At 53.1% G+C, this 63,603-nt stretch overlaps 3 protein-coding genes across 8 annotated transcripts in view; all 3 read right to left on the bottom strand.

Annotated features, from left to right (window-relative positions):
• Window positions 1-24,140: 24,140 nt before the first annotated feature.
• Window positions 24,141-37,068, bottom strand: LOC146542175 (uncharacterized). Its single transcript, XM_085213562.1, has 7 exons — window positions 36,961-37,068; window positions 36,783-36,843; window positions 34,606-36,167; window positions 29,215-29,331; window positions 29,035-29,095; window positions 26,979-28,423; window positions 24,141-24,257 (listed from the first exon to the last, which is right to left on the bottom strand). The coding sequence occupies exons 1-7, from the start codon at window positions 37,066-37,068 to the stop codon at window positions 24,141-24,143; spliced, it is 3,471 nt and encodes a 1,156-aa protein (XP_085069688.1).
• Window positions 37,069-48,585: 11,517 nt separating this feature from the next.
• Window positions 48,586-51,602, bottom strand: LOC146542176 (uncharacterized). Its single transcript, XM_085213563.1, has 4 exons — window positions 51,491-51,602; window positions 50,921-50,988; window positions 50,742-50,802; window positions 48,586-50,126 (listed from the first exon to the last, which is right to left on the bottom strand). The coding sequence occupies exons 1-4, from the start codon at window positions 51,600-51,602 to the stop codon at window positions 48,586-48,588; spliced, it is 1,782 nt and encodes a 593-aa protein (XP_085069689.1).
• A 4,942-nt stretch (window positions 51,603-56,544) lies between these two features.
• Window positions 56,545-63,603, bottom strand: part of LOC100546124 (zinc-regulated GTPase metalloprotein activator 1A-like) — a 21,524-nt gene continuing 14,465 nt past the window's right edge. The window contains exons 12-16 of one of the 6 annotated variants that reach the window (XR_014880326.1): window positions 59,736-59,804; window positions 59,572-59,637; window positions 58,420-58,510; window positions 57,794-57,904; window positions 57,128-57,188 (exon numbers count right to left, since the gene is read on the bottom strand). Coding sequence is in view for 1 of the 6 variants with exons in the window: in XM_085212809.1 (XP_085068935.1) it covers window positions 57,115-57,188; window positions 57,794-57,923; window positions 59,572-59,637; window positions 59,736-59,804 (339 nt within the window). In the remaining 5 variants the exon portion in view is untranslated. Of the gene's footprint in view, window positions 57,189-57,793; window positions 57,940-58,419; window positions 58,511-59,571; window positions 59,638-59,735; window positions 59,805-63,603 lie in introns of those variants that run through there. The other 5 variants (XR_014880324.1, XR_014880322.1, XM_085212809.1 and 2 more) reach the window with 5 other exon arrangements.

Below are 63,603 nucleotides of genomic sequence, written 5' to 3' on the forward strand. Positions count from 1 at the left end.
CCCCCCGGGGGGGGGGCCCCCCCCGGGGAAAGGGGGGGGGGGAAAAAAAATTTTTGGGGGAAAAAATTTTTTCCGGAACCCCCTTTTTTTTTAACCCCTTTAAAATTTTTTAAAACCCCCCGGGGGTTTTTTCCCCGGGTTTTTTTTTTTTTGGGGGTTTTTTTAATTTTTTAAAAAAAAAACCCCCCGGGTTTTTTTAAAAAAAGGGGGGGCCCCCCGGGGGGGGGGGGGTTTTTTTTAAAAAGGGGTTTTTTTTTTGGCTTTTTGAAAAATTTTCCCCCCCCCAAAAATAAAAAAAAATTTTTCCCCGGGGGGGTTTTTTTTTTTAAAAAAACCCCCAAAAAATTTTTTTTCCCCAAAAAGGGGGAAAAACCCCCCCAAAAAAAATTTTTTAAAAACCCCAAAACCCCGGGAAATTTTGGGTTTTTTTAAATTTTTGGGGGTTTTTTTCCCCAAAAAAGGGGGGTTTTGGGGAAATTTGGGAAAAAAAACCCCCCCCCAAAACCCGGGGGGAATTTTTTTCCCCATTTTTTTTTTTTAAAAAAAACCCCCCCCCAACCCCCCCCCCAAAAAAAACCGGGGGGGCCCCCCCCCCGGGGGGGAAATGGGGTTTCCCCCCAAAACCAAAAGGGTTTTTTCTCCCCCAAAAAGGGGGGGTTTCCCTTGGGGGGGGTTTGGTTTTTGGGGCCCCCCCCCCCCCCCTTTTTGTTTTTTTTGGGGGGTTTTTTGGTTTCCCGGGGGCCCCGGCCCAACCCCAATTTGGGGGGGTTTTTAACCTCCCCCCCCCAAAAAACCCCCGGGGGGGGTTTGGGCCCTTTTGTTTTTTCCCCCCCCCCGGGAAAAAAAAAACCCCCTTTTTTTTTGGGGGGGGAAAAATTTCCAAAAAGGCCCGCCGGGGGGGGAAAAAATTTTTTTTTTTGGCTTTTTGGGGGGGCCCGGGGGGGGGGTTTTTAAAATTTTTTCCCCCGGTTTTGGGGGGGCCTTTTTTCCCGCGGGGGGAAAAATTTTTTCCCCCCGGGGTTTTTTCCCGGGTTTTTAAGGGTTTTGGGGGGGGGAAAAGGGGAAATTTTGGGGGGGGCCGGAAAAAATTTTTTGGTTTTGGGGCCCCCCCCTTTTTTTTGGGATTGGGGGCCACCGGGGGGTGGGGGCCCCCCATTCCCCCGGGGGGGTTTTTCCCCTTGGGGGAAAAAAAGGGGGGGGGGGAAACCCCCCGGTTCCCGGGGGGGGTTTAAAAAATTTTTTTTTTTTTTTTTTGGGGGGGGGCCCCCCTTTTTGGTTTGGTGGGGGGCCCCTTTGGGGGGGGGGTTGGGGGGAAAGGGTTTTTCCCCCCCAAAAGGGGGGGTTGGGGGGTTTTTAAAAACCCCCCCCCTTTTACCTTTTTTTTCCCCCCGGGCCCCGGGGGGGGGGGGGGCCGGGGGGGGAATTTTTTTGGGGGGGGGGGGGGCCCCCCCCCCCGGGGGGGTTTTCCCCCCCCCAAAAAGGGCCCCCCCCCCCCCAAAAACCCCGGGGTTTTCCCCCCCCCAAAACCGGGGGCCCCCGGGGTTTTGGGGCCCCCAAAAAAAAAAAGGGGGGGCCCAAAAACCCCCAAAACGGGGGGGCCCCCCGGGCCCGGGGGAAAAAAAAGGGGGGTTTTTTTTTGGGGGGGGAATTTTTTAAAAAATTTTTTTTCCCCCCGGGGGCCCATTTTTTGGGGGGGGTTTTTTTTTAAATTTAAAAATTTTTTTCCCGTTTTTTTTAAAATTTTTTTTTTTAAAAATTTTCCCGGGGGTTTTGGGGGTTTTTCCCCCCCCCGGGAAAAAAAAATTTTTTAAATTTTTTGGGTTTTTTTTGGGAAAAAATTTAAAAAAAGGGAATTTTTTCCCCCCTTTTTCCCCAAAAAATTTTCCCCCAACGAAACCCAAAAAAAAATTTGGGGGGGGGGCCCCCCCGGGGGGGGGGGTTTTGGGGGGGGGGGGGGGCCCCCCCGGGGGGGGGGCCCCCCCGGGGGGGGGGGAAAGGCCCCCCCGGGCCCCCCCGGCTGGGGGCCCCCCCCCCCTTTTTTTTTTTCCCCCCCCCCCCCCCTTTTTTTGGGGGGCCGGGCCCCCTTTGGGGGCCCCCCCCGCCCCCGGCCCCCCCAAAACCCAAACCCCACCCCCCCCCCCCCCCCAAAAAACGCCCCAAATTGGGGGGAAAACGGGGGAAAAAGGGCAAAAAGGGAAAAAGGGGCGGGGTTTGGGGTTTTAAAAAAAAATTTTAAACCCCTTGCCCCAAAAAAAAGGGGGGCCCAAAACCCCCCCAAAAGGGGGGGGGGGGGCCCCCCCCCCCCCCCCCCCCCCCCGGGGGGGGGGGGTTTTTTCCCCTTTCCCCCCCCCGGAAACCCCCCCCCTTTTTTAAAAATTCCCCTTTTTTTCCCCCCCCCCCCCCCCAAAATTTTTCCCCCCCCAAAAAAAAAACCCCATTTGCCCCCCTTTCCCTTTTAAAGGGGTTTGCCCCCCCCAATGGGGGAAAAAACCCCCCGGGGGTTTTTTTTTTGGGGGGGGGGGTTTTTGGGGGCCCCCCTCCGGGGGGGGGGGTTTGGGGGGTTTTTTTTCCCCCCCCCGGGGGGTTTTTTCCCCCCCCCCCTTTTTTTTTTAAAAACCCCCCCCCCCCTTTTCCGGGGGGGCCCTTTTTTTTTGGGGGTTGAAAAAACCCCCAAAAAAAAAAGGGGTTCCGGGGGGCCCCTTAAAAACCACCAAAAGGTTAAAAAAAAGGGGGGGCCCCGGGGAACCCCTTTGGGGGGGAAAAAAAAAAAAAAAGGGGAAAAAAAAATTTTTTTTTTTGGGGGGGGGAAAAAGAAAGGGGGGCCCCCCCAAAAAAAAAAGGGGGGGGGGGTTTTTTTTTGGGGGGGGCCCCCTTTTTTGGGCCCCCCCCCAAAAAGGGGTTTTCCCCTTTTTTCCCCTTTTTCCCAACCCCCCCCGGGGAAAAAATTTGGAAAGGCCCCTTAAAACCCAAAAAGGGGGGTTTTTTTTTTTTTTCCCCCCCCCCCCGGGGGAAGGGCAAAGGGGGGGGGGTTTTTTTTTTGGGGGGAAAAAATTTTTTTTTTTTTGGGGGGGCCCCCGGGGGGGGGGGCCCCCAGGGAAAAAATTTTTTTTTTCCCTTTGGACCGGCCTTTTTTTTTTGGGGAAAATTTTTGGGGCCCGGGGCCCCCCGGGGGGCCCCCCCCCAAAAAAAAATTTTTTTTTGGGGGTTTTTTTTTTCCCGGGCCCGGGTTTTTCCTTTTTTTTTCCTTTTTGGGGGGGGCCCCCCTTTCTTTTTTCCCAAAAACCCCCTTTTTTTTCCCCCCGGCCCCCCGGGGGGTTTTCCCTTTTAAAAAAACCCCCCCCCCCCCCAAATTTTTCCCCCCGGGGGGGGCCCCCCGGGCCCCCCCCCCGGGGGGGCCCCCCCAAAAAAGGGGTTTCTTTTTTCCCTCCCCCGGGGGCCCCCCCCCCAAAAAAAAATTTGTTAAAAAAAACCCCCCCCCCCCCTTTTTTAAAAAAATTTTTTTTTTTTCCCCCCCCGGGGGCCCCCCAAATTTTCCCCCCCCAAGGCACCCCCAAAAAAAATTTCCCCGGGCCCCCCCCCAAAAAAATCCCCCTTTTTTTTCCCCCCCCGGGGGGGAAAAAAAAACCCTTTTTTTCCCCCCCCCGGGGGGGCCCCAAAAAAACCCCAAACCCCCCCCCCCCAAAAAGCTTTTAAAAAATTTAAAAAAATTTTTTTTTTAAAATTTTTTGGGGGGCCCCCCCCCCGGGGGGGGGGGCCCCGGGGGTTTTCCCCCGGGGGAAAAAGGGGCCTTGGGGTTTTAAAAAAAAAAAAAAAAAAAACCCCCTGGGTTGAAAAAAAGAAAAAAAAAAAAAAACCCCCCCCCTTTTCCCACCCCCAAAAATTTTTTGGGAAAACCCCCCCCCCTTTTTAAAAAAGGGGTTTTTAAAATTTAAAAACCAAAAAACTTTTAAATTAAATTTTTTAAAAGGGGTTTTCCCCCCTTTTCCCGGGGGGGGGAAAAATTCCCCGGAGGGGGGTTTTCCCAAAAATTTAAACCCCCTTTTTCCCCTTTTTAAAAAAAAAGGGGGGGTTTTTTTTGGGAAGGGGGGACAGGGGGGTTTTTTCGGGGGTTGGGGGGCTTTTTTCCCCCAAATTGAAAACCCCCAAAATTTTTTAAATTTTTTTTCCCCCCCCCAAAAAGGGGGGGGGGGAAAGGGAAAAAACCCCAAAATTTTCCCCTTCCCGGTTTCAAAAATTTTTGGGGGGGGGGGCCCCCCTTTTTTTTTTGGGGGGGTTTTTTGGGGGCCCCCCCCTTTTTTTAAGGGGTTTTTCCGGGGGGGGTTTTTTTTGGGGGGGCCCCCCCCCCAAAAAAAGAAAAAAAAAAAAGGGGGGGGGAAAAAAAAAGGGGGGCCCCCAAAAAACCCTTTTGGGGGGGGGGGCCCCAAAAAAAAGGGGGGAACCCCTTTTTGGGGCCCCCCAAAAAAAAAAAAGGGGAAAAAAAAAAACCGGGAAGGGGGGGGGGGCCCCAAAACCCCCCCGGGGGCCCCGGGGTTTTTAAGGGCCCCCCCCAAAAACCCCCCCCCCCCCAAAAAAAAAGGGCCCTGGGGGGGGCCTAAAAACCCCTTAAAAACCCCCCGGGGGCCCGGGGCCCCCCCCCCCGGCCCCCAGCCCCTTTTTTGGGGGCCAAAAATTTCCCGGGGGCCCCCTTCCGGGGGGGAACCCCCCTTTTTTTTTTTTTAAAAAAAAACCTTCCCCCCCCCAAAAAAAATTTTTTTAAAAAGGGTTCCCCCCTTTTTTTTTTTGGGGGGGGGTTTTGGGCCCCCGGGGCCCCCCCCCTTTTTTCCCCCCTTTTTTAAACCCAAAAAAGGGGGGGTTTTGGGGAAAATTTGGGGCCCCCGGCCCGGAAAAATTTTTTAAAACCTTTTTGGGAAAAAGGGGGGAAAAAAAACCCCCCCCAAAAAAAGGGGCCTTCCCCCCCCGGGCCCCCCCCCAAAAAAAAATTTTTTTTGGGGGCCCCCCCCCCCGGGGGGGCCCCCCCCAAAAAAAAAAAAATTTTTTTAAAAACCCCCCTTCCCCCCTTTTCCAAAAAAGGGGGCCCCCCCCTTTTTTTTTTTGGGGGGAAAAAAAAAAACCCCCTTTGGGCCCTTTTTTTTTTCCCCCCCCAAAAACCCCCGGGGAAAAACCCCCCCGGGGGGCCCCCCCCCCCCCCAAAGGGGTTTGGGCCCCCCGGGGAAAAAAGGGGGGGTTTTGGGGGGAAAGAGGCCCCAAAAAACCCCCGGGGGGCCCCCCCCGGGGGGAACCCGGGGGGGGGCCCCCCCGGGGGAAAAAAAAAGGGGGGGGGGGGGGCCCAAAAATTGGGGGACCCAAGCCCCCCCCTTCCCAACCCCCGGGGGGCCCGGGGAAAAAAGGGGGGTTTTTTTTTTTGGGGGGAAAAGGGCTTTTTCCAAAAGGGGGTTTTTTCCCTTTTCCCCTTTTGGGGAAAGGTTTTTCCCCCCGGGGGGGCCCCAAAACCCCCTTCTGGGGGGAAATTTTTTCCAAAATCAGCAAAAAAAGGGGGGTTTTTTTTCCCCCAAAAAAAAACCCCCCCCGGGGGGGGGTTTTTTGGGGAAAAAAATTGGGGGGGGCCCAAAAAAAAAAGGGGGGAAAAACCCCCAAAAAAAACCCCCCCCTTTTTTTGGGGGCCCGGGGGGCCCCCCCCTTTTTTTTTGTTTTTTTTAAAAAAAAAATTTTTTTTGGGTCCCCCCCCCCCCGGGGGGGGAAAATTTTTTTTTTCCCCTTTTTTTTAAAAAAAAATTTTTGGGGCCCCAAACCCCTTAAAACCCCCCGGGGGGAAAAAGGGGTTTTTCTTTTTTTTTTTTAAAAAAGGGGGAAAAAAAAAAAAAGGGGGGGGGGGGGTTTTTTTTTTAAAATTTTGGTATTTTTAAAAAATTTAATTTACCCCCGGGCCTTTAAAAGGGGGGTTTTTTTTGGGGGGGGGGCCCCCGGTTTTTCCCCCAAAAACTTTTTTTTCCCCCGGGGGGGGCGGGGCCCCTTTTTTTTCCCCCCCTCCCCCAAAACCCCAAAAAAATTTGGGGGGGGCCCCCCCCCCGGGGGGGGGGGGAAAAAAACCCTTTTAACCGTTTTGGGGGGGCGGGGGGGGCCCCGGGTTTTTAAAAAAAAAAAAGGGGGGGGGGAAATTTAAAAAACCCCCCCCCCGGGGGGGTTTTTTTTTTTTAAAAATTTTTGGGGGGGAAAGGGGGGGGAAAGGGGCCCTTTTTTTTGTGGGGCCCCCCCCCGGGTGCTGGGGGGCCCCCCTTTTTTTTCCCCCCCCCTTTTTAAAAGGGGAAGGGGGGCCCCTTTTTAAAAAAGGGGGGGGGTTTTCCCCCGGGGGGGGGGGAAGTTTTTAAACCCTTTTTTTTTGGGCAAACCCCCCCCGGGGGGGGGGGGGGGGTTTTTTTTTTTTTGGGGGGGGGGGAAAAATTTTTTTAAACCCGGGGGGGTTTTTTGGGGAACCCCCTTTCCCGGCCGGGGGGAAAGGGCCCCCCAAACCGGGGGAAAAAGGGGGAAAAAGGGGGGGCCAAAAGGGCCCTTTAGGGGGCCGGGGGGGGCCCCCCTTTTTTTTTTTGGGCCCCTTTTTTTTTCCCGGGGGGGGGGGGGGAAAGGGGCCCCCGGGGGGGGGGTTTTTTTTGGGGGGAAAAGGGGGGGCCGGGGGCCCCCCCCCCTTTTTGGGGGCCCCCCTTTTTGGGGTTTCCCGGGTTTTTTTTTTTGGCCTTTTTTCCCAATTGGGGGGAAAAAGGGGGGGTTAAAAAAGGGGGGGGCCCCTTTCCCTTTCCCCCCAAAAAACCCCCCTTCCCGGGCCGGGGAAAAACCCCCCGGGGTTTGGGGGGGGGGGCCCAGGACCCCCAACCCCCCCCCGGGGGGGGGGCCCCCCCTTTTGGGGGCCCCCCCCGGGGGGGGGGTTTTGGGGCCCCCCCCCTGGGGGGGGGGGGAAAAAAAACCCCCCCCCCCCTTTTTTTCCCCCGGGGGTTTTTAAAAAAAAAATTTTTTGGGGGTTTCCCCCCCCCCCTTTTTTTCCCCCCAAAAGGGGGGAAAAATGTTTTAAAAAAATTTTTTTTTTGGGGGTAAAAAAGGGGGTTTTTTTAAAAAAAACCCCCCCCGGGGGTTTAAATTAAAAAAACCCCCCCCCCCCTTTTCCGGTTTTCCTCCCCGGGTTTTTTTTCCCGGGTTTTAAATTTAAAAAAAAAAATTTTTCCCCCCTTTGGGGGGAAAAAATTTTTTTTTTAAAAACCCCCCCCAAAAAAAAAAATTTTTTTTTCCCGGGGGGGTTTTTTTTTGGGGGGTTGGGGTTTCCCCCCCGGGGGGGGTTTTTTTTTTAAATTTTTTTTTAAAAAAAAGGGGGGGGCCCCGGTTGGGTAAATTTTTCCCCGGGGGTTTTCCCGGGAAAAAAACCCCCCCAACCCCCGGGAAAGGAAAAAGGGGGCTTTTGGGGCCCCCCCCCCGGGGGGCCCCCCCCCCGGGGCCCCCCCCCCCCCGGGGGGGGGGAAAGGGGGGGAAATTTGGGCCCCAAAAGGGGGGCCCTTGGGGGTTTTCCCAAAAGGGGGGGGTTTTAAAAAATTTAAACCCTTGGGGGGGGGTTTTTCCCCCCCAAAACCCGGGGGGCCCCCAAACCCCAAAAAGGGGGGTTTGGGGGGCCCGGGGGCCCCGGGGGGGCCCCCCCCCAAAAGCCTGGGGGGGGGGTTTTTCCCCCCGGGGGGACCCCTTTGGGGGGGCCCCCATTTTTTTAAAAAAAACCCCTTTTTTCTCCCCTTTCCCCCCCCCTTTTTTTTTCCCCCCCAAGGGCCCCCCCCCCCTTTTTTTCCCCCCCCGGGGGGGGCCCCCTTTTTTTCCCTTGGGGAAGGTTTTTAAAAAGGAAAAACCCCCCCCCCCTTTTTTAAAAAATTTTTTTTCCCCTTTCCCCCCCCCCGGGGTTCCCCCCCCCCAAAAAAATTTTTTTCCCCCCCCAAAAACCCCCCCCAAACCCCTCCGGGGGGGATGGGGTTTAATCCCCCCCCCCCCCCCCTTTTTTCCCCCGGGGGGGGGGGGGCCCCCCCCCAACCCCCCCCCCCCAAAAAAGGGGGGGGCCCCTTAAAAAATTTGGGGGGAAAAACCCCCAGGGGGAAAAAAGGGAAAAAAAAGGGGTTTTTAAAAAAAAAAAAAGGGGGGGAAAAAATTTTGGGAAGGGGGGGTTTAATTTTTTCCCCCCCCCCCAAAAAAAATTTGGGGGGGGTTTTTTTTTTTTCCGGGTTCCCCCAAAATTTAAAACCCCCAAAAAACCCCAAAAAAAGGGGGGGGGGGGTTTTTTTTTTTGGGTTTTTTTGGGGGGGGGGGGTTTTTTTTCCGGCCCCCCCCAAAACCCCAAAGGGGCCCCCCCCTTTTTTTTTTTTTGGGGTTTTTTTCCCCTTTTGGGGGGAAAAGGGAAAAACCCCCCCCCCCCCCCCAAAACGGGCCCCCTTTTTTTTTTTTTCTGGGGGGGGGGGGGTTTTTGGGGGTTTTTTTAAAAAAATTTTTTAAAAACCCTTTTTGGTTTTTGGGGGGGGGTTAATTTTTTAAACCCCCGGGTTTCCCCCCCAACCCAATTTTTTTTTTTTTTCCCCCGGGGGGGGCCTTTTTTTCCCCCAAAAAAAAAACCCCCCCCCCTTTTTTTTTCCCCCGGGCCCCGGGGGCCTTTCCCCCCCGGGGGGGGGGGCCCCCCCCCCCCCCAAAAACCCCAGGGCTCCCCCCCCTTTTCCGGGGGGAAACCCCCCCCCCCCGGGCCCCCCCCCAAAACCCTTTTTTTTGGGGGGGGGTCCCCCCCCCCCTTTTGGGGGTTTCCCTTAAAACCCCCCCCCCCCCCCCCGGGAAGGGGGGGCCCCCAAAAGGGCCCCCGGGGGGGCCCCAAACCCCCCCTTTTTTTCCCTTCCCCCCCCCAAAAAAAAAAAATTTTTTTAAAATTTTTCCCCCCCCCAAAACCCCCCCCCCCCTTTTTAAAACCGGGGGTTTTTTTTAAATTTTTTTTTCCCCCAAAAAACCCCCCCCAACCCCCGGGGGGGGCCCCCCCGGGGGAAAAAATTTTTTTTTTGGGGGGGGGGGTTTTTGGGGGGGGGGGGCCCCCCTTTTTTTTGGGGGGGGGTTGGGGGCCCCAAAAATTAGCCCGGGCCGGTTAAAAAGGGGAACTTTTTTTTTTCCTTTGGGCGCCCCCAAAAAAAATTTGGGGGGCCCCCCCTTTTAAAAAAAAAATTTTGGGGGGTTTTTTGGGCCCAAAAAAGGGGTTTTCCCCGGGGGGCCCCCCGGGGGGCCCCCTTTTGGGGGGGGGTTTTTTTAAAAAAGGGGGGGGGAAAGGGGAAAAAAAAAAGGGATTTTAAAGGGGGGGAAATTTTTTGGGGGGAAAAAAGGTTTTTTTTCCCTTTTTCCAATTTTTTTCGGGGGGCCCCAAAATTTTTTCCCCCAAAAAAAAAATTTTAAAAAAAAAAAAACCCCCTTAAAAAAAGGGGGGAAGGGGAAAAAAAACCCCCCCCGGGGGAAAAAGGGGGGGGGGCCCCCCCCCCCCCGGGGGGGGGTTTTTTCCCCCCCCCAAAAAACCCCCCCCCACGGGATCCTTTGGTTTTAAGTTTCCCTTTACAGGGGGGAAAAGGGGCCGCGAAGAAGAAAAAGAAGGCGCACCAACGGTTTTTCCCGGAAAACCGGGGCGGCCCCGGGGGTGCGTCCGGGAGAGGGGGAAGGGCAGAGAGCTAGGAAAAGGGTTTTAAAAGGAAAACACAAAGGCAACGATCTGAGGAGGAGCCGAATTTTCTGAATCTAACCAAATAAACAAAACAGGAGACCCGGGAATTTTCCCAAAAAGCGGTCCCGGGCACGGCAGTGCGAGGGAAAAGGGGCTTTTCTCCGCGGGGATGGAGGGTGACCGGGGGCCCCAAAAAAGAAAACGCCCCCGACCCGGCCCCCTCCGGAAACTTCTGCCCCCCCTTTGGGGTTTAAAGGGACCTCAAAGTAACTAGGTTTAACCCCCCTGCTTGTGCCCGGGCCGCCAACCCCCAGACCAGGGTGCCCCGACCACATCCAGCCCGGCCTTTTAAAGCTTCCAGGGGATGAGGGGATCCCCATCTCACGGGGAAAGTTTAGTGCGTCAACCCCCCTCCCTTTAAAATCCTTCCTAATATTAAACTAAACCCCCCCTTAGTTTAAAACCCTTTCCCCCCGTCCATCACATCAAAAAAATGAAAAGTTGCCCCCCTCCTGTTTTTAATAAAAAGCTCCCTTCAATTTGGAAATTTGAGAGACCAAAGGGTCGCTTGCAGCCTTTTCCCCCCTCCCCTCCCAAAAAGACCCAGTTCCCCCAAACCCTTTCCCCATAAAGGGGGGCTCCCCATCTGATACTTTTGGCCCCCCTCTGGGCCCGCTCCCAAAAGTCCCTGGGCCTTCTTGTGTGGAGACCCACGGGCCCGGGGTTTCAGTATCTAGATGGGGCCCCAAGGAGCCAATAGAGAGGGACAATCACCTCCCCCTTTCCCGCTGGCCCCCCCTTTTTTTGTGAGGGCCCGGATATAGTTGGCCCTTTTGGGTGCCTAAGGGGAAAGAAGGTGCTGTCAGAAACTTTGGGGGTGACCGGGAAAAACCCGTTTAGCGGCGGGAGAAAACCCCAAATTTTTTTCCATATGCACTGTTTGGCCGTGCAAGGGAGGACCCCGGCACTGCCATCCCGGGGGGGGGAGGGGCCCACGCTGGGTGCAAACCTTGTCGTGCTTCATGCTGCCCTTCCCCCTTCCCAAAGGAAAAGGAGGGCTGACTCCAGGGCCACAGGCCAAAGGGCTTGCCCTGCAACACCTCAAGCCTGCCTGCCTGCGAAGGAGCCAACAGTGGGGAGGCAGGACCCCCCAAAAGACCGTGGGGCCGGCTTGGTGCTGTCCTCCCCGATGATCACAGAGGGGCCCCGGGGTGCCCCCCCGGGGGGAAAGGCCCGGAGGGAGGAGAACCCCCAGCCCCCTTTCCGGGGGTTATCCCCAAACTGCATGTCCCCCCTGTGGGGGCCAAACCAACCTTCCCCGGTAATTCCCGAGCTCATTTCCCCCCCCGATCCTCAGGGAGGCCCCCCTAGGAAAGCTCTTTGGACAAGTAATGTTTATGTATTTTTTTAGGGGGGAAAAAAGGCTTTTTGTACAAAAGGGGGTACTGAGCCTGGCCCTTCCTTTTTGTAGGTGCCTTTTCAAAGCTGTTTGCAGGGTTTTGGCCTTTTCTCTATTTTAAAAGTTCCCCGGGGTTTTGTGTTTTCTTGCCCTTTTTGGGTTTTCCATGACAGGTGCGCGAAACACCCCAAGCTGTTGTGTGCCCGAGCAAAATATAAGATAGTGGCTCAAACCCGAGAGTTAGGTTTGGGAGTGAAGGGAAAAATAATTTCAGTGCCCGTTAAATACCTAAAGGTTTGGTAGATCTGCAAAATTAAGGGTAAATTGCCCAGTGAACCAGTGTAATTTGCTTGAACTGATGGGTTTTTTGGCCAGACTGGGGCTTCTGTCATAGACTCTCCCCGTTAAACAGTCTCTGTGAAGGGGCTCCTCTCTCCCGTCAAATTAGAGAGGGGCCCCCGACCCGAAATTGACTTAGGTTCCCCTAATCTCCCTTTTTAAAAGCCCAAACAAAACTTAAAGCCAAAAGTAGGGCTGGCACGGCCTTAAATTTCCCTTTTGGGTTTGGTCCGGGAAAGACTGACTCTTAAACCTTTTTTACTCTCGTTGAGGCAAGGTGGACTGCTTAGAGACGAGGGTTTCCCGGCATTTCAGGAATCGGGGGATAACTTTCCCCGACATTTGCAATTTTCTGCGCCACGGGTCACATTTAAAGGGTCACCCCAAGCATTTAACAAAGAGCGCGGTAGGTGGTGGTGGTTGTTTTCAATCCACGGAATGTTCCCGACAAGCCAAAAGTGCTGTGTTTTTGGGTTTGGGGACTCCGGGTGCTTTTGCCTCTGCTTTGGGCACTTTTTGTGTCCTCTGGGGGTGCCCCCAGCCCCGGTGCCTTTGGGGAAAGGTGCAGTCACGTAAGTGCTGGGATTCCTCCCCCTGGGACGCCGCTGGGTTTAACGGGCTGCCCGGGACGAGGCGGTTCCCCAAAGGGGCTCCCCTTATGGAGCGGAAAGTGAGCCCCGGCCCTCCGCGCTTCTTCCCCCCTCAGGAACAGAGCCGGTGGGAGCGGAAGAATTTTTGGGGAAACCCTCGGGATAAAAAATGTTTTGCATGGGTTTTTCCCCACTGCCGCAGGGGAAAGGGCTTTAAACTTTTCTTCCCGGCCTTTTTCCCCGGCTGTGTGCATGGAGGTTCCCAAAGCGCCTGATGAGGTTTTGCTTTTTAGATGAGGCAAAACGCTGCCCCGGGGCGGGTGGCCCGCTGGCTTTATGTCATCCCCACGCAGGCCTGCAAGGGCCGTTTTACAACCAATGTGCTTTAGCAGGCCCCAAGGCCCCTTTGACAAACCCAAGGGCCTTTAGAGGCCTGCAGTTTTCCTTTGACAAACCCATGTCCCTTTTGGGGCCCCTGCAGAGTCCCGTTGACAAACCCAAAGTCCTTTAGCAGCGATTGGATGGTGGCCCGGAAACGTGGGAAGCCGGGGACCTTCCCGGGTTGATGCTCGGAAAGGGAAAGCAATTTTGTGATCCCTTTGGGGGGGCCCCGCTGCCCCCTTGGGGATGCTCCGTTTGCTCAGTGGCCCCCGGGAAGAGCTTTCCCCCCGGATGACCCTCCCCGGGTTTGCCCCCATTTTCCCGGGGGAAACAGAAAATGGGGGGGGATGGCACCAAACCCCCCCCCATAGAGATCTTGTAGGGTTTTTGGGGTTTACCCCCTTTCTTATTTTTGCTTTTTTGAGAATGTTTTTCCCGCGATGCAAAACTCCCCTTTGGTTTCAGCGGGGGCCAAGGGGCCCCGCAGCAGAGGCCCGGGTTTTGCCCTGGTTGATAGTTTGGGGAGGAGGGGGGCGGGGATTGTCTTCCCCCAAACCCGCTGCTGGGAGAGAAGAGCCCTTTTTGGGGAGGCCCCCGTTGCATTCCCGGCCTTTTCCCGGGGCCAAAGTTAAACCCTTTAGCTCTGGTTTGGGTTTTTAACCTCCACGGGGCTCCGGGGAGCAAGGGTAAGTGGGGCCCTTTCAAAAATGCCTTGGGCCTTTTCCCGGGAAGCTCTGGACCTCAGGGGGGCTGCGCAGGGCAAGACGGGGTGTTCCGCCCACCACACCCCCAAGGGCCTTCCCTGCTGGCCCGCAAGGAAAAAGGGCCCCCAACGCCCGGCTCAGGACCCCCGACAGAACCAGTGTGGAGCTCCTGGTCAGGGCCCCACTGGGGGGGCAAAAGGGTCACCCCTGCGGGCTCCTGTTTTTCCCGGGCCAACTCCCCCTTTAGCACCCGTAAAAAAAGGGAAGGTTTGGGGCCAGGGGGGCCTGGGTTCCAGAGGTTTCTTGGGCCCGGGAAAAGTCCTTTTTTAATGAAGACTGTTAGCTTTTTTCCGGGGAATGCCGAGGGCCAAACCCCCCATTTTTTAGGGCCCCCGCTCCAGGGGGTGGCCAATAAGTTGTAATTTCCCCAGAATTCCCGCCCATTTCCCTTTTGGGTGTAAAGGGAAAATTATCGTTTGTCTTTAAGTATGTAACAACTGTTTTCCTTTCCCCGGGGCAAGTTGGGGGGGGGAAAGGGGAATCCCCCCCGACCCCTTTTTTTTAAAAAAATTTCCTGCCCTTTTTAACCCCACATGGGTTATAAGGTTTTTATTCCGCACAAGGGTATTTCCCTGAAAAAAAGTAGGAGGCTTTTTTTTTTTTTCAAAAAAAAGAACTCATGTTTTAGGCAGCCCCCAAAACAAATTTTTTTCTCGCCCCAAAGCCCAAAACCCAGACAACCAAAAAAATTTGGGCGTCCGTGCCCTGGGCCCATTCCCGGCCCGGGTTGCATTTTGGGGCCCGGTTTTTGGGCCCGGGGTCGGGGTTTTCTCCCTGAGGGGGCAGCCCCCCCCTTGGGGGTGGATTCTCCTGGGCAAGTTGGGGGCCGGGGTACCCCCAAAGGGCCCACCCGGCTCCCGGGGCCGCTGGGTTTGCTGCCCCCATTTCCCCCCAAAACAGGCGTTGTTGCCGCCTGCGGGAAAAGGACAGCGTCATACCAAATCCTGGGGGGTCCGCCCGAATGCCCCCATCCCCCCGCCACAAGTCCCCCCCCCACAAGTCCAAAGCCCCCTCAAAAACCCCCCTAAACCCGTAAAGGGGTGGATCACAGGTCCACGGATCTGGCCACCGGAACAAGGCCACCCCTTGAAGGAAGGGTTACAGGGACAAAGGGAGAGCTGGTCAGCCCTCATAAGTGTGGTCCACGCCCCCCCAAAGGCAGAGGGGGACCCCCCCTCTGAAAAATAAAATCGAGCAGGGACTCAATGTGCCCCCCTTTCCCTCGGAAACCCCTGACACGGTTTTTGGGGGGGGGAGCCCCAGCAGGGGACCCGGGGCCCCTGGCCCCCCCATGCCTGCACACGCCCCGTGCTGGCCGCCGTCTTGTTCCCCGGGCCGCTCTGAGGGGGAGGCATTTGAGGTCCACATCCCACCAATCTGTCTTCCAACAACCTAATCTCTTCCATTTGATTCTCCACCTTTCCCAAGGATTCCATCTGCATAGCTTAGTCTCCCTGCCCCCAACTGGCCAGTGCCTCACCTCAGTATCTTCCTTGTAGGAAGGGCCCCAATCTGGAACACGCTACTCCAGGCAGCCAGTTAAGAGGAAAAAATTGCATCCCCGCTCCTGCTGGCTGAAAACAAGCCAGGAGCCGCTGGCTTTCCTGGCTGTCTGGGCACACTGCGGGAATGTTCAGGTGGCTGTTGACTAATGCCCCCAGATCTTTTTCCACCACTTTACGCCATCCACTCTGCCCCAAGCCTGTAGCGCTGCATGGGGTTGTTGTGACTCAAGTGCACTTGAATCTTGCTGAGCCTCATTACAGCTGGCCTCAGCCCACGATCCAGCATCATCTGAAAATTTAAACTGAGGGTGCATGCAAATCATCCAGGACACAGTAAAGGTATGAAAACAAGACCGGCGCCAGTACTGACACTGGGGAAATCGCCCGCTAAAAGAAATCTTCAGTCTGAACAGCTACACCTTTGGGAAAGACAGAATGGTCCTGCTAAGGCAGATCCTTCTCACTGGCTCAGGCAAGGCTCTTAGCAAGACCACGATCCGGGTGGAAAACCTCATGGAATCACAGATCCTGGATTTGGGAAAAGGGACCTGCTTTGCAGGGAGGTGGGACTTGATGATCTTTAGGGGCCCCTTCCAACTCCTACAATTCTGTGATTCTGGGATTCTCTTTTCCTCTTTCCTAGTCCAACTCCCCTGCATAGAAGCCATAGCCTTCGGCATGACGCCACTCATACACCAGTCATTCAATGGTCAGTTCTCCTCTTTCTGCCCGATCCCCGTGTCCAGCCAGGGGCACCGAGGAGAACATCGCCTGCACTGCTGACCCTTAAAAAACACCTTCCCAAGGGACGCAAGGTCCTTTTTGATGTTTTTTAATTTCTGGTTGCACCCTCGTTGCCAGGCTTGAAAGACCAGGAGAAGATAGCTGTCAAATGGTGTTACCACTCCAGACGCTGTCTTCCTGATGTTCCTAACGTGGGCAGCAGACCTCTCTGGAGTGGTTATCGGGGCGGCAGACGGGGGCCCTCAGTGCTCCTCAGCGGGGAGTCTCCAATTACAGCTCTTTTTTAGTGGCACTGGTTGTGATTCAGGCCCTTGGTTGGACTTTCTTAGTGTCATCATCCTCTTCCATTCCAAGCTGCTGCCCCCAGCTTCTTCCTTCTCCCACACCGAGTCTGAAATCTGTCAGCTCATGGCCCTCAGGGCCAAGGGGGAGGCTTCTCCTTTTGCCTGAACAGAGACAAGGGTCCAGAGCCTCTCACCCTGCACATGTTTACTCTCTGTCTGGTCGGAGACTGCTTGCCACCTTCCTGCTGGGCCCAAGACAGCGCTGTCTGTCTCTGCCTGCCTACCACGCCAGGTGCTCCCTGTTGGCTGCCTTTGCACATGTAGAGGACAACCCCTCTGCTCCTGGCTCCGCCCCTGCCGTGTCATAGCTCTGCTGCCACAGGGTGGGTGGTGACTCCCGGCAGCTGCCCCCTGCCAGGGGGTACCCTCAGCCCGCCAAGGCAGTTCCCTGCTCTGATGCACAATGCGTCCACGCTGAAGCCCAGCACGTCACCAAAAGCAAATCATCTTGATTAATTCCTAGTATAACTGTCCATATCCCACTGATTTGTCTTCCCAATAACCTAATCTCTTCCATTCATCTCCACGTTTCTCAAGGATTCCACCTGCATATCTTATGTCTCCCTGCACCCAACCGGCCAGCTGCCACCCCATCACCACCCAGTGCAATAAGCCACGTCCCCAAGCGACACATCTATACATTTCTTGACACCTTCAGAGATGGGGCGTAGCTCCCTTTTTTTGGTGGGGAAGCAGAGTGACCACTGGCCTGCATCTGTGTGCGCCAGGGAGTCAGGAACGGTCCACGGAATCACAGAAGCATAAGAACCGTAGAATCACAGAATGGCCTGGGTTGAAAGAGATCTCAAAAGATCATCTAGTTTCTATCTTGGACTGCCTGAGATGAGGCAGTTCCAGAGGCGCTCCACTTCCTGTGCAGCTCCAGGCCCTCGCGCTGCTCCTCACTGCAGAACAGAGGCTGATGGCTGTGCAAGTATAGCTGCAGAAGCACAAAAGAAACAAGTTGTAAACTTCAGCCAGATAGGAATCTGCAGGCAATCCGGGGCTTTCCCCTGGGCTGCCACTTGTCCCTCAGGGCGGGCAGGGGACGTGGCTGGAGGGAGGGGTCTTCCGAACATTTGAAACCCTGAAACGATATACAGCAGTTAGTAGGAGATATTAATTGGGCCTGGGACTTGTGGCGAATGCCACATGAGGACATGCACGCTTTGTTTCACTTATTGGCCGGGAGTTGCCAATAAGTTTCTGCTGCCCTCAGAAACTTGACTCACACTGCCAAAAAGGCGCTCACAGACATTAGTTTGAGAATTGCCACATCTCACGCCTGTCACAGAGCAGACAAGGAACCGGGGCAGGCGGAGATATTAACTACAGGGACTATCCATTCGCAGTGCTGACGCAACGGGTTGTGGCAGAGCAGGACCCCCTCCAGATTCTGGAATGGGTGTTTTTGCCACCTCGCCCCAAGAAATCCATCACGCCACTGTCACGGGGTTATCCTTAGGTGTAAGTCCTGACAGGGGGCACAGGCGCCGCGAAGAAGAAAAAGAAGGAGCACCAACGGTTTGCCGCGAGCCGGTCGGCCCCGGGCGCGGTGCGCTCGGGAGAGGGGGAAGGACAGAGAGCTAGCAGATGGTTTTAACGAAGAGAAGACACAACGGCAACGATCTGAGGAGGAGCCGTAATTTACTGAATCTAACCAATCAAACAAAACGAGAGAGACAAGAGTATCCAAAACGCGAGTCAAGACACGGCAGTGCGAGGGAAAACGCGCGCTTTTCTCCGCGGCGAGCTGAGACGGCTGAGCCGGGCACACAAAGAGACGCCCACGACCCGGCCCCGTCCGGAGCTCCGCCCCACTGCCTCTGGGTTGAAAGGGACCTCAAAGATCATCTAGTTGCAACCACCCTGCTCTGTGCAGGGCCGCCAACACCAGACCAGCTGCCCAGAGCCACATCCAGCCTGGCCTTGAATGCTTCCAGGCATGAGGCATCCACAGTCTCACTGGGCAAACCCGTTCTAGTGCGTCACCAACCCTCCGTGAAAATCCTCCTCCTAAATATCTAATCTAAACCTCCCCTTAGTTTAAAACCATTCCCCTTGTCCATCACTCTCAACTCATGTAAACAGTTGCTCCCCCTCCTGTTTATACGCTCCCTTCAAGTTCTGGAATTAGAGAGACAATGAGGTCGCTCTGCAGCCTTCTCTTCTCCAGTCTAAACGAGCCCAGTTCCCCCAACCTTTCCTCATAGGAGAGGTGCTCCAGCCATCTGATCATCTTAGTGGCCTCCTCTGGCCCGCTCCAAGAGCTCCATGTCCTTCTTGTGCTGGAGACCCCACGCCTGGATGCAGTACTCTAGATGGGGCCTCACAGGAGCCAAGTAGAGAGGGACAATCCACCTCCCTCTCCCTGCTGGCCACCCCTTTTTAGTGCAGCCCAGGATATAGTTGGCCTTCTGGGCTGCCTAAGGGAACAGAAGGTGCTGTCAGATAACTGGGAGTGACCGGAAGCCGCTTCAGCGGCTGGGAGAACCCAATTCTTTCCATATGCACTGTGTGGCCAGTGCAAGGGAGGACCTGGCAGCTGCTCATCCTGGGAGGGCGATGGGCACTACGTGCGTGCAGCCTTGGTCGCTGCTTCATGCTGCCTTCCCCATTCCCCACAGACCAGGCAGGGCTGACTCCGGACCACAGGCCAGGACTTGCCCTGCAACACCTCAAGCCTGCCTGCCTGCGAAGGAGCCAACAGCTGTGGGAGCCTGCAGACCCCTCACAGCATCAGGTGGTGCAGGACTTGGTGCTGTGCCTCCAGATGACTCACAGAGACCCCGGGCTGCCCCCCAGGGGGCAGGCCAGGAGGGAGGAGAAGCTCCAGCCAACTTGCCGGGGCTTATCCTCATCTGCATGTCCTCTGGGGACAGCACACCTTCCCTGGTACTCCTGAGCTCATCTCCCCCCTCGATCCTCAGGGGAGGCCCCCATAGAGAAAGCTCTTTGGCACAAGTAGATGTTTATGTATTTATTTAGGGGAAAAATAGGCTTTTTGTACAGAAAGCGTGCTACTGAGCCTGGCCCTTCCTCTTGTAGGTGCCTTGCAAAGCTGTCTTGACAGTCTTGGCACGTTTGCTCTATTCTTAGAGCTTCCCGGGCTTCTGTGTCTTCTTGCCTTTAGCTTTTCCATGACAGGTGCAGCGTAGACACCCGCTAAGCTGTTGCTTGTGCCTGAGCTAACTATAAGATAGTGGCTAAAAACTGAGAGTTAGGTGGTAGTGTGGGAAAATAAGTTTCAGTGCCTGTTAATACCTATCAGGCTAGGTAGATCTGCCAAATATTAAGGGTAAATTGCCCAGTGAACCAGTGTAAGTAGCTTGAACTGATGGTTCTTGCCAGACTGGGGCTTCTGTCATAGACTCTCCTGTTAGCGTCTCTGTGAGAGGTGCTCCTCTCTCCTGTCAACTCTAGAGAGGGGCACAGACCTGAGCTTGACTTGAGTCCATACTCCTCTGCTTATAAACGCCCAAACACACTGACAGAACGTAGGCGCTGGCACGGCCTTAAATTCCTTGCCTGGGTTTGGTCAGGAATGACTGACTCTATCCTTCTATGACTCTCCGCTTGCAGGCAAGGTGGACGTGCTTAGAGACAGAGATCCACGGCATTTCAGGAATCGGGCATATCTTCCCCCAGACCATCTTGCTACTTGCTGCAGCCACAGGGTCACAGTCAGGGTCACCGCAGCATTTACAATGAGCTGCGGTAGGTGGTGGTGGTCTGTTGCACTCCACGGAATGTTCGCCTGACAAGCCAAAAGCTGCTGTGTTCTGCTTTGGCACTCCGGGTGCTCTTGCCTCTGCTAGGGCACTTCTTGTGTCCTCTGGGGCCTGCCTCAGCCCCGGATGCCTCGGAAGGTGCAGTCACGTATGTGCTGGTAGATTCCTCCTCTGGGACGCCGCGGCTTCAACGGACTGCCTGAGACGAGGCGGTTCCCAAGGCGCTCCAGCTTCATGGAGCGGATGTGCAGCTCCAGGCCCTCGCGCTTCTCCTCACTCAGGAACAGAGCCTGACGGCAGCGGAAGTATGTGGGAACCATCTGGGATACATACTGTTGCTGCATGGACTTCCGCACTGCCGCAGGGAAGGACTTAAGCTTACTTCCAGGCATTTTCTGGCTGTGTGCATGGAGAGCTTCCTGAAAGTCGCCTGACTGAGGTGCAGCTTTGAGATGATGGCCAAGCGCTGCCCTGAGGCGCTGGCTGCTGGCTTTCATGTCAGTCACACGCAGGCCTGCAGTGTCCGTTTGACAGCCAATGTGCTTTAGCAGCTGCAGAGTCATTTGACAGCGATGTCCTTTAGCAGGCCTGCAGAATCCATTTGACAACCGATGTCCTTTAGCAGCCTGCAAGTCTGTCTGACAGCCAATGTCCTTTAGCAGCGATATGATGGCCTGGCCAGGAAGCGCTGCAGTAGCCGTGGGACGTTCCTGCTTGATGCTCGGAGGCAAAGCAATCTTTGTCGACTCCTTGGGGCGGCACTGCTGCCCCTTCCGGGGATGCTCCCGTTGCTCAGCCTGGCCCTGGGAATGAGCTTTCCGCCGGATGACCGTCCCGGTTAGACCCACATTCCGGGGAAGCAGAAGACTGGGGGGCATGGCACCAGCCGCTCCATAGAGATCTCTGTAGGGTTGGGTTCACCCCACTTTTCTTATCTCTTGCTTCTTGAGAATGTTTCTGCGATGCAGTCTCCCTTGGCTTTCAGCGAGGGGCACAGCTTCGCCGCAGCAGAGGCTGGGTCTGCCCTGGCTTGATGAGCTTGGGCAGGATGCGGCGGCATTGTCTTCCCCCAAGCCTGCTGCTGGGAGAGCAAGAGCCATTTGGGCAGGCTCCCCAGTTGCACTTCCAGGCTTTTCCGGGCCTGTGCCCCTTGAGCTCTGTGGGTTTCAACGCTCCACGCGGCTCCAGGGGAGCAGACTATGCTGGGCACGTTCAAGAACTCGACCTTGCCTTTCCCGGGACAGCTCTGGACCTCAGGGGCTGCAGCAGTGGCATGACAGGCTGTTCCGCTCACCAGCACCTCCAGGTCCTTCCATGCTGCCTGCAGGAAATCAGGGCCCAGGACACGCCTGTGCTCAGGCACCCCTGACAGAACCAGCTGCTGGAGCTCCTGGTCAGCCTCACTGCAGGGCACAGTGGCTCACACTGCGGGCTCCTGTGCCCGGCCAACTGACTCTCAGCACCTGTAAAACAGGAAGGTCCTTGAGCCACAGCGGGCCAGGGTCTCCAGAGATGCTCTGGGCCAGCACGTCCTTTTTTAATAGAAGACTGTTAGCTTTCATCGAGAACTGCCAGAGACCACCACCACATTTTTAGGGCCCACGCTCCAGGAGGTGAGACCATAAGTTGTAATTTTCTCAGAATTCCAGCCCATTTCCTTGGACTGTAAAGAATATGTATCTGTTATGTCTTTAAGTATGTAACAACTGTTTCCTCGGTGTGCAAGTTAGAAGGAGATATCCCCCTCGCACCCTTGCTGTAAAAAACATACCTGCTTTATAACCCACATGGGTTATAGAGTTTGATTCCGCACAAGGGTATTTCCATGTAAATAAGTAGGAGGCATTACTTTCAGAGCAACTCTGTATAGGCAGCCCAAGACAATTCCTACTCGCCCAACGCAGCCCAGACAAGCCAAAAAGTTTGGACGTCCGTGCCCTGGGCCCATCTGGCCAGGGTGCATTGGGCCAGGTTCTGGGCCAGGGCTCGGCTGCTCCCTGAGGCTCAGCCCCGCCGGGGATGGATGCTCCTGGGCAAGTCTGGGGCACGGGCTGACCCTCAGAGGACCCACCTGGCTCCGGTGCCGTGCTCGCTGCCACCATTTCCTCCACCGCAGGCGTTGTCTGCCGGCCTGCGGACACATGGACATGGCGTCAGTCACACTCCTGGGCGGTCCTGCAGAACTGCTCCCGACTCCCCCAGCCACAAGTCCCCCAGCCACAAGTCACGCCCACCCTCAAATCCCCCTACCTGTAGGTGTCGGATCACAGCGTCCACGAAGACTCTGGCCACCAGGAACAGGAGGCCACATTGAAGGACTAGGGTTACAGGGACAAAGAGAGAGCTGTCGTCAGCCATCACTAAGTGCTGGTCACGACCGCAATGGCAGGGTGGGACCACCCCTCTGAACTCAAAAGTCGAGCATGCTGACCATCACAATGCTGCCCACTTGCCCTCGGAACCATGACACGCTGTGGGGTGGAGCCCGAGCATGGGCACCCTGCCTCTGCCTGCCCACCCCATGCCTGCACACGCCTCGTGCTGGCCGCCGCTTGTTACCGTGGCCGCTCTGAGGAGGAGGCATTTGAGGTCCACATCCCACCAATCTGTCTTCCCAACAACCTAATCTTCTCCATTTGATCTCCACCTTTCCCAAGGATTCCATCTGCATAGCTTACGTCTCCCTGCCCCCAATGGCCAGCTGCCTCACCTCAGTATCTTCCTTGTAGAGAAGGGCCCCAATCTGAACACGCTACTCCAGGTGCAGCCAGGTATAGAGGAACAATTGCATCCCCGCTCCTGCTGGCTGATACAAGCCAGGATGCCGCTGGCTTTCCTGGCTGTCTGGGCACACTGCGGGCACATGTTCAGGTGGCTGTTGACTAATGCCCCAGATCTTTTTCCACCACGTACGCCATCCACTCTGCCCCAAGCCTGTAGCGCTGCATGGGGTTGTTGTGACTCAAGTGCACTTGAATCTTGCTGAGCCTCATACAGCTGGCCTCAGCCCACCGATCCGCATCATCTGAAAACTTACTGAGGGTGCATGCAATCATCCAGGACACCAGTAAAGGTATGAAACAAGACCGGCGCCAGTACTGACACCTGGGGATCGCCGCTAGAGAAATCTTCAGTCTGAACAGCTACACCATTGGAAAGACAGAATGGGTCCTGCAAGGCAGATCCTTCTCACTGGCTCAGGCAAGGCTCTTAGCAAGACACGATCCGGGTGGAAATCCTCATGGAATCACAGAATCCTTGGAGTTGGAAGGGACCTGCTTTAGCAGGGAGGGTGGACTTGATGATCTTTAGGGGCCCCTTCCAACTCCTACAATTCTGTGATTCTGGGATTCTCTTTTCCTCTTTCCTATCCAACTCTCCTGCATAGAAGCCATAGCCTTCGGCATGACGCCACTCATACAACCAGTCATTCAACTGGTCAGTTCTCCTCTTTCTGCCCGATCCCCGTGTCCAGCAGGGGCACCGAGGAGAACATCGCCTGCACTGCTGACCCCTTCAACACCTTCCCAAGGGACGCAAGGTCCTTTTTGATGTTTTTTAATTTCCTGGTTGCAGCCTCGTGTGACAGGCTTGAAAGACCAGGAGAAGATAGCTGTCGAATGGTGTTACCACTACCAGACGCTGTCTTCCTGATGTTCCTAACGTGGGCAGCAGACCTCTCTGGAGTGGTTATCTGGCGGCAGACGGGGGCCTCAGTGCTCCTCAGCAGGGAGTCTCCAATTACAGCTCTTCTTTAGTGGCACTGGTTGTGATTCAGGCCCTTGGTTGGACTTTCTTAGTGTCATCATCCTCTTCCAGTTCCAAGCTGCTGTCCCCAGCTTCTTCCTTCTCCCACACCAGAGTCTGAAATCTGTCAGCTCATGGCACCTCAGGGCCAAGGGGAGGCTTCTCCTTTTGCCCTGAACAGAGACAAGGGTCCAGAGCCTCTACACCCTGCACATGTTTACTCTCTGTCTGGTCGGGAGACTGCTTGCCACCTTCTGGCTGGGCCCCAAGACAGCGCTGTCTGTCTCTGCCTGCCTACCACGCCAGGTGCTCCCTGTTGGCTGCCTTTGCACATGTAGAGGACAACCCCTCTGCTCCTGGCTCCGCCCCTGCCGTGTCATAGCTCTGCTGCCACAGGGTGGGTGGTGACTCCCGGCAGCTGCCCCCTGCCAGGGGGTACCCTCAGCCCGCCAAGGCAGTTCCCTGCTCTGATGCACAATGCGTCCACGCTGAAGCCCAGCACGTCACCAAAAGCAAATCATCTTGATTAATTCCTAGTATAACTGTCCATATCCCACTGATTTGTCTTCCCAATAACCTAATCTCTTCCATTTCATCTCCACGTTTCTCAAGGATTCCACCTGCATATCTTATGTCTCCCTGCACCCAACCGGCCAGCTGCCACCCCATCACCACCCAGTGCAATAAGCCACGTCCCCAAGCGACACATCTATACATTTCTTGACACCTTCAGAGATGGGGCGTAGCTCCCTTTTTTTGGTGGGGAAGCAGAGTGACCACCTGGCCTGCATCTGTGTGCGCCAGGGAGTCAGGGAACGGTCCACGGAATCACAGAAGCATAGAACCGTAGAATCACAGAATGGCCTGGGTTGAAAGAGATCTCAAAGATCATCTAGTTTCTATCTTGGACTGCCTGAGATGAGGCAGTTCCAGAGGCGCTCCAGCTTCCTGTGCAGCTCCAGGCCCTCGCGCTGCTCCTCACTGCAGAACAGAGGCTGATGGCTGTGCAAGTATAGCTGCAGAAGCACAAAAGAAACAAGTTGTAAACTTCAGCCAGATAGGAATCTGCAGGCAATCCGGGGGCTTTCCCCTGGGCTGCCACTTGTCCCTCAGGGGCGGGCAGGGGACGTGGCCTGGAGGGAGGGGTCTTCCGAACATTTGAAACCCTGAACGATATACAGCAGTTAGTAGGAGATATTAATTGGGCCTGGGACTTCTGTGGCGAATGCCACATGAGGACATGCACGCTTTGTTTCACTTATTGGCCGGGAGTTGCCAATAAGTTTCTGCTGCCCTCAGAAACTTGACTCACACTGCCAAAAAGGCGCTCACAGACATTAGTTTGAGAATTGCCACATCTCACGCCTGTCACAGAGCAGACAAGGAACCGGGGCAGGCGGAGATATTAACTACAGGGACTATCCATTCGCAGTGCTGACGCAACGGGTTGTGGCAGAGCAGGACCCCCTCCAGATTCTGGAATGGGTGTTTTTGCCACCTCGCCCAAGAAATCCATCACGCCACTGTCACGGGGTTATCCTTAGGTGTAAGTCCGTGACAGGGGGCACAGGCGCCGCGAAGAAGAAAAAGAAGGAGCACCAACGGTTTGCCGCGAGCCGGTCGGCCCCGGGCCGCGTGCGCTCCGGGAGAGGGGGAAGGACAGAGAGCTAGCAGATGGTTTTAACGAAGAGAAGACACAACGGCAACGATCTGAGGAGGAGCCGTAATTTACTGAATCTAACCAAATCAAACAAAACGAGAGAGACAAGAGTATCCAAAACGCGAGTCAAGACACGGCAGTGCGAGGGAAAACGCGCGCTTTTCTCCGCGGCGAGCTGAGACGGCTGAGCCGGGCCACACAAAGAGACGCCCACGACCCGGCCCCGTCCGGAGCTCCGCCCCACTGCCTCTGGGTTGAAAGGGACCTCAAAGATCATCTAGTTGCAACCACCCTGCTCTGTGCAGGGCCGCCAACACCAGACCAGGCTGCCCAGAGCCACATCCAGCCTGGCCTTGAATGCTTCCAGGCATGAGGCATCCACAGTCTCACTGGGCAACCCGTTCTAGTGCGTCACCACCCTCCGTGAAAATCCTCCTCCTAATATCTAATCTAAACCTCCCCTTAGTTTAAAACCATTCCCCCTTGTCCATCACTCTCAACTCATGTAAACAGTTGCTCCCCCTCCTGTTTATACGCTCCCTTCAAGTTCTGGAATTAGAGAGACAATGAGGTCGCTCTGCAGCCTTCTCTTCTCCAGTCTAAACGAGCCCAGTTCCCCCAACCTTTCCTCATAGGAGAGGTGCTCCAGCCATCTGATCATCTTAGTGGCCCTCCTCTGGTCCCGCTCCAAGAGCTCCATGTCCTTCTTGTGCTGGAGACCCCACGCCTGGATGCAGTACTCTAGATGGGGCCTCACAGGAGCCAAGTAGAGAGGGACAATCACCTCCCTCTCCCTGCTGGCCACCCCTTTTTTAGTGCAGCCCAGGATATAGTTGGCCTTCTGGGCTGCCTAAGGGAACAGAAGGTGCTGTCAGATAACTGGGAGTGACCGGAAGCCGCTTCAGCGGCTGGGAGAACCCAATTCTTTCCATATGCACTGTGTGGCCAGTGCAAGGGAGGACCTGGCAGCTGCCCATCCTGGGAGGGCGATGGGCACTACGCTGCGTGCAGCCTTGGTCGCTGCTTCATGCTGCCTTCCCCATTCCCACAGACCAGGCAGGGCTGACTCCAGGACCACAGGCCAGGACTTGCCCTGCAACACCTCAAGCCTGCCTGCCTGCAGAAGGAGCCAACAGCTGTGGGAGCCTGCAGACCCCTCACAGCATCAGGTGGTGCAGGACTTGGTGCTGTGCCTCCAGATGACTCACAGAGACCCCGGGCTGCCCCCAGGGGGCAGGCCAGGAGGGAGGAGAAGCTCCAGCCAACTTGCCGGGGCTTATCCTCATCTGCATGTCCTCCTGTGGGACAGCACACCTTCCCTGGTACTCCTGAGCTCATCTCCCCCTCGATCCTCAGGGAGGCCCCCATAGAGAAAGCTCTTTGGCACAAGTAGATGTTTATGTATTTATTTAGGGGAAAAATAGGCTTTTTGTACAGAAAGCGTGCTACTGAGCCTGGCCCTTCCTCTTGTAGGTGCCTTGCAAAGCTGTCTTGACAGTCTTGGCACGTTTGCTCTATTCTTAGAGCTTCCCGGGCTTCTGTGTCTTCTTGCCTTTAGCTTTTCCATGACAGGTGCAGCGTAGACACCGCTAAGCTGTTGCTTGTGCCTGAGCTAACTATAAGATAGTGGCTCAAACCTGAGAGTTAGGTGGTAGTGATGGGAAAATAAGTTTCAGTGCCTGTTAATACCTATCAGGCTAGGTAGATCTGCCAAATATTAAGGGTAAATTGCCCAGTGAACCAGTGTAAGTAGCTTGAACTGATGGTTCTTGCCAGACTGGGGCTTCTGTCATAGACTCTCCTGTTAGCAGTCTCTGTGAGAGGTGCTCCTCTCTCCTGTCAACTCTAGAGAGGGGCACAGACCTGAGCTTGACTTGAGTCCATACTCCTCTGCTTATAAACGCCCAAACACACTGACAGAACGTAGGCGCTGGCACGGCCTTAAATTTCCTTGCCTGGGTTTGGTCAGGAATGACTGACTCTATCCTTCTATGATTCTCCCCTTGCAGGCAAGATGGACATGCTTAGAGACAGAGATCCACGGCATTTCAGGAATCGGGCATATCTTCCCCCAGACCATCTTGCTACTTGCTGCAGCCACAGGGTCGCAGTCAGGGTCACCGCAAGCATTTAACAATGAGCTGCGGTAGGTGGTGGTGGTCTGTTGCACTCCACGGAATGTTCGCCTGACAAGCCGAAAGCCGCTGTGTTCTGCTTTGGCACTCCGGGTGCTCTTGCCTCTGCTAGGGCACTTCTTGTGTCCTCTGGGGCCTGCCTCAGCCCCGGATGCCTCGGAAGGTGCAGTCACGTATGTGCTGGTTGATTCCTCCTCCTGGGACGCCGCTGGCTTCAACGGACTGCCTGAGACGAGGCGGTTCCCAAGGCGCTCCAGCTTCATGGAGCGGATGTGCAGCTCCAGGCCCTCGCGCTTCTCCTCACTCAGGAACAGAGCCTGACGGCAGCGGAAGTATGTGGGAACCATCTGGGGTACATACTGTTGCTGCATGGACTTCCGCACTGCCGCAGGGAAGGACTTAAGCTTTACTTCCAGGCATTTTCTGGCTGTGTGCATGGAGAGCTTCCTGAAAGTCGCCTGACTGAGGTGCAGCTTTGAGATGATGGCAAGCGCTGCCCTGAGGCGCTGGCTGCTGGCTTTGATGTCAGTCACACACAGGCCTGCAGATTCCGTTTGACAGCCGATGTCCTTTAGCAGTGATGTGTTGGCCGGGCCAGGAAGTGCTGCGGTAGCCGTGGGACGTTCCTGCTTGATGCTCGGAGGCAAAGCAATCTTTGCTGACTCCTTGGGGCGGCACTGCTGCCCCTTCCGGGGATTCTCCCGTTGCTCAGCCTGGCCCTGGGATTGAGCTTTCCGCCGGATGACCTTCCCGGTTAGACCCACATTCTGGGGAAGCAGAAGGCTGGGGGGGCACGGCACCAGCTGCTCCATAGAGATCTCTGTAGGGTTGGGTTCACCCCACTTTCTTATCTCTTGCTTCTTGAGAATGTTTTCTGCGATGCAGTCTCCCTTGGCTTTCAGCGAGGGGCATAGCATTTGCCGCAGCAGGGGCTGGGTCTGCCCTGGCTTGATGAGCTTGGGCAGCATGTGGCGGCATTGTCTTCCCCAAGCCTGCTGCTGGGAGAGCAAGAGCCATTTGGGCAGGCTCCCCAGTTGCACTTCCAGGCTTTTCCGGGCCATGTGCACCTTGAGCTCTGTGTGGGTTTCAACGCTCCACACGGCTCCAGGGGAGCAGACTGTGCTGGGCACGTTCAAGAACTCGACCTTGCCTTTCCCGGGACAGCTCTGGACCTCAGGGGAGCTGCAGCAGTGGCATGACAGGCTGTTCCGCTCCACCAGCACCTCCAGGTCCCTCCATGCCGCCTGCAAGAAGTCAGGGCCCAGGACACGCCTGTGCTCAGGCACCCCTGACAGAATCAGCTGCTGGAGCTCCTGGTCAGCCTCACTGCAGGTGCATTGTGGCTCACACTGTTGGCTCCTGTGCCCGGCCGACTGACTCTTGGCACCTGTAAAACAGGGAAGGTCCTTGAGACACAGCAGGATGCGGTCTCCAGACATGCTCTGGGCCAGGCACGTCCTTTTTTAATAGAAGACTGTTAGCTTTCATCAAGAACTGCCAGAGACCACCACCACATTTTTAGGGCCCACGCTCCAGGAGGTGAGGCCATAAGTTGTAATTTCTCAGAATTCCAGCCCATTTCCTTGGACTGTAAAGAATATGTATCTGTTATGTCTTTAAGTATGTAACAACTGCTTTCCTCGGTGTGCGAATTAGGAGATATCCCCCTCGCACCCTTGCTGTAAAAAACATACCTGCTTTATAACCTCACATGGGTTATAGAGTTTGATTCCGCACAAGGGTAGTTTCCACGTAAATAAGTAGGAGGCATTACTTTCAGAGCAACTCATGTATAGGCAGCCCAAGACAATTCCTACTCGCCCAACGCAGCCCAGACAAGCCAAAAAGTTTGGACGTCCGTGCCCTGGGCCCATCTGGCCAGGGTGCATTGGGCCAGGTTCTGGGCCAGGGCTCGGCTGCTCCCTGAGGCTCAGCCCCGCCTGGGGATGGATGCTCCTGGGCAAGTCTGGGGCACGGGCTGACCCTCAGAGGACCCACCTGGCTCCGGTGCCGCTGCTCGCTGCCACCATTTCCTCCACCGCAGGCGTTGTCTGCCGGCCTGCGGACACATGGACATGCGTCAGTCACACTCCTGGGCGGTCCTGCAGAACTGCTCCCGACTCCCCCAGCCACAAGTCCCCCAGCCACAAGTCACGCCCACCCTCAAATCCCCCCTACCTGTAGGTGTCGGATCACAGCGTCCACGAAGACTCTGGCCACCAGGAACAGGAGGCCACATTGAAGGACTAGGGTTACAGGGACAAAGAGAGAGCTGTCGTCAGCCATCACTAAGTGCTGGTCACGACCGCAATGGCAGAGGTGGGACCACCCCTCTGAACTCAAAAGTCGAGCATGCTGACATCACAGTGCTGCCCACTTGCCCTCGGAACCATGACACGCTGTGGGGTGGAGCCCGAGCATGGGCACTCTGCCTCTGCCTGCCCACCCCATGCCTGCACACGCCTCGTGCTGGCCGCCGTCTTGTTACCGTGGCCGCTCTGAGGAGGAGGCATTTGAGGTCCACATCCCACCAATCTGTCTTCCCAACAACCTAATCTCTTCCATTTGATCTCCACCTTTCCCAAGGATTCCATCTGCATAGCTTACGTCTCCCTGCCCCCAACTGGCCAGCTGCCTCACCTCAGTATCTTCCTTGTAGAGAAGGGCCCCAATCTGAACACGCTACTCCAGGTGCAGCCAGGTATAGAGGAACAATTGCATCCCCGCTCCTGCTGGCAACGCTATTACTGATACAAGCCAGGATGCCGCTGGCTTTCCTGGCTGTCTGGGCACACTGCGGGCACATGTTCAGGTGGCTGTTGACTAATGCCCCCAGATCTTTTTCCACCACGTACGCCATCCACTCTGCCCCAAGCCTGTAGCGCTGCATGGGGTTGTTGTGACTCAAGTGCACTTGAATCTTGCTGAGCCTCATACAGCTGGCCTCAGCCCACCGATCCAGCATCATCTGAAAACTTACTGAGGGTGCATGCAATCATCCAGGACACCAGTAAAGGTATGAAACAAGACCGGCGCCAGTACTGACACCTGGGGATCGCCGCTAGAGAAATCTTCAGTCTGAACAGCTACACCATTGGAAAGACAGAATGGGTCCTGCTAAGGCAGATCCTTCTCACTGGCTCAGGCAAGGCTCTTAGCAAGACACGACCGGGTGGAATCCTCATGAATCACAGAATCCTTGGAGTTGGAGAGGGACCTGCTTTAGCTGGGAGGGGACTTGATGATCTTTAGGGGCCCTTCCAACTCCTACAACTTCTGTGTTCTGGATTCTCTTTTCCTCTTTCCTAGTCCAACTCTCCTGCATAGAAGCCATAGCCTTCGGCATGCGCCACTCATACAACCAGTATTCAACTGGTCAGTCTCCTCTTTCTGCCGATCCCGTGTCCAGCCAGGGGCACCGAGGAGACATCGCCTGCACTGTGACCCTTCAACACCTTCCCAAGGCGCAAGGTCCTTTTTGGTTTTTTAATTTCCTGGTTGCACCTCGTGTGACCAGCTTGAAACCAGGAGAAGATAGCTGTCGAATGGTGTTACACTCCAGACAGCATGTCTTCCTGATGTTCCTAACGTCCAGCAGCCTCCTGGAGTGCGTTATTGCCAGACGTGGCCTCAGGTCCTCAGCAGAGTCTCCAATTACAGCTCTTCTTTAGTGGCCAGTTGTGATTCAGGCCCTTGGTTGGACCAACCGGCCAGCTGCCACCCCATCACCACCCAGTGCAATAAGCCACGTCCCCAAGTGACACATCTATACATTTCTTGACACCTTCAGAGATGGGGTGTGGCTCCCTTTTTTTGGTGGGGAAGCAGAGTGACCACCTGGCCTGCATCTGTGTGCGCCAGGGAGTCAGGGAACGGTCCATGGAATCACAGAAGCATAGAACCGTAGAATCACAGAATGGCCTCGTACAAAAAGCCGATTTTCCCCTAATAAATACATGAACATCTACTTGTGCCAAAGAGCTTTCTCTGTGGGGGCCTCCTGAGGATCCCCCCACTGCCTCTGCCCGCCAGGTCCTCCGGAGATGCTGCCCCTCCTCTCCCATCAGGATACTCAAAGTGCCCATAAAAGGCAGTAAACGGAACCAGAACATGAACTCGTTAACTCCCGCTGCTCCTCACGGTGTTCTGATGTGGAATACTGACAACAAAAAATCACAAAACCACAACATTCCACCCCTTATTCCACATCACCACATCATGCTTAACGTATATCTACATACGAACAAACAATAATTTACATGCATTACATATAGGCATTTCTATATACACATATATACATGGAATCACTAAGTGCACTCCCCCAGCATCACGCTCACTTGTGGTACACACTGGACGTGCCCATCTTTCTCCATTACCCACCAAGTGGACCCAGGTCCCTGTGCAAAAACAGTTCCACGGAGAGGTTTGCCCTTCCCAGAAGCTGGAAGGACCAAACTGCTTTTCTCCCCATGCTTTTTACATGTACCACAGGGACCTTATCTCCTTCTACAGTATGTAGGGAGGTGGACTGGGTAGGACCATCTCGACTGACCGATCCTCTGGTGTTGACCAGCTGGGTGGCTTCTGCCAAATACATCTCCCAGTGCTTAAATGTTCCACCACCCACTGCTTTTAACATGGTTTTTAACAACCCGTTGTAGCGTTTGATCTTACCAGAGGCTGGTGCATGATAGGGAAGATGGGAAATCCACTCTATGCCACGTTCCCTGGCCCAAGTATTTACAGGGAAAATTTTTGAAATGAGTCCCGTTGTTGGACTCAATTCTTTCCGGGGTGCCATGTCGCTGCAGGATTTGCCCCTCCAGACCTAATATGGTGTTTTGGGCGATAGCGCAGGGTACTGCGTACGTTTCAAGCCACCCAGTGATTGCCTCCACCATGGTAAGCACATAACATGACAGCTGAACACGTTGCCAAAAGCAAATCATCTTGATTAATTCCTAATATAACTCGACTCTTTAGAATTTCATCTGAGAGCCACATCTGAGTGCTGCAGAGATGAAACGCGGTGTGCCAAGCCGCAGCTTCTGATGCTGCAGATCCCAGACAAGGCACCAGTGGGAAGAGCCCTGATGCAACCTGGGCTCCAGCTGGCTTCCCCTCCATGGTGTCGACGCCACAGCCGCGCTTCTTGGGGCAGCCAGGCATGATTTAATGCCGGGGCACTCTGCAGCTGAGGTCCTGGGCGGTGGCACCCAGTCAACAAGGACTGGGTAAAGGGGACTCGGAGGGCTGCTGGCTGCACACACCTGCAACACCGACTCCTTCAGTGAGGGTCCCTATGGGTGCTCCCAACCTGCCACCACCACAGCCCCACTGTCCTAGCACACCCCTCCACGCATCGTTAGGCACACCCCTACCCAATGGCTGGGGCACAGCAACCCCTGCTCCCCCCAGCTGTTGGTGGAGCATCGCTCCTACGAAGCGTAGGTGGTGGGAGCGTAGCCTTGCAAGGGAAGCCTGGCTGTGGACAGCAGTGGGAAATGGAGCATCTGGGAGGAGCAGGTGACCCTGGCCTGCGTCCTGCCACTATCTGCCCCAGGAGCAGTTCCCAGGAGCAACACGGGCATCTCACATTGGCAGGTAAAAAGGGCATAACCCCCTTTTTCTTGGTGGAGAAGCAGAGTGACCAACTGGTCTGTATTGGTGCACGCCAGGGAGTCAGAAAACGGTCCATGGAATCATAGGAGCATAGAACCGTAGGATCATAGAATGGCCTGGGTTGAAAGGGACCTCAAAGATCATCTAGTTGCAACCACCCTGCTCTGTGCAGGGCCACCAACCACCAGACCAGGCTGCCCAGAGCCACATCCAGCCTGGCCTTGAATGCTTCCAGGCATGAGGCATCCACAGTCTCACTGGGCAACCCGTTCTAGTGCGTCACCACCCTCCGTGAAAATCCTCCTCCTAATATCTAATCTAAACCTCCCCTTAGTTTAAAACCATTCCCCCTTGTCCATCACTCTCAACTCATGTAAACAGTTGCTCCCCCTCCTGTTTATACGCTCCCTTCAAGTTCTGGAATTAGAGAGACAATGAGGTCGCTCTGCAGCCTTCTCTTCTCCAGTCTAAACGAGCCCAGTTCCCCCAACCTTTCCTCATAGGAGAGGTGCTCCAGCCATCTGATCATCTTAGTGGCCCTCCTCTGGTCCCGCTCCAAGAGCTCCATGTCCTTCTTGTGCTGGAGACCCCACGCCTGGATGCAGTACTCTGGATGGGGCCTCACAGGAGCCAAGTAGAGAGGGACAATCACCTCCCTCTCCCTGCTGGCCACCCCTTTTTTAGTGCAGCCCAGGATATAGTTGGCCTTCTGGGCTGCCTAAGAGAACAGAAGGTGCTGTCAGATAACTGGGAGTGACCGGAAGCCGCTTCAGCGGCTGGGAGAACCCAATTCTTTCCATATGCACTGTGTGGCCAGTGCAAGGGAGGACCTGGCAGCTGCTCATCCTGGGAGGGCGATGGGCACTACGCTGCGTGCAGCCTTGGTCGCTGCTTCATGCTGCCTTCCCCATTCCCACAGACCAGGCAGGGCTGACTCCAGGACCACAGGCCAGGACTTGCCCTGCAACACCTCAAGCCTGCCTGCCTGCAGAAGGAGCCAACAGCTGTGGGAGCCTGCAGACCCCTCACAGCATCAGGTGGTGCAGGACTTGGTGCTGTGCCTCCAGATGACTCACAGAGACCCCGGGCTGCCCCCCAGGGGGCAGGCCAGGAGGGAGGAGAAGCTCCAGCCAACTTGCCGGGGCTTATCCTCATCTGCATGTCCTCCTGTGGGACAGCACACCTTCCCTGGTACTCCTGAGCTCATCTCCCCCCTCGATCCTCAGGGAGGCCCCCATAGAGAAAGCTCTTTGGCACAAGTAGATGTTTATGTATTTATTTAGGGGAAAAATAGGCTTTTTGTACAGAAAGCGTGCTACTGAGCCTGGCCCTTCCTCTTGTAGGTGCCTTGCAAAGCTGTCTTGACAGTCTTGGCACGTTTGCTCTATTCTTAGAGCTTCCCGGGCTTCTGTGTCTTCTTGCCTTTAGCTTTTCCATGACAGGTGCAGCGTAGACACCGCTAAGCTGTTGCTTGTGCCTGAGCTAACTATAAGATAGTGGCTCAAACCTGAGAGTTAGGTGGTAGTGATGGGAAAATAAGTTTCAGTGCCTGTTAATACCTATCAGGCTAGGTAGATCTGCCAAATATTAAGGGTAAATTGCCCAGTGAACCAGTGTAAGTAGCTTGAACTGATGGTTCTTGCCAGGCTGGGGCTTCTGTCATAGACTCTCCTGTTAGCAGTCTCTGTGAGAGGTGCTCCTCTCTCCTGTCAACTCTAGAGAGGGGCACAGAGCTGAGCTTGACTTGAGTCCATACTCCTCTGCTTATAAACGCCCAAACACACTGACAGAACGTAGGCGCTGGCACGGCCTTAAATTTCCTTGCCTGGGTTTGGTCAGGAATGACTGACTCTATCCTTCTATGACTCTCCGCTTGCAGGCAAGGTGGACGTGCTTAGAGACAGAGATCCACGGCATTTCAGGAATCGGGCATATCTTCCCCCAGACCATCTTGCTACTTGCTGCAGCCACAGGGTCACAGTCAGGGTCACCGCAAGCATTTAACAATGAGCTGCGGTAGGTGGTGGTGGTCTGTTGCACTCCACGGAATGTTCGCCTGACAAGCCGAAAGCCGCTGTGTTCTGCTTTGGCACTCCGGGTGCTCTTGCCTCTGCTAGGGCACTTCTTGTGTCCTCTGGGGCCTGCCTCAGCCCCGGATGCCTCGGAAGGTGCAGTCACGTATGTGCTGGTAGATTCCTCCTCCTGGGACGCCGCTGGCTTCAACGGACTGCCTGAGACGAGGCGGTTCCCAAGGCGCTCCAGCTTCATGGAGCGGATGTGCAGCTCCAGGCCCTCGCGCTTCTCCTCACTCAGGAACAGAGCCTGACGGCAGCGGAAGTATGTGGGAACCATCTGGGATACATACTGTTGCTGCATGGACTTCCGCACTGCCGCAGGGAAGGACTTAAGCTTTACTTCCAGGCATTTTCTGGCTGTGTGCATGGAGAGCTTCCTGAAAGTCGCCTGACTGAGGTGCAGCTTTGAGATGATGGCAAGCGCTGCCCTGAGGCGCTGGCTGCTGGCTTTGATGTCAGTCACACGCAGGCCTGCAGAGTCCATTTGACAGCCAATGTGCTTTAGCAGGCCTGCAGAGTCCATCTGACAGCCGATGTCCTTTAGCAGGCCTGCAGATTCCGTTTGACAACCGATGTCCTTTAGCAGGCCTGCAGATTCCGTTTGACAGCCGATGTGCTTTAGCAGCAATGTGATGGCCGGGCCTGGAAGCGCTGCGGTAGCCGTGGGACGTTCTTGCTTGTGGCTCGGAGGCAAAGGAATCTTTGCCGACTCCTTGGGGCGGCACTGCTGCCCCTTCCGGGGATGCTCCCGTTGCTCAGCTTGGCCCTGGGAATGAGCTTTCCGCCGGATGACCGTCCCGGTTAGACCCACATTCCGGGGAAGCAGAAGACTGGGGGGGCATGGCACCAGCCGCTCCATAGAGATCTCTGTAGGGTTGGGTTCACCCCACTTTCTTATCTCTTGCTTCTTGAGAATGTTGTCTGCGATGCAGTCTCCCTTGGCTTTCAGCGAGGGGCACAGGCTTCGCCGCAGCAGAGGCTGGGTCTGCCCTGGCTTGATGAGCTTGGGCAGGATGCGGTGGCATTGTCTTCCCCAAGCCTGCTGCTGGGAGAGCAAGAGCCATTTGGGCAGGCTCCCCAGTTGCACTTCCAGGCTTTTCCGGGCCATGTGCACCTTGAGCTCTGTGTGGCTTTCAACGCTCCACGCGGCTCCAGGGGAGCAGACTGTGCTGGGCATGTTCAAGAACTCGACCTTGCCTTTCCCGGGACAGCTCTGGACCTCAGGGGAGCTGCAGCAGTGGCATGACAGGCTGTTCTGCTCCACCAGCACCTCCAGGTCCCTCCATGCCGCCTGCAAGAAGTCAGGGCCCAGGACACGCCTGTGCTCAGGCACCCCTGACAGAACCAGCTGCTGGAGCTCCTGGTCAGCCTCACTGCAGGGGCACAGTGGCTCACACTGCGGGCTCCTGTGCCCGGCCAACTGACTCTCAGCACCTGTAAAACAGGGAAGGTCCTTGAGCCACAGCGGGCCAGGGTCTCCAGAGATGCTCTGGGCCACGCACGTCCTTTTTTAATAGAAGACTGTTAGCTTTCATCCGAGAACTGCCAGAGACCACCACCACATTTTTAGGGCCCACGCTCCAGGAGGTGAGACCATAAGTTGTAATTTCTCAGAATTCCAGCCCATTTCCTTGGACTGTAAAGAATATGTATCTGTTGTGTCTTTAAGTATGTAACAACTGCTTTCCTCGGTGTGCGAATTAGAAGGAGATATCCCCCTCGCACCCTTGCTGTAAAAAACATACCTGCTTTATAACCTCACATGGGTTATAGAGTTTGATTCCGCACAAGGGTAGTTTCCACGTAAATAAGTAGGAGGCATTACTTTCAGAGCAACTCATGTATAGGCAGCCCAAGACAATTCCTACTCGCCCAACGCAGCCCAGACAAGCCAAAAAGTTTGGACGTCCGTGCCCTGGGCCCATCTGGCCAGGGTGCATTGGGCCAGGTTCTGGGCCAGGGCTCGGCTGCTCCATGAGGCTCAGCCCCGCCTGGGGATGGATGCTCCTGGGCAAGTCTGGGGCACGGGCTGACCCTCAGAGGACCCACCTGGCTCCGGTGCCGCTGCTCGCTGCCACCATTTCCTCCACCGCAGGCGTTGTCTGCCGGCCTGCGGACACATGGACATGCGTCAGTCACACTCCTGGGCGGTCCTGCAGAACTGCTCCCGACTCCCCCAGCCACAAGTCCCCAGCCACAAGTCACGCTCACCCTCAAATCCCCCTACCTGTAGGTGTCGGATCACAGCGTCCACGAAGACTCTGGCCACCAGGAACAGGAGGCCACATTGAAGGACTAGGGTTACAGGGACAAAGAGAGAGCTGTCGTCAGCCATCACTAAGTGCTGGTCACGACCGCAATGGCAGAGGTGGGACCACCCCTCTGAACTCAAAAGTCGAGCATGCTGACATCACAGTGCTGCCCACTTGCCCTCGGAACCATGACACGCTGTGGGGTGGAGCCCGAGCATGGGCACTCTGCCTCTGCCTGCCCACCCCATGCCTGCACACGCCTCGTGCTGGCCGCCGTCTTGTTACCGTGGCCGCTCTGAGGAGGAGGCATTTGAGGTCCACATCCCACCAATCTGTCTTCCCAACAACCTAATCTCTTCCATTTGATCTCCACCTTTCCCAAGGATTCCATCTGCATAGCTTACGTCTCCCTGCCCCCAACTGGCCAGCTGCCTCACCTCAGATCTTCCTTGTAGAGAAGGGCCCCAATCTGAACACGCTACTCCAGGTGCCAGCCAGGTATGGGAATCATTGTATCCCCGCTCCTGCTGGCAACGCTATTACTGATACAAGCCAGGACTGCGCTGGGCTTTCCTGGGCTGTCTGGGCACACTGCGGGCACATGTTCAGGTGGCTGTTGACTAATGCCCAGATCTTTTTCCCACGTACGCCAATCACTCTGCCCCAAGCCTGATAGCGCTGCATGGGGTTGTTGTGACCAAGTGCACTTGAATCTTGCTGAGCCTCATACAGCTGGCCTCAGCCCACGATCCCGCATATCTGAAACTACTGAGGGTGCATGCATATCATCCAGGACACCAGTAAAGGTATGAAACAAGACCGGCGCAGTACTGACACCTGGGGACTCCGCCGCTAGAGAAATCTTCAGTCTGAACAGCTACACCATTGGAAAAGACAGAAATGGGTCCTGCTAAGGCAGATCCTTCTCATGCGCTCAGGCAAGGCTCTTAGCAAGACCACGATCGAGGATGGAAATCCTCATGGCATCATATGAATCCTTGGAGTTGGAAGGGACCTGCTTTAGCAGGGAGGGTGGACTTGATGATCTTCTAGGGGCCCCTTCCACACCTACAATTCTGTGATTCTGGGATTCTCTTTTCCTCTTTCCTAGTCCAACTCTCCTGCATTAGAAGCCATAGCCTTCGGCATGACGCCACTCATACAACCAGTCATTCAACTGGTCAGTTCTCCTCTTTCTGCCCGATCCCGTGTCCTGCCAGGGGCAGAGCGAGGGTAGACTCGCCTGCACTGCTGACCCCTTCAACACCTTCCCAATGGGACGCAAGGTCCTTTTTGTGTTTTTAATTTCCTGGTTGCAGCCTCGTTGTGACCAGGCTTTGAAAGACCGAGGAGATAGATAGCTGGTGATGAAGGATTACCACTCCAGACGCTTGTCTTCCTGATGTTCCAACGTGGGCAGCAGACCTTTGGAGTGGTTATCTGGCGGCAGAGGGGGCCTCAGTGCTCCTCAGCAGGGAGTTCCAATCAGCTCTTCTTTAGTGGCACTGGTTGTGATTCAGGCCCTTGGTTGGACCAACCGGCCAGCTGCCACCCCATCACCCCAGTGCAATAAGCCACGTCCCCAAGTGACACATCTATACATTTCTTGACACCTTCAGAGAATGGGGTTGTGGCTCCCTTTTTTTGGTGGGGAAGCAGAGTGACCACCTGGCCTGCATCTGGTGACGCCGGGAGTCAGGGATCGGTCATGGAATCACAGAAGCATAGACCGTAGAATCACAGAATGGCCTGCGTACAAAAAGCCGATTTTCCCCTAAATAAATACCATGAACATCTACTTGTGCCAAAGAGCTTTCTCTGTGGCGGGCCTCCCTGAGGATCCCCACTGGCCTCTGCCCGCCAGGTCCTCGGAGATGCTGCCCCTGCTCTCTCCATCAGGATACTCAAAGTGCCCATAAAAGGCAGTAAACGGAACCAGAACATGAACTCGTTAACTCCCGCTGCTCCTCACGGTGTTCTGATGGGAATACTGACAACAAAAAATCACAAAACCACAACATTCCACCCCTTATTCCACATCACCACATATGCTTAACGTTATCTACATACGAACAAACAATATTTCATGCATTACTTATAGGCATTTCTATGAACATATATCATGGAATCACTAAGTGCACTCCCCCAGCATCCGCCTCACTTGTGGTACACATGGACGTGCCCCATCTTTCTCATTACCACCAGTGGAAACCAAGGTCCCTGTGCTAAAACAGTTCCACGGAGAGGTTTGCCCTTCCCAGAAGCTGGAAGGGACCAAACTGCTTTTTCCCCATGCTTTTTACTGTACCACAGGGACCTTATTCCTTCTACAGTATGTAGGGCGTGGATGAGGATAGGACATCTCGACTGACCGATCCTCTTGGTGTTGACCAGCTGGGTGGCTTCTGCCAAATACATCTCCCAGTGCTTAAATGTTCCACACCCACTGCTTTTAACATGGTTTTTAACAACCCGTTGTAGGTTTGATCTTACCAGAGGCTGGTGCATGATAGCGGAAGATGGGAAATCCACTCTATGCCACGTTCCCTGGCCCAAGTATTTACAGGAGAATTTTTGAAATGAGTCCCCTTGTTGGACTCAATTCTTTCCGGGGTGCCATGTCGCTGCAGGATTTGCCCCTCCAGACCTAATATGGTGTTTTGGGCGATAGCGCAGGGTACTGCGTACGTTTCAAGCCACCCAGTGATTGCCTCCACCATGGTAAGCACATAACATGACAGCTGAACACGTTGCCAAAAGCAAATCATCTTGATTAATTCCTAATATAACTCGACTCTTTAGAATTTCATCTGAGAGCCCCATCTGAGTGCTGCAGAGATGAAACGCGGTGTGCCAAGCCGCAGCTTCTGATGCTGCAGATCCCAGACAAGGCACCAGTGGGAAGAGCCCTGATGCAACCTGGGCTCCAGCTGGCTTCCCCTCCATGGTTGTCGACGCCACAACCGCGCTTCTTGGGGCAGCCAGGCATGATTTAATGCCGGGGCACTCTGCAGCTGAGGTCCCGGGCGGTGGCACCCAGTCAACAAGGACTGGGTAAAGGGGACTCGGAGGGCTGCTGGCTGCACACACCTGCAACACCGACTCCTTCAGTGAGGGTCCCTATGGGTGCTCCCAACCCGCCACCACCACAGCCCCACTGTCCTAGCACACCCTCCACGCATCGTTAGGCACACCCCTACCCAATGGCTGGGGCACAGCAACCCCTGCTCCCCCCAGCTGTTGGTGGAGCATCGCTCCTACGAAGCGTAGGTGGTGGGAGCGTAGCCTTGCAAGGGAAGCTGGCTGTGGACAGCAGTGGGAAATGGAGCATCTGGGAGGAGCAGGTGACCCTGGCCTGCGTCCTGCCACTATCTGCCCCAGGAGCAGTTCCAGGAGCAACACGGGCATCTCACATTGGCAGGTAAAAAGGGCATAACCCCTTTTTTTTGGTGGAGAAGCAGAGTGACCAACTGGTCTGTATTGGTGCACGCCAGGGAGTCAGAAAACGGTCCATGGAATCATAGGAGCATAGAACCGTAGGATCATAGAATGGCCTGGGTTGAAAGGGACCTCAAAGATCATCTAGTTGCAACCACCCTGCTCTGTGCAGGGCCACCAACACCAGACCAGGCTGCCCAGAGCCACATCCAGCCTGGCCTTGAATGCTTCCAGGCATGAGGCATCCACAGTCTCACTGGGCAACCCGTTCTAGTGCGTCACCACCCTCCGTGAAAATCCTCCTCCTAATATCTAATCTAAACCTCCCCTTAGTTTAAAACCATTCCCCCTTGTCCATCACTCTCAACTCATGTAAACAGTTGCTCCCCTCCTGTTTATACGCTCCCTTCAAGTTCTGGAATTAGAGAGACAATGAGGTCGCTCTGCAGCCTTCTCTTCTCCAGTCTAAACGAGCCCAGTTCCCCCAACCTTTCCTCATAGGAGAGGTGCTCCAGCCATCTGATCATCTTAGTGGCCCTCCTCTGGTCCCGCTCCAAGAGCTCCATGTCCTTCTTGTGCTGGAGACCCCACGCCTGGATGCAGTACTCTGGATGGGGCCTCACAGGAGCCAAGTAGAGAGGGACAATCACCTCCCTCTCCCTGCTGGCCACCCCTTTTTTAGTGCAGCCCAGGATATAGTTGGCCTTCTGGGCTGCCTAAGAGAACAGAAGGTGCTGTCAGATAACTGGGAGTGACCGGAAGCCGCTTCAGCGGCTGGGAGAACCCAATTCTTTCCATATGCACTGTGTGGCCAGTGCAAGGGAGGACCTGGCAGCTGCCCATCCTGGGAGGGCGATGGGCACTACGCTGCGTGCAGCCTTGGTCGCTGCTTCATGCTGCCTTCCCCATTCCCACAGACCAGGCAGGGCTGACTCCAGGACCACAGGCCAGGACTTGCCCTGCAACACCTCAAGCCTGCCTGCCTGCAGAAGGAGCCAACAGCTGTGGGAGCCTGCAGACCCCTCACAGCATCAGGTGGTGCAGGACTTGGTGCTGTGCCTCCAGATGACTCACAGAGACCCCGGGCTGCCCCCCAGGGGGCAGGCCAGGAGGGAGGAGAAGCTCCAGCCAACTTGCCGGGGCTTATCCTCATCTGCATGTCCTCCTGTGGGACAGCACACCTTCCCTGGTACTCCTGAGCTCATCTCCCCCCTCGATCCTCAGGGAGGCCCCCATAGAGAAAGCTCTTTGGCACAAGTAGATGTTTATGTATTTATTTAGGGGAAAAATAGGCTTTTTGTACAGAAAGCGTGCTACTGAGCCTGGCCCTTCCTCTTGTAGGTGCCTTGCAAAGCTGTCTTGACAGTCTTGGCACGTTTGCTCTATTCTTAGAGCTTCCCGGGCTTCTGTGTCTTCTTGCCTTTAGCTTTTCTATGACAGGTGCAGCGTAGACACCGCTAAGCTGTTGCTTGTGCCTGAGCTAACTATAAGATAGTGGCTCAAACCTGAGAGTTAGGTGGTAGTGATGGGAAAATAAGTTTCAGTGCCTGTTAATACCTATCAGGCTAGGTAGATCTGCCAAATATTAAGGGTAAATTGCCCAGTGAACCAGTGTAAGTAGCTTGAACTGATGGTTCTTGCCAGACTGGGGCTTCTGTCATAGACTCTCCTGTTAGCAGTCTCTGTGAGAGACTGCTCCTCTCTCCTGTCAACTCTAGAGAGGGGCACAGACCTGAGCTTGACTTGAGTCCATACTCCTCTGCTTATAAACGCCCAAACACACTGACAGAACGTAGGCGCTGGCACGGCCTTAAATTTCCTTGCCTGGGTTTGGTCAGGAATGACTGACTCTATCGTTCTATGATTCTCCCCTTGCAGGCAAGATGGACGTGCTTAGAGACAGAGATCCACGGCATTTCAGGAATCGGGCATATCTTCCTCCATACCATCTTGCTACTTGCTGCAGCCACAGGGTCGCAGTCAGGGTCACCGCAAGCATTTAACAATGAGCTGCGGTAGGTGGTGGTGGTCTGTTGCACTCCACGGAATGTTCGCCTGACAAGCCGAAAGCCGCTGTGTTCTGCTTTGGCACTCCGGGTGCTCTTGCCTCTGCTAGGGCACTTCTTGTGTCCTCTGGGGCCTGCCTCAGCCCCGGATGCCTCGGAAGGTGCAGTCACGTATGTGCTGGTAGATTCCTCCTCCTGGGACGCCGCTGGCTTCAACGGACTGCCTGAGACGAGGCGGTTCCCAAGGCGCTCCAGCTTCATGGAGCGGATGTGCAGCTCCAGGCCCTCGCGCTTCTCCTCACTCAGGAACAGAGCCTGACGGCAGCGGAAGTATGTGGGAACCATCTGGGATACATACTGTTGCTGCATGGACTTCCGCACTGCCGCAGGGAAGGACTTAAGCTTTACTTCCAGGCATTTTCTGGCTGTGTGCATGGAGAGCTTCCCTGAAAGTCGCCTGACTGAGGTGCAGCTTTGAGATGATGGCAAGCGCTGCCCTGAGGCGCTGGCTGCTGGCTTTCATGTCAGTGACACGCAGGCCTGCAGTGTCCATTTGACAGCCAATGTCCTTTAGCAGGCCTGCAGAATCCATTGGACAACCGTGTCTTTAGCAGGCCTGCAGAGTCTGTCTGACAGCCAATGTCCTTTAGCAGGGATATGATGGCCTGGCCAGGAAGCGCTGCAGTAGCGTGGAACGTTCCTGCTTGATGCTCGGAGGCAAAGCAATCTTTGCCGACTCCTTGGGGCGGCACTGCTGCCCCTTCCGGGGATGCTCCCGTTGCTCAGCCTGGCCCTGGGAATGAGCTTTCCGCCGGATGACGTCCGGTTAGACCCACATTCCGGGGAAGCAGAAGACTGGGGGGGGCACGGCACCAGCCGCTCCATAGAGATCTCTGTAGGTTGGGTTCACCCCACTTTCTTATCTCTTGCTTCTTGAGAATGTTGTCTGCGATGCAGTCTCCTGGCTTTCAGCGAGGGGCACAGGCTTCGCCGCAGCAGAGGCTGGGTCTGCCCTGGCTTGATGAGCTTGGCAGGATGTGGCCACTTGGGGACTAGTCCCAGGACTAGGGTTACAGGGACAAAGAGAGAGCTGTCGTCAGCCATCACTAAGTGCTGGTCACGACCGCAATGGCAGAGGTGGGACCACCCCTCTGAACTCAAAAGTCGAGCATGCTGACATCACAGTGCTGCCCACTTGCCCTCGGAACCATGACACGCTGTGGGGTGGAGCCCGAGCATGGGCACCCTGCCTCTGCCTGCCCACCCCATGCCTGCACACGCCTCGTGCTGGCCGCCGTCTTGTTACCGTGGCCGCTCTGAGGAGGAGGCATTTGAGGTCCACATCCCACCAATCTGTCTTCCCAACAACCTAATCTCTTCCATTTGATCTCCACCTTTCCCAAGGATTCCATCTGCATAGCTTACGTCTCCCTGCCCCAACTGGCCAGCTGCCTCACCTCAGTATCTTCCTTGTAGAGAAGGGCCCCAATCTGAACACGCTACTCCAGGTGCAGCCAGGTATAGAGGAACAATTGCATCCCCGCTCCTGCTGGCAACGCTATTACTGATACAAGCCAGGATGCCGCTGGCTTTCCTGGCTGTCTGGGCACACTGCGGGCACATGTTCAGGTGGCTGTTGACTAATGCCCCCAGATCTTTTTCCACCACGTACGCCATCCACTCTGCCCCAAGCCTGTAGCGCTGCATGGGGTTGTTGTGACTCAAGTGCACTTGAATCTTGCTGAGCCTCATACAGCTGGCCTCAGCCCACCGATCCAGCATCATCTGAAAACTTACTGAGGGTGCATGCAATCATCCAGGACACCAGTAAAGGTATGAAACAAGACCGGCGCCAGTACTGACACCTGGGGATCGCCGCTAGAGAAATCTTCAGTCTGAACAGCTACACCATTGGAAAGACAGAATGGGTCCTGCTAAGGCAGATCCTTCTCACTGGCTCAGGCAAGGCTCTTAGCAAGACCACGATCCGTGTGGAAATCCTCATGGAATCACAGAATCCTTGGAGTTGGAAGGGACCTGCTTTAGCAGGGAGGGTGGACTTGATGATCTTTAGGGGCCCCTTCCAACTCCTACAATTCTGTGATTCTGGGATTCTCTTTTCCTCTTTCCTAGTCCAACTCTCCTGCATAGAAGCCATAGCCTTCGGCATGACGCCACTCATACAACCAGTCATTCAACTGGTCAGTTCTCCTCTTTCTGCCCGATCCCCGTGTCCAGCCAGGGGCACCGAGGAGAACATCGCCTGCACTGCTGACCCCTTCAACACCTTCCCAAGGGACGCAAGGTCCTTTTTGATGTTTTTTAATTTCCTGGTTGCAGCCTCGTGTGACCAGGCTTGAAAGACCAGGAGAAGATAGCTGTCGAATGGTGTTACCACTCCAGACGCTGTCTTCCTGATGTTCCTAACGTGGGCAGCAGACCTCTCTGGAGTGGTTATCTGGCGGCAGACGGGGGCCTCAGTGCTCCTCAGCAGGGAGTCTCCAATTACAGCTCTTCTTTAGTGGCACTGGTTGTGATTCAGGCCCTTGGTTGGACTTTCTTAGTGTCATCATCCTCTTCCAGTTCCAAGCTGCTGTCCCCAGCTTCTTCCTTCTCCCACACCAGAGTCTGAAATCTGTCAGCTCATGGCACCTCAGGGCCAAGGGGGAGGCTTCTCCTTTTGCCCTGAACAGAGACAAGGGTCCAGAGCCTCTCACCCTGCACATGTTTACTCTCTGTCTGGTCGGGAGACTGCTTGCCACCTTCCTGGCTGGGCCCCAAGACAGCGCTGTCTGTCTCTGCCTGCCTACCACGCCAGGTGCTCCCTGTTGGCTGCCTTTGCACATGTAGAGGACAACCCCTCTGCTCCTGGCTCCGCCCCTGCCGTGTCATAGCTCTGCTGCCACAGGGTGGGTGGTGACTCCCGGCAGCTGCCCCCTGCCAGGGGGTACCCTCAGCCCGCCAAGGCAGTTCCCTGCTCTGATGCACAATGCGTCCACGCTGAAGCCCAGCACGTCACCAAAAGCAAATCATCTTGATTAATTCCTAGTATAACTGTCCATATCCCACTGATTTGTCTTCCCAATAACCTAATCTCTTCCATTTCATCTCCACGTTTCTCAAGGATTCCACCTGCATATCTTATGTCTCCCTGCACCCAACCGGCCAGCTGCCACCCCATCACCACCCAGTGCAATAAGCCACGTCCCCAAGTGACACATCTATACATTTCTTGACACCTTCAGAGATGGGGCGTAGCTCCCTTTTTTTGGTGGGGAAGCAGAGTGACCACCTGGCCTGCATCTGTGTGCGCCAGGGAGTCAGGGAACGGTCCACGGAATCACAGAAGCATAGAACCGTAGAATCACAGAATGGCCTGGGTTGAAAGAGATCTCAAAGATCATCTAGTTTCTATCTTGGACTGCCTGAGATGAGGCAGTTCCAGAGGCGCTCCAGCTTCCTGTGCAGCTCCAGGCCCTCGCGCTGCTCCTCACTGCAGAACAGAGGCTGATGGCTGTGCAAGTATAGCTGCAGAAGCACAAAAGAAACAAGTTGTAAACTTCAGCCAGATAGGAATCTGCAGGCAATCCGGGGGCTTTCCCCTGGGCTGCCACTTGTCCCTCAGGGGCGGGCAGGGGACGTGGCCTGGAGGGAGGGGTCTTCCGAACATTTGAAACCCTGAACGATATACAGCAGTTAGTAGGAGATATTAATTGGGCCTGGGACTTCTGTGGCGAATGCCACATGAGGACATGCACGCTTTGTTTCACTTATTGGCCGGGAGTTGCCAATAAGTTTCTGCTGCCCTCAGAAACTTGACTCACACTGCCAAAAAGGCGCTCACAGACATTAGTTTGAGAATTGCCACATCTCACGCCTGTCACAGAGCAGACAAGGAACCGGGGCAGGCGGAGATATTAACTACAGGGACTATCCATTCGCAGTGCTGACGCAACGGGTTGTGGCAGAGCAGGACCCCCTCCAGATTCTGGAATGGGTGTTTTTGCCACCTCGCCCCAAGAAATCCATCACGCCACTGTCACGGGGTTATCCTTAGGTGTAAGTCCGTGACAGGGGGGCACAGGCGCCGCGAAGAAGAAAAAGAAGGAGCACCAACGGTTTGCCGCGAGCCGGTTGGCCCCGGGCCGCGTGCGCTCCGGGAGAGGGGGAAGGACAGAGAGCTAGCAGATGGTTTTAACGAAGAGAAGACACAACGGCAACGATCTGAGGAGGAGCCGTAATTTACTGAATCTAACCAAATCAAACAAAACGAGAGAGACAAGAGTATCCAAAACGCGAGTCAAGACACGGCAGTGCGAGGGAAAACGCGCGCTTTTCTCCGCGGCGAGCTGAGACGGCTGAGCCGGGCCACACAAAGAGACGCCCACGACCCGGCCCCGTCCGGAGCTCCGCCCCACTGCCTCTGGGTTGAAAGGGACCTCAAAGATCATCTAGTTGCAACCACCCTGCTCTGTGCAGGGCCGCCAACACCAGACCAGGCTGCCCAGAGCCACATCCAGCCTGGCCTTGAATGCTTCCAGGCATGAGGCATCCACAGTCTCACTGGGCAACCCGTTCTAGTGCGTCACCACCCTCCGTGAAAATCCTCCTCCTAATATCTAATCTAAACCTCCCCTTAGTTTAAAACCATTCCCCCTTGTCCATCACTCTCAACTCATGTAAACAGTTGCTCCCCCTCCTGTTTATACGCTCCCTTCAAGTTCTGGAATTAGAGAGACAATGAGGTCGCTCTGCAGCCTTCTCTTCTCCAGTCTAAACGAGCCCAGTTCCCCCAACCTTTCCTCATAGGAGAGGTGCTCCAGCCATCTGATCATCTTAGTGGCCCTCCTCTGGTCCCGCTCCAAGAGCTCCATGTCCTTCTTGTGCTGGAGACCCCACGCCTGGATGCAGTACTCTGGATGGGGCCTCACAGGAGCCAAGTAGAGAGGGACAATCACCTCCCTCTCCCTGCTGGCCACCCCTTTTTTAGTGCAGCCCAGGATATAGTTGGCCTTCTGGGCTGCCTAAGAGAACAGAAGGTGCTGTCAGATAACTGGGAGTGACCGGAAGCCGCTTCAGCGGCTGGGAGAACCCAATTCTTTCCATATGCACTGTGTGGCCAGTGCAAGGGAGGACCTGGCAGCTGCCCATCCTGGGAGGGCGATGGGCACTACGCTGCGTGCAGCCTTGGTCGCTGCTTCATGCTGCCTTCCCCATTCCCACAGACCAGGCAGGGCTGACTCCAGGACCACAGGCCAGGACTTGCCCTGCAACACCTCAAGCCTGCCTGCCTGCAGAAGGAGCCAACAGCTGTGGGAGCCTGCAGACCCCTCACAGCATCAGGTGGTGCAGGACTTGGTGCTGTGCCTCCAGATGACTCACAGAGACCCCGGGCTGCCCCCCAGGGGGCAGGCCAGGAGGGAGGAGAAGCTCCAGCCAACTTGCCGGGGCTTATCCTCATCTGCATGTCCTCCTGTGGGACAGCACACCTTCCCTGGTACTCCTGAGCTCATCTCCCCCTCGATCCTCAGGGAGGCCCCCATAGAGAAAGCTCTTTGGCACAAGTAGATGTTTATGTATTTATTTAGGGGAAAGATAGGCTTTTTGTACAGAAAGCGTGCTACTGAGCCTGGCCCTTCCTCTTGTAGGTGCCTTGCAAAGCTGTCTTGACAGTCTTGGCACGTTTGCTCTATTCTTAGAGCTTCCCGGGCTTCTGTGTCTTCTTGCCTTTAGCTTTTCCATGACAAGTGCAGCGTAGACACCGCTAAGCTGTTGCTTGTGCCTGAGCTAACTATAAGATAGTGGCTCAAACCTGAGAGTTAGGTGGTAGTGATGGGAAAATAAGTTTCAGTGCCTGTTAATACCTATCAGGCTAGGTAGATCTGCCAAATATTAAGGGTAAATTGCCCAGTGAACCAGTGTAAGTAGCTTGAACTGATGGTTCTTGCCAGACTGGGGCTTCTGTCATAGACTCTCCTGTTAGCAGTCTCTGTGAGAGGTGCTCCTCTCTCCTGTCAACTCTAGAGAGGGGCACAGACCTGAGCTTGACTTGAGTCCATACTCCTCTGCTTATAAACGCCCAAACACACTGACAGAACGTAGGCGCTGGCACGGCCTTAAATTTCCTTGCCTGGGTTTGGTCAGGAATGACTGACTCTATCCTTCTATGACTCTCCGCTTGCAGGCAAGGTGGACGTGCTTAGAGACAGAGATCCACGGCATTTCAGGAATCGGGCATATCTTCCCCCAGACCATCTTGCTACTTGCTGCAGCCACAGGGTCACAGTCAGGGTCACCGCAAGCATTTAACAATGAGCTGCGGTAGGTGGTGGTGGTCTGTTGCACTCCACGGAATGTTCGCCTGACAAGCCGAAAGCCGCTGTGTTCTGCTTTGGCACTCCGGGTGCTCTTGCCTCTGCTAGGGCACTTCTTGTGTCCTCTGGGGCCTGCCTCAGCCCCGGATGCCTCGGAAGGTGCAGTCACGTATGTGCTGGTAGATTCCTCCTCCTGGGACGCCGCTGGCTTCAACGGACTGCCTGAGACGAGGCGGTTCCCAAGGCGCTCCAGCTTCATGGAGCGGATGTGCAGCTCCAGGCCCTCGCGCTTCTCCTCACTCAGGAACAGAGCCTGACGGCAGCGGAAGTATGTGGGAACCATCTGGGGTACATACTGTTGCTGCATGGACTTCCGCACTGCCGCAGGGAAGGACTTAAGCTTTACTTCCAGGCATTTTCTGGCTGTGTGCATGGAGAGCTTCCTGAAAGTCGCCTGACTGAGGTGCAGCTTTGAGATGATGGCAAGCGCTGCCCTGAGGCGCTGGCTGCTGGCTTTGATGTCAGTCACACACAGGCCTGCAGATTCCGTTTGACAGCCGATGTCCTTTAGCAGTGATGTGTTGGCCGGGCCAGGAAGTGCTGCGGTAGCCGTGGGACGTTCCTGCTTGATGCTCGGAGGCAAAGCAATCTTTGCCGACTCCTTGGGGCGGCACTGCTGCCCCTTCCTGGGATTCTCCCGTTGCTCAGCCTGGCCCTGGGAATGAGCTTTCCGCCGGATGACCTTCCCGGTTAGACCCACATTCTGGGGAAGCAGAAGGCTGGGGGGGCACGGCACCAGCCGCTCCATAGAGATCTCTGTAGGGTTGGGTTCACCCCACTTTCTTATCTCTTGCTTCTTGAGAATGTTTTCTGCGATGCAGTCTCCCTTGGCTTTCAGCGAGGGGCATAGCATTTGCCGCAGCAGGGGCTGGGTCTGCCCTGGCTTGATGAGCTTGGGCAGCATGTGGCGGCATTGTCTTCCCCAAGCCTGCTGCTGGGAGAGCAAGAGCCATTTGGGCAGGCTCCCCAGTTGCACTTCCAGGCTTTTCCGGGCCACGTGCAGCTTGAGCTCTGTGTGGGTTTCAACGCTCCACACGGCTCCAGGGGAGCAGACTGTGCTGGGCATGTTCAAGAACTCGACCTTGCCTTTCCCGGGACAGCTCTGGACCTCAGGGGAGCTGCAGCAGTGGCATGACAGGCTGTTCCGCTCCACCAGCACCTCCAGGTCCCTCCATGCCGCCTGCAAGAAGTCAGGGCCCAGGACACGCCTGTGCTCAGGCACCCCTGACAGAATCAGCTGCTGGAGCTCCTGGTCAGCCTCACTGCAGGGGCACAGTGGCTCACACTGTTGGCTCCTGTGCCCGGCCGACTGAATCTTGGCACCTGTAAAACAGGGAAGGTCCTTGAGACACAGCAGGATGCGGTCTCCAGACATGCTCTGGGCCAGGCACGTCCTTTTTTAATAGAAGACTGTTAGCTTTCATCCGAGAACTGCCAGAGACCACCACCACATTTTTAGGGCCCACGCTCCAGGAGGTGAGGCCATAAGTTGTAATTTCTCAGAATTCCAGCCCATTTCCTTGGACTGTAAAGAATATGTATCTGTTATGTCTTTAAGTATGTAACAACTGCTTTCCTCGGTGTGCGAATTAGAAGGAGATATCCCCCTCGCACCCTTGCTGTAAAAAACATACCTGCTTTATAACCTCACATGGGTTATAGAGTTTGATTCCGCACAAGGGTAGTTTCCACGTAAATAAGTAGGAGGCATTACTTTCAGAGCAACTCATGTATAGGCAGCCCAAGACAATTCCTACTCGCCCAACGCAGCCCAGACAAGCCAAAAAGTTTGGACGTCCGTGCCCTGGGCCCATCTGGCCAGGGTGCATTGGGCCAGGATCTGGGCCAGGGCTCGGCTGCTCCCTGAGGCTCAGCCCCGCCTGGGGATGGATGCTCCTGGGCAAGTCTGGGGCACGGGCTGACCCTCAGAGGACCCACCTGGCTCCGGTGCCGCTGCTCGCTGCCACCATTTCCTCCACCGCAGGCGTTGTCTGCCGGCCTGCGGACACATGGACATGCGTCAGTCACACTCCTGGGCGGTCCTGCAGAACTGCTCCCGACTCCCCCAGCCACAAGTCCCCAGCCACAAGTCACGCCCACCCTCAAATCCCCCCTACCTGTAGGTGTCGGATCACAGCGTCCACGAAGACTCTGGCCACCAGGAACAGGAGGCCACATTGAAGAACTAGGGTTACAGGGACAAAGAGAGAGCTGTCGTCAGCCATCACTAAGTGCTGGTCACGACCGCAATGGCAGAGGTGGGACCACCCCTCTGAACTCAAAACTCGAGCATGCTGACATCACAATGCTGCCCACTTGCCCTCGGAACCATGACACGCTGTGGGGTGGAGCCCGAGCATGGGCACTCTGCCTCTGCCTGCCCACCCCATGCCTGCACACGCCTCGTGCTGGCCGCCGTCTTGTTACCGTGGCCGCTCTGAGGAGGAGGCATTTGAGGTCCACATCCCACCAATCTGTCTTCCCAACAACCTAATCTCTTCCATTTGATCTCCACCTTTCCCAAGGATTCCATCTGCATAGCTTACGTCTCCCTGCCCCCAACTGGCCAGCTGCCTCACCTCAGTATCTTCCTTGTAGAGAAGGGCCCCAATCTGAACACGCTACTCCAGGTGCAGCCAGGTATAGGGGAACAATTGCATCCCCGCTCCTGCTGGCAACGCTATTACTGATACAAGCCAGGATGCCGCTGGCTTTCCTGGCTGTCTGGGCACACTGCGGGCACATGTTCAGGTGGCTGTTGACTAATGCCCCCAGATCTTTTTCCACCACGTACGCCATCCACTCTGCCCAAGCCTGTAGCGCTGCATGGGGTTGTTGTGACTCAAGTGCACTTGAATCTTGCTGAGCCTCATACAGCTGGCCTCAGCCCACCGATCCAGCATCATCTGAAAACTTACTGAGGGTGCATGCAATCATCCAGGACACCAGTAAAGGTATGAAACAAGACCGGCGCCAGTACTGACACCTGGGGATCGCCGCTAGAGAAATCTTCAGTCTGAACAGCTACACCATTGGAAAGACAGAATGGGTCCTGCTAAGGCAGATCCTTCTCACTGGCTCAGGCAAGGCTCTTAGCAAGACCACGATCCGGGTGGAAATCCTCATGGAATCATAGAATCCTTGGAGTTGGAAGGGACCTGCTTTAGCAGGGAGGGTGGACTTGATGATCTTTAGGGGCCCCTTCCAACTCCTACAATTCTGTGATTCTGGGATTCTCTTTTCCTCTTTCCTAGTCCAACTCTCCTGCATAGAAGCCATAGCCTTCGGCATGACGCCACTCATACAACCAGTCATTCAACTGGTCAGTTCTCCTCTTTCTGCCCGATCCCCGTGTCCAGCCAGGGGCACCGAGGAGAACATCGCCTGCACTGCTGACCCCTTCAACACCTTCCCAAGGGACGCAAGGTCCTTTTTGATGTTTTTTAATTTCCTGGTTGCAGCCTCGTGTGACCAGGCTTGAAAGACCAGGAGAAGATAGCTGTCGAATGGTGTTACCACTCCAGACGCTGTCTTCCTGATGTTCCTAACGTGGGCAGCAGACCTCTCTGGAGTGGTTATCTGGCGGCAGACGGGGGCCTCAGTGCTCCTCAGCAGGGAGTCTCCAATTACAGCTCTTCTTTAGTGGCACTGGTTGTGATTCAGGCCCTTGGTTGGACCAACCGGCCAGCTGCCACCCCATCACCACCCAGTGCAATAAGCCACGTCCCCAAGTGACACATCTATACATTTCTTGACACCTTCAGAGATGGGGTGTGGCTCCCTTTTTTTGGTGGGGGAGCAGAGTGACCACCTGGCCTGCATCTGTGTGCGCCAGGGAGTCAGGGAACGGTCCATGGAATCACAGAAGCATAGAACCGTAGAATCACAGAATGGCCTGCGTACAAAAAGCCGATTTTCCCCCTAAATAAATACATGAACATCTACTTGTGCCAAAGAGCTTTCTCTGTGGGGGCCTCCCTGAGGATCCGCCCCACTGCCTCTGCCCGCCAGGTCCTCCGGAGATGCTGCCCCTCCTCTCCCATCAGGATACTCAAAGTGCCCATAAAAGGCAGTAAACGGAACCAGAACATGAACTCGTTAACTCCCGCTGCTCCTCACGGTGTTCTGATGTGGAATACTGACAACAAAAAATCACAAAACCACAACATTCCACCCCTTATTCCACATCACCACATCATGCTTAACGTATATCTACATACGAACAAACAATAATTTACATGCATTACATATAGGCATTTCTATATACACATATATACATGGAATCACTAAGTGCACTCCCCCAGCATCACGCTCACTTGTGGTACACACTGGACGTGCCCATCTTTCTCCATTACCCACCAAGTGGACCCAGGTCCCTGTGCAAAAACAGTTCCACGGAGAGGTTTGCCCTTCCCAGAAGCTGGAAGGACCAAACTGCTTTTCTCCCCATGCTTTTTACATGTACCACAGGGACCTTATCTCCTTCTACAGTATGTAGGGAGGTGGACTGGGTAGGACCATCTCGACTGACCGATCCTCTGGTGTTGACCAGCTGGGTGGCTTCTGCCAAATACATCTCCCAGTGCTTAAATGTTCCACCACCCACTGCTTTTAACATGGTTTTTAACAACCCGTTGTAGCGTTTGATCTTACCAGAGGCTGGTGCATGATAGGGAAGATGGGAAATCCACTCTATGCCACGTTCCCTGGCCCAAGTATTTACAGGAGAATTTTTGAAATGAGTCCCGTTGTTGGACTCAATTCTTTCCGGGGTGCCATGTCGCTGCAGGATTTGCCCCTCCAGACCTAATATGGTGTTTTGGGCGATAGCGCAGGGTACTGCGTACGTTTCAAGCCACCCAGTGATTGCCTCCACCATGGTAAGCACATAACATGACAGCTGAACACGTTGCCAAAAGCAAATCATCTTGATTAATTCCTAATATAACTCGACTCTTTAGAATTTCATCTGAGAGCCACATCTGAGTGCTGCAGAGATGAAACGCGGTGTGCCAAGCCGCAGCTTCTGATGCTGCAGATCCCAGACAAGGCACCAGTGGGAAGAGCCCTGATGCAACCTGGGCTCCAGCTGGCTTCCCCTCCATGGTGTCGACGCCACAGCCGCGCTTCTTGGGGCAGCCAGGCATGATTTAATGCCGGGGCACTCTGCAGCTGAGGTCCTGGGCGGTGGCACCCAGTCAACAAGGACTGGGTAAAGGGGACTCGGAGGGCTGCTGGCTGCACACTTCCGCACTGCCGCAGGGAAGGACTTAAGCTTTACTTCCAGGCATTTTCTGGCTGTGTGCATGGAGAGCTTCCTGAAAGTCGCCTGACTGAGGTGCAGCTTTGAGATGATGGCAAGCGCTGCCCTGAGGCGCTGGCTGCTGGCTTTGATGTCAGTCACACGGAGTCAAAGCAGTCTTTGTCGACTCCTTGGGGCAGCAGTGCTGCCCCTTCCGGGGATGCTCCCGTTGCTCAGCCTGGCCCTGGGAATGAGCTTTCCGCCGGATGACCGTCCCAGTTAGACCCACATTCTGGGGAAGCAGAAGGCTGGGGGGGCACGGCACCAGCTGCTCCATAGAGATCTCTGTAGGGTTGGGTTCACCCCACTTTCTTATCTCTTGCTTCTTGAGAATGTTTTCTGCGATGCAGTCTCCCTTGGCTTTCAGCGAGGGGCACAGGCTTCGCCGCAGCAGAGGCTGGGTCTGCCCTGGCTTGATGAGCTTGGGCAGCATGTGGCGGCATTGTCTTCCCCAAGCCTGCTGCTGGGAGAGCAAGAGCCATTTGGGCAGGCTCCCCAGTTGCACTTCCAGGCTTTTCCGGGCCACGTGCAGCTTGAGCTCTGTGTGGGTTTCAACGCTCCACACGGCTCCAGGGGAGCAGACTGTGCTGGGCATGTTCAAGGACTCGACCTTGCCTTTCCCGGGACAGCTCTGGACCTCAGGAGAGCTGCAGCAGTGGCATGACAGGCTGTTCCGCTCCACCAGCACCTCCAGGTCCCTCCAGGCCATCTGCAGGAAGTCAGAGCCCAGGACACGCCTGTGCTCAGGCACCCCTGACAGAACCAGCTGCTGGAGCTCCTGGTCAGCCTCACTGCAGGAGCACAGTGGCTCACACTGCGAGCTCCTGTGCCTGGCCAACTGACTCTTGGCACTTGTAAAACAGAAGGTCCTTGAGCCACAGCAGGATGCGGTCTCCAGAGATGCTCTGGGCCACGCACGTCCTTTTTTAATAGAAGACTGTTAGCTTTCATCCAAGAACTGCCAGAGACCACTACCACAATTTTAGGGCGCATGCCCTAGGAGGTGAGACCATAAGTTGTAATTTCTCAGAATTCCAGCCTATTTTCTTGGACTGTAAAGAATATGTATCTGTTATGTCTTTAAGTATGTGACAATTGCTTTCCTCAGTGTGCGAGTTAAAAGGAGATACTCTCCTCGCACCCGGTGCTGAAATAAACATACCTGCTTTATAACCTCACATGGGTTATAGAGTTTGATTCCGCACACGAGTAGTTTCCATGTACATAAATTGGAGGCATGTTTACTCTGTCTGGTCAGGAGACTGCTTGCCACCTTCCCCTGCCTGGGCCCCAAGACAGGGCTGACTGTCCATGATACCTGGCATCCTGTGGCATCGATTTCCCTCTCAGACGCCTGAATGCGTCTTAGACTGGCAACCTCCTCTCTCATCCTGGGCAGCTGCTCAAGCAGTTGGCCCAGCTGTGGCCATGACACCCCTCACCCACCTTGGTTCTATGGGTGACCCCTAGGTTCCGAGGTCCCCAGAGTAAAAGGTTTGGGCAGCCTTCTCATTCTTCAGGAGTTGCGTATGGATGCACACATTAGCCCAGAGGGACTGTGGGCTTCCGGTCTGCGCTTCTGTCTCTGCCTGCCTACCACGCCAGGTGCTCCTTGTTGGCTGCCATTGCAACCCCTCTGCTCCTGACTCTGCCCCTGCCATGTCATAGTTCTGCTGCCACAGGGTGGGTGGTGACTCCTGGCAGCTGCTCCCTGCCAGGGAGCAGCTACTCTCAGCCTACCAAGGCAATTCCCTGCTTTTCCCCTGAAGCCCAGCACGTCACCAAAAGCAAATCATCTTGATTAATTCCTAGTATAACTGTCCGTATCCCACTCATTTGTCTTCCCAATAACCTAATCTCTTCCATTTCATCTCCACGTTTCCCAAAGATTCCGCCTGCATATCTTATGTCTCCCTGCACCCAACTAGCCAGCTGCCACCCATCACCACCCAGTGCAATAAGCCACGTCCCCAAGCGACACATCTGTACATTTCTTGACACCTTCAGAGATGGGGCGTAGCTCCCTTTTTTTGGTGGGGAAGCAGAGTGACCACCTGGCCTGCATCTGTGTGCGCCAGGTAGTTGCTATTATCAACCTGCTATGCCTCCCATATTTATACTTTTGCCATCACCCTTCCCCTCCGAGAGATTTCATCCTCTTGTTTAATTGTGGCTCATGTGTCATAGTCATGAATAACGTGTGCAATAGTGTCCATAGTTAAGTCTGCCCCTAGTTCTCTAGCCCCCTTATATGTCGCGTCTCTTCTTTGAAGCCCTGAGATGTCATCGGCCCACTGAGCTAGAAGTAATTCTCCCTTGTTCTGTCAGTCCAGGTCTGTTTGAGGCACCTCCATTCTGGCAGCTCACTCCACCTGATGGTTATTTTGCTGTTCTTCAGTAGCCCTACCATTGGGCACATGGGTATCTATGTGACATGACTTTATAACCATATTTTTTAATTTATTATTATAATGTATATTTTTATTTTATTATATATTTTTTTTATTTAAATGCATGCATTTAAAATCAAAGAGTAAGTAGAAAGTTAAGCAAGAAAGTTTAAAAGGAAATACTAAATACTTTTTACTGTGATTATATGACTGGCAAAAATCAATACTAATTTATTGTTAAGAGAGCACTACAGCAAAAAAGCACTTGTTTGTCAACATCTTTATCACATACGCCTACTGTAATTTATGGCCTTCTTTCACATAAAACAAAAGCAAGTCTTTTCCCTATCTGTACTTCTGCAAAGCTAAATGAATTCACCAGCATAAATTAAGCCTAACTCAAAATGCTAGAATTTTTTTGTGTGTTTGATTCTAGACCGTAAGAGCTATTCTTTTAACAATAGTGAGCTGGTATTCTTAGCAGGGCTTGAGAGTTTAACTGTCCAGTAGGTTGGAAGAAGAAAAAGGGACTACCACACTGTGTGTCATTCAGTCCTTCTTGTCATTAAAAGCTTGCAGAGTTAAACACAAGACTTTTAATCTTGTTTATAGTCCCGTGTCAACTATTTTCATGCTTCTCTGTCACAGTTCCTATGAATATTTCTTTGATGATGTCCTTATCCAAGTTCCTACCTGCAAAGAGAAAAAAGATTAGTTAGTTGTATTTTAGAGTGCATTACAAAAATCCATTCCTGTAAGGAGAAGTTTGTAAGACTTCTCATCAGACAAGATACTTACTCTATCAATGAGTGAAATTAGTACCTCATCAAAACTAAGCTGCAGGTAACAATATTAATTTTATGTTCTACAGGCAAAAACAGATTTCAAGAAATACGCAACCTCAGCGCTGTAACATTTTCAGAAACAAACCTGACTTTTTACGCTTTAATGACTTTATATTCTTCACCATTACTGATTATGTGATCAAATACTCAAAGCACTCCCATGAATATACAATTATTTTTAAAATATTCCTCAATACGCTTACATAATTTCTGAATGCCTTTTATTTTATTTAACTACAGAGAACAGCAAGCACAGCTGCTCTCAGCTGCTTTAAGAAGGCGCAGGGGGATTTTCATGGATAGAGCTTAGACTGAAGGTTACACAGAAGATCATAATTGCTGTTACTCTGGCTAGTACAGGATGGCTGCATTTCACTGGACAGGTTTCACTGGACTGCTGCTGAAAGAAAGAGCTCCTTAACGTTACAGAAAAAGACACAAAGTTACTCATACCAATTAAAACGAGTCTATTTGTTCTTTTCTCATCTTCCTTCCATGCTACTGCAGTCTCTTCCAGATCATAGAGCTCATGGACACCTTGGACTATCACTTGATGAGATTTGCCTTGAATAGATACGAGTCCCTTATCAGAAAAATAACTGTTAGAGCATATAAACAAACCTTTAAAAACAAAATATTGTGGGGGAAAAAAACAACTTTAAAAGCAGACAGAACAGGGAAAACTTCTGACAACTATGCAGCAGTTGATCAAAATAACAATGCAACAGAATCAACTCTTGTAACAGCCGTTGTCACATATAATAATTACACTTTGCCATGCTCTCAGTTTCTCATTTGGACAGTTACCTAGAATGTTTGTGCAAATTAAAATGTCATCTCCTACCATGCCACTTTAATTATATGTACGATGTATGTTTCTATGAAAGCCTTATCACCTGTCAAAGATGACGTAAAATGAGCAAAAATGTCAAGTCTATTCCCACTGAATTCTCATGCTTAACATTTACACTATCTTGAAACAGAATCTCTGAATAGTAGAGAAAGAACAAATACTTGTGTGAAATGACTAGCAATGGAATTACAATGGAATACTTTCAAAACTAAGTCCATTAACTCACATTCCAAAAGTTGCATTAAGAGTTTTCATCACTTGAAAACTTTCTAAAATATTCTAGTCGCACACATCCTGTCAAACACCTCTTATACTTCCTTAAAGAAATAAAAAAAAAAAAAACAGTTAAAAGTATTTCATGACAAAAAGTCTGTATTTGACATAGTAGTAGGAATTCTGCACCCACTGCCAAAAAATATTATAGTTGCTGGTAAAATATGAATATAAAAGCAACAAACTTTGGAATCTGTTCAATAATTACCTGGGACTAATTTGCTTTGGTGTATTTGTCTGCAGCAAATGTTGTTCAGCACACATTGTATTATTTGCTTCAGAAATTTTGATTAGTTAGTTAGTTTGATTAGTTGTTGTTGTTCTACTTGTTAAGAGGGGGAAGATGAGAACCTTTGCTTTTTGCTGCTGAAGATCAAGAAATACAACCTTTCTTCCAGCGAAGTAGAAATAATTATGTTGCTACCTATGACACACATTCTCAGGAAACTAATCAGAGCACATTTCATTGTATTTCTTAGACCTCATCAAGTTTTACAATTGAGTTTTTTATCATTTACTTAGCTTTTTGGTTTAAGGAAAATGAAAGCATATCCTCAAGCATCACCTACATTCACCTCAAAACCATGCAATGAATTGCACATGGAGATGAATACACTTATGTTTGAATCACATCTTTAAAATTGCAGTCTGATGTAGACCGTAACTAGCACTGTGCTGCTTTGTTACACCAAATTAAACTTCTGCTTATTATATCAATAACTGTAATCATGGTAAGAAATCTGTAACTACATCCCTAGGTAAGGAGCCATCTATGCAAAATGGACAGGACTTTTCAGAGCAAAGTAGGTGAAAATAGCATCACGTCCTTTCATTTATGTCCTGATCATTAATCCTTCCTGTTTGGGACTGCAAATCTCCCTTTCACTACCCAGCAAGTAGTACCACTGTTTGCTTCTCCGTCAGCTATCTGGAGTTGTCTTGTTCACCAGCAGACATTTAAGTGTCTCTAAACAGATCAATGACAAACTGGTGTTCTCTCTTTTGTCTGCTCTTTGCTCTGTATGTAACTGACAATACACTGCAGTTCCTTTCGGTTTAAAAGAGGGAAAGCACAAAACAAAGAAGCTAGTAGTTTCAGGCAAACCTTCAGTCTTATGACATCCATGGTACGTCCAGTCTTATCTTTCACATTCTTTTCCCACAAAAGATTCTAGGAAGAGGAAAAACATTTTCACATAACAGCATGGGATCATTTTCTACAAAGAGGCATAATGATTTTGCAGTTTACTATGTTGTCTTAGTATTTACCTGTATAAAGAGATTTAGGTTTTCTTCCTTAATATTTCCTAGGACTTCAAATGTTACTGTCATTATACCCTGTAAATGGAAAGACACACTTACAATTACTTAACTAAATAAATATTTTCATATTTTCATATATTTTAAAGAATGTTCTTTACAGCTGGCCCTTATTTAAAAAAAAAAGTTACCTATTAGTCCACTCCAAAATACAAACAAGAAATTAAAAAAAAATCTCCATTTCTGTTCTGTCCACTTTGTTTGGTTCTGTTTTGGGAGGGGCATAGCCAACACCTTGAATAGTCTATTCCCACCTACTTATAAAGCAGAACTCTGCTGTAGGTGATGCTTGTCTTCAAAGCCTAACAATTTTAATTTTTATAGGCTAATAAGCTTAATCTTTTATGTAAGTTTTGAAATGCTATTTTCGTATCTACTCATCTTTGTCATCATTTCTGCTCTTCATCACAACTTTATCAGACAAAAAATAATCAATATACTTCCAGCCTAACAGTGCTTTCCTTCTATGAAAAGCTTTTTACAAATAAGCTATGTAAGGATAGATTTCAGAAATAAAGATGTATTAAGTTTTATCCCAGAAAACCACCAGCAACTGCTCAGAACCAACAATTCTCAAAACAAAAGACGGTAATAAGTGTGTAGTTTGAAATCTATGGTTTCTTAAAAGAAAGTAAAGGAAGCAATGCATCTGAACTTATTTTTATCAATACAGCTTCTCAGTGCACAAAAGTACACAAAGAAAAACAACTTTTTCTATAGCCTAAAAATCTTAAAGATTACTACTTCCAGAAGATTGCCAGTCTAATTAAGAACACAAACAAAAAGCAGCAAATCTAAAGGTTTATCCAACACTCAAGTAAACTCACCAAAACAACCTAGCACTAACATCTGAAGTAGCTTCAAAACAAGAGATATGCTTCATGCATAAAGCAGTATTGCTTCTGCTGACCTTCCACACGAAATGGATAAACACACTTTATCATCCAACTGCAACTTGCAGCCTACTGTGACAGAAGCATTCTCTATCCTTTATGCCTCATCTGACTCACCAACTGTCTCAAACTGTGGGTGTTGAACTAAACAGGGCTAGTAACAAAGAATTCTGCTTCCTGCTGGTTGACTGCAGTTGCTTTTTTGATAACAGCAAGAATTTCCTTAATAATACAAGCACAATATAGACCTCGAAACACAGGAAAGCTTCTACTTTACTGCAAACTTACACTATTAGAACTGAACATTGTTAAGATGAAACATAAATTGGTATTTTTGTGTGTAATTAAAATCTAAGATTCTGATCATAATTGTAGCTAAGCAATAAATTTTCATATTTAATCTTTAGTTTTGCTGTTTTCAAGACCATCAACTTCACAGTCAACATTTGCAGTTCAAAAGAAAAATAGATTTCATATTCATTGTATTTTAACTGAAAATTTAATCGAATCACAGTAACTTTCTGTAAAGAAAGTACACTTTTCTAAACTACTACATAAAAATTTAAGCTTTCTTTTTTTTTTTTTTTTTTTTCCCCAGTCCCTTAGGGAACCCTGTCCATTAGTGAACTGCACCAGACTGGGGATACCCATCTTTTGGTGGTTCACAACAGATCCACAGAGCACCTACGTACAAAGAACCTATATGTAGACTGGGGTTGTGGGTGACCTACAGATCAGGTATAGTACGGAACAAAGCAGTGACAAAACCATTAAAAATTAAGGAGCAGTAGAAAGCTACTGTGCCTTGTCTCTGTTCCTGCAAGGGGAAATTCTGAGGAACTCAGAAACCTACTGGGACAGTTAAGGGAATTTCATAATCTGAGAAGATAGGTGTTCAATCATCCATGTATTTCTTCTTCTCAAAAATCAGTATCAGCAAGTTTTTACTGACTGGCATTAACAGTAGTTGGAACACAATGACTTGTCACTGTCCAGAACTGAAATGCCTGCAATGATTTGGGGCAAATGGAAGGCACCTTGCATTTCATGTTCTTGTGTGAGCAGTGCACTTGCTACACATGTGTGGATCTACACAGACAATGTATAAAGTGTTGGGAAAAGCAGAGACCACTCAAAGCCCTGGAGGAATGGTAAGATCGCTGGGAAGGCACAGGATACTGACAGCTTCAAACTCACTTACCCTTGGACAGTCTTCTAGGGCAGTATCCAAGAAAATTAGCTCAGTGGTTTCAAAATGAATATAGCTATCATTTGTACAACACTTCTATGTGTGCTGGCTTGCTGTAGAGATATGCCAGCATTTATCATATGCTTGAAATGGAGACCAAGAGATTGGAAACTCCCAAACGTGGTTCCAGCAATCTAACCAATAGTTCCTTCAAACACAGAAGCACAGAACTGGCCTCAGGGAATGTATGTGACAAGCCATCTGATTTACTATGGAACAGCAAGCAAGATTAATATTTATGAGTCCTATCAGGAAGCCCACATTAAGGTGTTGCAGAAATTGTTGCACTCCTCAAAGTGCAGCCACTCAGAAAGGAAAACAGTGCAGGACAACTACAGCTGCTGCCCCACTAGTCACTCCCGCTAGAATGCTCAAGGGAACCTGAAAACTCTGCCCTGAGTAAAGAGAGACCTCTGGAACTGACTGACCCAGCTCTAGGGCCTCCAACATAAGCAAGATACAGACTTCTTGTACCAAGTCCAGAGGAGAGCCACAAGAATAATCACAATCAGACAGCTGGAGCATCTCTCCTATGAAGTCAGGTTGAGGTCGCCGAGGTAGTTCAGCCTGGAGAAGATTCTGAAGATACCTTACTTACAGAAGCATTTCAGTATTTAAAAGAACAACAAAACTGGAGAGGGATTCTTTTTCAGGGAATGTAGTGATAAGACAACAGAGGTGGGTTTAAAACTAAAATAAGGGAGATTTAAGTTTAGATGTTTGGAAGAAATTGTTCCCTATGATGGTGGTGAGGCACTGGAACAGGCTGCCCAGAGAAGTTGTGGATGATCCATCCCTGGAGGTATTGAAGACTGATGTAGTGAGCTGCAACACTGCTCATGACAGGGCAGCTGGAATTGGATGGTCTTTAAGGCCTCTTCCAACCTAAACCACTCTGACTCTGCAATTGATGGAGTGGTACACTGAGTTCAATCCATATGGTCGCACAAGCAAAACCCTGTCTTCAAGACTGGGAGTAAGCAGCAATTTGACTGCAGTAGCTTAGACTATCTTTTATCTTTACAGGCAAAAGGCAAGGGTTCCTGAAAAGGTTTTACTACTGAAGCCCTTGCTTAAAAGCCCTGACAGCTGGACACTGTCGTTCTTGGTCCTCCAATATTAAAACCCAATAACCTGACAGGATATCCCTCTGATCCTGGAGTAACTTACAGCATCATACTCAGGCAAGTATGTTGGAAGTAGGTCTGAGATCAGTCTCATGGCAAAGCATGACAAAACTGCAATAACAGAAGAGACAGGAGGGGATGAAATATCTCCCCGTTCCCACCCTCCAAACTGAAACTTAAGAGATAAAGTCCTTCAAAGATCTGTACCTACAAGTTAGGGAACTGAAAGTTCAGGAGAAAGATTTCAGCTCAGTAAATGCAGTAACAAGATGTGAAGCAAGGTCTGGAAAGTCTAAATTATCCAGCACATCATTTTACTCCTCAACTAGGGAAATGCCCATGCTATTTAAAATGAACTTTGCTCATCACATATTTGAGTGTTGGACAATGCTGCTATAGCTGCTGGACTCAGATAAACTAGATATCTAATAGAGGCATTATTCTTTGTATTATTTGTTAAAAAAAAAAAAAAAAGAGGGGAGGGGAGGGGAAGGACTTTACTACTAAAACCTGTGCATCACAGACAAAACAGAGGCTTAAAAGCAGCA

This window comes from Meleagris gallopavo, chromosome Z, assembly GCF_905368555.1.
Source record: "Meleagris gallopavo chromosome Z, MGAL_WU_HG_1.1, whole genome shotgun sequence".
NCBI classification, from domain to species: Eukaryota; Metazoa; Chordata; class Aves; order Galliformes; family Phasianidae; genus Meleagris; species Meleagris gallopavo.

What these genes read in the sequence shown, in the direction of transcription:
- LOC146542175 (XM_085213562.1), bottom strand. Translation starts at nt 37,068, where the DNA reads ATGGCTGACGACAGCTCTCTCTTTGTCCCTGTAACCCTAGTCCTTCAA. An exon ending in CTGTGATCCGACACCTACAG is followed by an intron (nt 29,096 to 29,214) that starts GTAGGGGGGATT and finishes ATGTGTCCGCAG; the next exon opens with GCCGGCAGACAACGCCTGCG. An exon ending in AGCAGCGGCACCGGAGCCAG is followed by an intron (nt 28,424 to 29,034) that starts GTGGGTCCTCTG and finishes CCTGTTTTACAG; the next exon opens with GTGCCAAGAGTCAGTCGGCC.
- LOC146542176 (XM_085213563.1), bottom strand. Translation starts at nt 51,602, where the DNA reads ATGGCGTACGTGGTGGAAAAAGATCTGGGGGCATTAGTCAACAGCCAC. An exon ending in CGGCATCCTGGCTTGTATCA is followed by an intron (nt 50,989 to 51,490) that starts GTAATAGCGTTG and finishes CTGTAACCCTAG; the next exon opens with TTCTTCAATGTGGCCTCCTG. An exon ending in AGCAGCGGCACCGGAGCCAG is followed by an intron (nt 50,127 to 50,741) that starts GTGGGTCCTCTG and finishes CCTGTTTTACAG; the next exon opens with GTGCCAAGATTCAGTCGGCC.